The following is a 72,089-nucleotide window of genomic DNA, read 5'->3' as shown; positions in this document are numbered from 1 at the left end:
CCCCCACAAGCCCGGCTGCCGATCTGCCAACGGAATTAGATTGTAGACAATAAAGGGACGTAATTGGGAGCTTGTTATAGGGTGCGGCGAGGGAGGGGGACACATCTGGTAGCCGACTGGGGAATATTTTGTGAAGCTTGGGAACGCCGGTTTTGTCTGAGTTTCCAACTGGAGCCCCACCCACCGGCTGGACTTCTGACCTGCGCAATTAAATTGGCCGCGGTGTAGAGGTGCCCTCAGGCGGCCGTTGTATAGAATCACAGGGTGGGAGCTGTCCAAAAGCTGAACTGACGATATATCCTAATATAATAAACTGAGTAAGTGAAATGCAGGGTTCAGACATAATATAGAATTGTGGATCTGACTTTCCCCATAGGGCTGGCACCCAGCTGCGGGGATCCCTGAGGGCTGTGTTACACTGCGGGGCTCCTAGGCTTCCTGTTGACCAGATTTGAGGTGGCCAGGTCTGAATCCCCTAAACTCTGGTGGCCCACACCCCAGAGACTCACACCTCTTGAGTCTTCAATATCTCAGACTTTCCACCCCTGAATCCATCACGCCCTGAGGTCCATCTGAGGTCCTTGAATGCCCTAGCCTTCAACGTTTGCGTTTTTTCCTTATTGTTTCATTTTATTTTGTTTTTATTTTCATTTAATCTTATTTTTTACATTTTTTAATGTCCTGATTGCTAATATTGCATTATCCCCTAGTCTTTTCTCCCAGCGTATCCCCCAAACTCCTTTTTTTTTAAATTCAGTTATTTAGGGTTTTTTTGCTGGTGTAGTTCCTGTTGTAACTGTGGTTTGTGTATATCTATTTTTGTCTTTCCCCTACTTGTTCCCGAAGCTTTGCCCACCCCCTTTTTCTTTCTTCCTTTCTTCTCATCTTTCTTTTTTTCCCTCTCTCTCTTTTTCTGTTTTCTCTCTCCCTCTTATCCCTCATTTTCTTCTTATTTTATTTTAACTCAATTATATAATAGGTGCTACAAGGAACACCTCACAGTTGCTGGGTTTTCTCATCCTCCACTCCGTCATTTCTGTGTGAACCGATTTAGACTACCTACACTCTCCCCTTTCCCCTACATCTTGATATCCGCCATCATCTACTGTCTCTCCTATATTCCACCTCCCACCTCCCTTTCTTTGATCCACAAAGTATCTAACTCTTAATTTCTAATACCTTTGTTTTGTCTTCTGTCTGTTATCCACTCTTGAAACTATTACCTTTCTTTTCTCTTTCCCTCTCACAAAAACAATAGCTTTCTAGCTCATACCATATTCCTCCCATATTCACTCATCTACCTTATAATAGGTACTCTACCTACTGCTATAACTCTACACAATTTACATGAATTTAACCTCCATCCTCCCAGATCTCATATTCTTGCTTTGTTAACATATATCACCAATACTACTTTACACTTTTCCCTTGCTTACACAATTGCCTTTCCCCGGAACTAATACTTTCCTTTAAAGGAAACCTAACCAGCAACAAGAAATTAGAATAAGAAGAACAAAGGGACAAAGAGAAGATATAACACTTACGCAAAAGCAACAGCTAATTAATCTCCAAGACTAGACAAAGAAGCTAAGGAGCTGATTAAACCCGTCAAGATAAAATGATGATGAGACAGCAACAAAAATCTACAAACCAAACCAGTAATCAGGAAAACATGGCTGAATCCAGTCAACAAACTAAAAATCAGGAAGGGGAGCAGAACTTCGCACAAGCAATGAAAGATCTCAGAACATTTATCACCGATAAATTTGATGAAGTAATGAAAGAGGTTAACAACATGAAGACAACACTTGGAGGGGAAATTGCAGACATACACAAAAACATAACAGATATGATGGGAATGAACACCACAGTTCAAGAAATCAAAAATACACTTGCAGGAAATAACAGCAGACTAGAAGAGGCAGACCAGAGAATTAGTGATGTGGAAGACAGTACATCAGAAATCAAACAGATAGTAGAAGGGGTCGATAAAAAGATAGAAAAAATCCAGCTAGGACTTAGGGACCTGAATGACAATGCAAAACGCTCAAACATACGTATTATAGGCATTCCAGAAGGAGAAGAGAAGGGAAAGGGGTCGGAAGGAGTGTTGCAGGAAATAATGGCTGAAAACTTCCCAAATCTACTGAAAGAGACAGATGTACATATCCAAGAAGCACAGCGCACTCCAATAGTCATAAACCCCAACAGGCCTACCCCAAGACATATACTTGTCAAATTATCCAATGCTCAAGACAAAGAGAAAATACTAAAAGCAGCAAGAGAAAAGAAAACCATCACATACAAGGGAAGCTCCATAAGATTAAGTGCTGATTTCTCATCTGAAACCATGGAGGCAAGAAGGCAGTGGTATGATATAGTCAAGGTACTAAAGGAAAAAATTTTCCAACCAAGAATACTCTATCCAGCTAAACTAGCATTCAAACATGATGGAGAGTTCAAAATATTCACAGATAAACAGAAACTGAAAGAGTATGCCAACAAGAAACCTCCCCTTCAAGAAATTCTAAAGGGAGTTCTGCAGGAAGAAAGGAAAAAACTGGACAGGCAAAGTTGGAGGAGAGTATAAGAGCAACAAAAAAAGACAAAAATAGAAGGGAAAAAAATACAAACAAAATATCACAAACACAAATCCAATCAAAATATGGCTAACACAAATAATTCCTTGAAAGTAATAACAATGAATGTCAACGGATTAAACTCACCTATCAAAAGATTCAGACTGGGACACTGGATAAGGAAATATGACCCATCCGTATGCTGTCTACAAGAGACACATCTTAGACCCAGAGACACATGGAGATTGAAAGTGAATGGCTGAAAAACAATCATACAAGCAAACAATAACAAAAAAAAAAAAAGGCAGGAGTAGCTATATTAATATCAGACAAAATAGACTTTAAATGTGAAACAATTGTGAGAGACAAAGAAGGATACTACATTTTAGTGAAAGGGAAAATCTGTCAAGAAGATCGAACAATCATAAATATTTATGCTCCTAACAAGGGTGCCCCGAAATACGTGAGGCAAACACTGGAAAAACTAAGTGAAACAATAGATACATCTACAATTATAGTGGGGGATTTTAATACACCACTATCAACTCTGGACAGAACATCTCAAAAGAGAATCACTAAAGAAACAAAATATTTGAACGGTATATTAGAGGAGCTGGATCTAATAGACATATATAGATCATTACACCCAAACACAGCAGGATATACATTTTTCTCAAGTGCACATGGATCATTCTCCAAGATAGACCATATGCTAGGCCACAAAGAAAGACTTAATGAATTCAGAAAGATCGAAATCATACAAAATAATATCTCTGACCACAGCGGAGTAAAGCTGGAAATTTGCAAGGGTCAGAGGTCCAGATTTCACACCAAGATATGGAAATTAAACAGCACACTCTTAGAAAAACAGTGGGTCAAAGAGGAAATCTCAAAAGAAATCAACAACTACCTTGAAACAAATGATAATGATAACACAACATACCAAAATTTATGGGATGCAGCAAAAGGAGTACTGAGAGGGAAATTTATAGCCATAAATTCATATATCAAAAAAGAAGAAAGAGCAAAAATTGAAGAGCTAACTGCACATTTAAAGGAATTAGAAAAACAACAACAAAGTAACCCAACAGGAAGAAGAAGGAAGGAAATAACAAATATAAGAGCAGAACTAAATGAAATAGAAAATAAGAGCGCACTTGAAAAGATAAACAAGACCAAGAGCTGGTTCTTCGAGAAGATCAACAAAATGGACAAATCTTTAGTGAGACTAACAAAGAAAAAAAGAGAGAAGATGCAAATACACAAAATAAGAAATGAGAAAGGCGATATCACCACCGACCCCACAGAAATAAAGACTATCATAAGAGGATACTTTGAAAAACTATATTCCAACAAAAATGACAATTTAGAGGAAATGGACAAATTCCTAGAAACACAAAAACAGCCCATTTTGATGAAAGAAGAAATTGATGATCTTAACAAACCAATCACAAGCAGAGAGAGAGAATCAGTCATTAAAAATCTCCCTACTAAGAAGAGCCCAGGGCCAGACGGCTTCACAGGTGAATTCTACAAAACATTCCGGAAAGAACTAACACCAATCCTGCTGAAACTCTTCCAAAAAATCAAAACAGAAGGAACATTGCCTAACTGCTTCTATGATGCCAACATTACCCTAGTACCAAAGCCAAACAAAGACACCACAAGAAAGGAAAATTACAGACCAATTTCTCTAATGAACCTAGACGCAAAAATACTTAACAGAATACTTGGTAATCGTATTCAACAACACATTAAATGAATTATACACCACGACCAAGTGGGATTTATTCCAGGTATACAAGGATGGTTCAACATAAGAAAATCAATCAACGTAATACACCATATAAAAAGATTGAAGGAAAAAAATCACATGATTATAGTTATAGATGCAGAAAAAGCATTTGACAAAATACAGCACCCTTTCTTGATAAAAACACTCCAAAAGATTGGAATACAAGGAAATTTTTTGAACATGATAAAGAGTATGTATGAAAAACCTACAGCCAACATTTTTTACAATGGAGAAATCCTAAAATCCTTCCCTCTAAAGTCAGGAACAAGACAAGAGTGCCCACTGTCTCCGCTCCTATTTAACATTGTCTTAGAAGTACTTGCTCAAGCACTGAGGCAAGAACCAGATATAAAAGGCATTCAGATTGGAAAGGAAGAAGTCAAAATTTCATTATTTGCAGATGACATGATCCTATACATAGAAAACCCTAAGAGATCTACAACAAAGTTTCTAGAACTCATAAATGAGTTTAGTAAAGTCACAGGTTATAAGATCAATGCGCAAAAATCAGTAGCATTTCTATACACCAATAATGATCAACATCAGGAGGAAATCAAGAAACAAATACCATTCACAATAGTAAATTAAAAAATCAAATACTTAGCAATAAATTTAACTAAAGAGGTAAAAAACTTATACACTGAGAACTATACAAGACTGTTCAAGGAAATCAAAGAAGACCTAAATAAATGGAAGAATATTCCTTGTTCATGGATAGGAAGACTGAATATTATTAAGATGTCTATCCTACCAAAACTGATCTACACATTCAATGGAATCCCAATAAAAATCATCACAGCCTTCTTTAAGGAACTTGAAAAACTAACTATGAAATTTATTTGGAAAGGAAAGAGGCCCTGGATAGCGAAAGACATATTGAAAAAGAAAAACAAAATTGGAGGAATCACACTACCTGACTTTAAAACATACTACAAATATACAGTAGTGAAAACAGCATGGTATTGGCATAAGGAGAGACACACAGACCAATGGAATCGAATTGAAAGCTCTGATACAGAACCTCACATATATAGCCATATAATATTCGATAAAGCCACCAAACCCTCTCAACTGGGAGAGAGTGGCCTATTCAACAAATGGTGCCTGGAGAACTGGATAGCCATATATAGAAGAATGAAAGAGGATTACCATCTCACACCTTATACAAAGATCAACTCAACATGGATCAAAGACCTAAATATAAGAGCCAAGACCATAAAAACCTTGGAAAGCAGTGTAGGGAAACATCTACAGGACCTTGTAATAGGAAATGGATTCATGAATATAACACCAAAAGCACGAGCAGCAAAAGAATAATAGATAAATGGGACTTCCTCAAAATTAAAGCCTTCTGCACCTCAAAGGAGTTTGTCAAGAAAGTAAAAAGGGAGCCCACACAGTGGGAGAAAATATTTGGCAACCATATATCTGATAAGAAACTTATAACTTGCATATATAAAGAACTCCTATATCTTGAAAATAAAAAGATTAACAACCCATTTTAAAAATGGGGAAAAGATTTAAATAGACACTTCTGTAAAGAAGAAATACAAATGGCTAAAAAGCACATGAAAAAATGCTCCAAATCTCTAGCTATCAGGGAAATGCAAATCAAAACTACAATGAGATACCATCTTACTCCCATAAGATTGGCAGCTATGAAAAAAACAGAAGAATACAAATGCTGGAGAGGATGTGAAGAACGGGGTACATTCATCCACTGCTGGTGGGAATGCAGAAGGATTCAACCATTCTGGAGGACAGTTTGGCAGTTTCTCAAAAAACTAACCATAGATTTGCCATATGACCCAGCAATACCTCTGCTGGGTATATACCCAGCAGAACTGAAAACAAGGACACAAACCGATATATGTACACCAATGTTCATAGCAGCATTGTTCACTATTGCCAAAAGTTGGAATCAACCCAAATGCCCATTAACAGATGAGTGGATCAATAAAATGTGGTATATACACACAATGGAATACTACTTGGCTGTAAGAATAAATACACTACAAACACACGTGATAACATGGATGAATCTTGAGAATCTTATGTTGAGTGAAGCAACCCAGGCATTGAAGGACAAATACTACATGACCTCAATGATATGAAATAAGAAAGCTATTTCATATCAGAGAGCTAGAGACTGAACGATAGGCTTACAGGAAATCGGGGGGTGGAGGAAGGATGTGAGCTGACATCTGCAGGGGTGGAATTTATGATGAGCTGGTGATAAGTATGAGCACAAAGAAGAGATAAAATGGGGGCAAGGGGTTGCCTTTGGGTGGGGCTATGCGGGTTTGAGGGGGCTGGGGATGGGCGGATGGGTAATATTGCCCAAAAAGTGGGGGGAGGGAGGGGTAGTATACGAACATAGGAGAGTGTCAGGTGTTGGTTGAAAGTAAAATGCTGAGAAAATCGTATCAAAATATAATTAAGAAGGTTACTTGTTTAGGATGCTCAGAGGGGATGGTCTGATGCGGGATGGGCTCCTGGGAAATGTCTGAATGCTCATTTTGCCAGAGTGGGTGGTACCATTGGGTACAGACCCAAGTAGTGAGAGTGGGGGTGGACCCACATCCTGGGGAGGACTAATGCCATCAAATAGAGGGAACCGTATCTCTCGAGAGAAAGGGTGGCTCCCAGGGCATTGGGGCAGTTAGCAAGTTGGGCCCTGAACACTGTTGCAAGTGTCTCTGGACGTGGCTCCTTGGGAAATGGAGGTTGGCTGTCACTGTGGGCACCAAGGGGAGGGGGAAATGGATGTTAAATGTGTGAAAGCAAAGTAAATGTGGGTTAAGAGAGGAGTTTTGCGAGAGTGCACAGGGATGGATATAAAACATGTAATATTACACCATAAACATATAGGGGATGACAGACTAATAATGTAAACCATAATGTAAAACATAGGATAACTAAAATATTTAGAAAACTGTATATCCTAAAGTATGGACCACAATGTAAGCGCGGATGTCGCCTTGTTTGAATGCTATTGTCTCAGTGTCTGTACATCACTTTAAGTAAATATGATATGAATAAGTTATAAGAATATCACTGTGGAAGGGAAAAGGTTCTATGGTGGATGTGTGGGAGTACTGTATATTGTATATATGAATTGCTGTGGTCTAGGGCTCTGGTGAAGAGAAGTTCAATAATTAGGGGGAAAAAAGAAAAAGAAAAAGATAGGATAGGATGTAGAATTTTTCCAAGTCAACACGTATTCTGTACCTGACCTTTAAACCCATTGCCTTATCCCATTTTGCTAGTAAGGGATCCTGACATTATATTGGGCTTCAATTTTCAGGAGGTTTTGGATCACAGAGTAGTTCGGCAGTGGCAGCGGAGGAATATTGGTATAGGACACTATTGACAGGTGATATAGGGCTGACAGGGAGCTATACAGGGCATATGTCCAGGGTGCATGGTAATGTTTGGATATACTCATAGTGGCAACAATTAAAAACTAAAGGCGGAGGGGTCCTGGGTTCCTGGCCAGGGGTGCTCTGTCGTGGCCCCTGGGGGAGCAGCAGCAGTCCCCCAGGTGCAATGGTAAGGACCAGGTGCAAGGAATGAGGGTCCAACAGTGAGAGCATGATACTAATGACTATGCTTGTGAGCCTATATGCCTGAGATAAGAACAAGGCCTAGAGCAGCACTGTGCCTGGGAATTTCCTCCTGACAGCCTTCATGTTACTCAAATGTGGCCAGTCTCGAAGCCAAACTCAGTATATAAATTCAATGCCTTCCCCCCAGCGTGGGACATGACACCCGGGGATGAGCCTCCCTGGCACCAAGGGATCACTACCTAGTACCAACTGATGATGCAACTGGAAAATGACCTTGAATTGAAGGTTCAATGCGGATCAGCAGAATATCACTGTCTACATATAATAACATGACTTTAAATTGCTGTTTGACCTAATGTAAGGGGGAAATGGAAAGGAGAAATGAGTTTATATGGCTACAAGTCTCTAAAAAAGAGTCTGGAGGCTTTCAGAAGGATTGCCCTTAAGCACAACTGAGCAGAGTCTAAGAGACAGATAAAGTAGATACAACCCCAGGTATTCATTCCTTTGAGGGCTAAAGAGACCCACGGGTTCTATGGTCATGGCAGATGGGGTTTACTGCCATGACAGATGGCTCTTCTTTGGAGCCGGTGTTTCTGCATGATGGAGCTGGACTCAGATGGGATCTCTTTGCACAAGGCTTTCATGCTCCTTTACTGGAATTGTAGTTGGTGTTGGGGTTTAAGATATATTTAGGGGATTTGAATCTCTGGACTGACAATATGATAGCCAGGCCCTGAGCCCCAACAGACTTCAGCTCCTACAATCTGATTTATTGGACTCACCTCACTCAGCTAAGATGGAGTTGAAGAAGGACAACCACCACACCATGGAGTCTAGAGGGCCTACAACTGAAAGCAAGAGGATTGCATCCAGTATCCATGTGGAATCTGAGCCTGCTCTTGACATAGAGGTGCAACGGACACAACCAATCCAAGGTCCACAGAGAAAAGGTGGCATTGGAGTGGGAAAAGTGGACATGGTGGCTGATGGGTATGGGGAATGGCAGGAAGAGATGAGAGGTGGAGGCGCCTTTGGGACTTAGAGTTGCCCTGGATGGTGCTTCAGGGGCACTCACCGGACATTGTAAATCCTCCCAGGGCCCACTGGATGGAATGTGGGAGAGTATGGGCCATGATGTAGACCATTGACCATGGGGTGCAGAGATTCCCAGAGATGTACTTACCAGGTGCAATGGATGTGTCATGATGATGGGAGTGAGGGTTGCTGGGGGGGGAGTGGTGGGGTGGGGGTGGTAGGGTTGAATGGGACCTCATATTTTTTTAATGTAATATTTTTACAAAATCAATTAAAAAAATAAAAATTTAAAAATTTAAAAAAATAAAAATAATTCTAAACAAAAAGTAAATAAATAAACTACTGACCATGATTGGTAGTTATGTTTCAATATTTTCACATCAGTTGTAACAAATGGACCATCCACATGTAAAAAGATCATCAATAGGGAAGGGGGGGAAGGGGGAGGATATTGAGTATATGGGAGTTCCCTATATTCTCTGTGTGACTTTACTGTGACCTGAAACTTCCTTGAAGACGTAATTTTAAAAAAGTAAGACAGTAAGGAAGAAATGGAAGAAATTGTCACTGTACATACAGGACAACAGTTATTACAACAATGAAAGGCAAAACATAAAAAAAAGTTTAATATTTTTCATTTTTTTAATACCCCAATTTTTTTACTTTAATTTAGTTTTAGTTTTTCTAAATTATTATGTATTTTATTTCTTATGTTTAAACCTATCATTACTATCTCATTTTCCTATTAATTAAACTTGACAATACATTTGACTTTATTTTTGAAGAAGTTTTGAATCACAAAGGTTCAACTATCGCAAAGGAGGAGCATTTTGTGTGGTATCAGTAATGAGAGATACATGAGAGGAAGTTCACCTGGGCATACATATAAGGTATATAAATATGCTCTACTGTTCATGGGGCAGTGCCCCAGAGTGGGCAGAGATTCACACAACAACTGAAAGAATACTAAATTCTCATCCTGGGGAACTCTGCCACATTCTCTATTGGAACAGCAACAATCCTCAAGTGCAGGGGCAATGATTAGTGAAGAAGGATGATCCAGTGATGGTCCCTTGGTATTAATGACTATGCTTATGAACCTTTTGCTTGTGAAATTGCAACTTAGCCTAGTGTTGTAGAGTGCCTAGGAGTTACCTCCTGAGAATCTCCATGTTGCTCAAATGTGGCCATTTTCTAAGCCAAACTCAGCATATTAGTACATTACCTTCCTCCTAGCATGGGGCATGACTCCCAGGCATAAGCCTCCCTGACACAGAGGGATTACTACTAAGCACCAGCTGGTGAAGAAACTGGAATAAGGCTTTGAATAAAAGGGGAAAATGGTAAAGACAAATGAGTTTATAAGGCTAAGAGACTTCAAAATGAGTCAGGAGGTCATCACAGAGGTAATGGTTATGCATGTCTCAGTAGGATCTCATAGACAGCCAAGGTACATACTACCCCCAGATAATGGGGTTCCTGAGTGCTACTGAGACACCCAGACCCTTTGGTCATGGCAGATAACTCTGGAGTTTGGTGTCTTGCCAGTAGGCGTTACTTTGGAGTTTGTGCTCCTGAGTGTGATAGAGTTTGACTCAGATGTGACTCTCTGCACATGCCTCTTCTGTCTCTTTTATTGAACCTATAGTTGACACTGGTGTTGGTAGGTGTATGTCCAAGAGACTTGAATATCTGGACTGTCCATGTGCCAGCTGGGCCCTGAGCTTCAGTGGAGTTGCAACACCTACTCTCCAGTTTATTGGACTCACCCAGGACATCTAACAAGGAGGTGAGGATGGACAACCACCATACCAAGGAACTGAGAGAGTCTACAACTGCACACAAGAGAGTCCCATCCATTGGCCATATGGGATCAAATCCCCCTCTCAGTTAGAGGTGAAGTGGACATCACCATCCCACAATCTTCAGAATTGGGAAATAAAATATGGACTAGAGTGGACTTACTGGTATTCTACTATAGATTTATTATGATTCTAGCAATGGAAGCAACTCTATCATTGATGTGGAGACAGTGGCCACTGGAAATGCTGAAGGGAGGGAGAGGAAAAAAGAAGTATAATATGGGGCTTTTTTGGGACTTGGAATTGTCCTGAATGACATTGCAAATACAGATACAGGACATTATATATCCTGTCATAACCTAATAAATGAAGTGGTAAAGAGCATAAACTACAGTGTAAACTGTAATCCATGCTGTGTGGCAGTGCTCCACAATGTGTTCATCAATTGCAATGAATGTACCACACTAATGAAAAAAATTGTTAATGTGGGAAAGTGGGAGGTTTGGGGAGTGGGGCATATGGGAATCCCCTATATTTTTTTAATGTGACATTTAACGTAATCTTTGTATCTTTTAAATATAAAAAATATTTTTTTAAAAAAAGGAACTTCAGAAAGGATTAGAAAGCCTTCTTAACATCTCCTTTGTGACTCAGAATATATGTAGAACAAAAAATGTGGAAAAAGGAATAGATGAGTCCTAAAAGCTAATAAAGACCTAAACTTTTATATACACTTTCTTACATAACTAATTCACAACAGTTTGTTGATCTTATGTCTCCTAGAAATCAGCGTTCATAGCAAATAAAATATCATCACCAGAAAGAAAAATAGCCTAAGAGGGCATGAACAACTGTTTCTGATATTCCCAGAGGTGTTATTTGTAGTCTACCTTATGAAGTCCTGGACTCAAAGATCTAGAACCACAGTATTTGCCTTTTTCCACAAGACTGCAATACAAAATAAATTCTCTAACTGAACAGGTATGCATTTCCTCTATTATGAAATATCTTAAGGTTGAAAGTAATGTGTAAAAGACCAGGGAATCCGACACTGCTTTTTGGTGTCAATTCATACAGACTAATGGCTGAAACAAAAAATAATGAATCACGGACTCATAATGGAACTTTCAGTTCCAGATTTCTTATGTCAGAGTCCGAGGATTAAACATTTTTTCTTATGAATCAGAATAAGCCAAAGGAAAAGATTCCTGTTCTCCCAACCATCCCCAATCTCATTCATAAATCCAATAGATGTCAATTTATCCTTTTCTTAGATATTTGTGTATTATCTCATCCCCTACATCTCAAAATTGAACCACATTTACAGGCACTGTGTCTGTGAATGTCAATATTTGTTGTAACCAGCACCTCTTCATGTTCTAGTCCAGTGCCACAGACATTTACAGAACCTTTAGATCAGTGCTTCAAAAATTTTCTTTGAAAATCACCCAGAAATCTTTTTAAAATACAGATTCTTTTTCAGTTGAGCTGGGTAGAACTTGAGACTGGGTTTCAACAGGTACCCATGTGATGCTGATTCAACTGGCCTAATGACAACAGTGTGACTAGCAAGGCTTTAAGGTGATTATGGAATATGTCAGGTATATTGTAAATATTCAAATAACCAGTTCCCTTCTCCATATTGGGTGATGCTGTGTATGTCTAAGAATGCCTTGGAGCAAACTTCGTAATGTCTCATTATAGGTTAGCCATATGTGCTAAATATCAACACAGTTTTCCATGGGTTACTTGCCCCTGTGTCACACTGCTCACTGAAAGGAAACTTTGCTAAGAAGTAAAATACAGGGCCATTGGAAGCCAATATATAACCATCTGACATGAAAGATGATGTTAGCTGTAGTGCATATTAATTGTGCTATTCATAATATCTTTAATCAATAATGAATTTAGCAAGAGCTGTAAAGATGAAATCATTCACATACCAAGGAAATGGGACATGGTATGGGCAGAGAAATTGTAATCAAACAGAAAAATATAGCTAACAATGTGGCAAAAAGATACAGACTGAATATTTCTCTCTTTCTAAAGGACAGAACTTCATCCATTTTTCAACTACAGTGCAATACTCAATTCATAAAATTTATCAAGAAAGAAACACAATACAAAGATATAGGTGCATTTAATGAATTCTCTGCTCTTATATGTTCTTTTTTCACTTCTAGTAATATGTAAGAATAAGTAAAAGATAGAGCCACTGATAAATATGTTAAATTATTCATCATGCCTAAAATGAGTTAGGGGACAATATTCTTCAAGTTGAAAAATATACACAGAAGGTACAAATATTTTTTCATGCATAAAATTAAATATACTTGCACTTCAAAAAGCAATATGCCTTCAACTTTCATGAGAAATACAGAGAAAAAACATTATAAAGGAAATAAGGAATTTAAGGAAGAATATAAAAAGATGAAAATAGGATGGATTATATCAATTATGAATATAATGACAAAATTTGAAACCACCCTGAAGCAAGGAAATAAAAATGTTAAGTGGTTGGCTTTTACAAATCTTTGAAAGTATTTACTATAAAATGATCATGTAAGGCAAACCAGATAAGTGTAAACCAAAAAAAAAGTAATGTTTAGAATAGAAACAAAAATAGTTATCAATACAGAAGATTATATTTTTAAGTAAAAACTTCAAGCACCGAAAAATATATGAAAATATTAACAATAGTGCAATCATAATGGAAGATTTTATGCCACAATTTTCTCCTAGATCACATAAAAAAGAAATAAAAGTGAAAATAGCCAGTTTGTTAATGTAATTGATTAGATTGATTCAAAATGTATATATCCAACTTATATCCTAAAAAGGAAAGCATAAATTCACTGATTCTTCAAAAAATTTTTACATAAAAACTCCATAAAATTATGGTGACTTATTTTTAGTACAATACAATAAAAATATTACTTATAAAAACTGAACGAAAATATCCAAAAACCCATGGGTTTTGTATTTATCGCCTAAATATTTATGGGGTCAGGAAATAAAGACTTGTAATTTAGCTTCAAAAGCTGATGTCTGCACAGGGAAGAAACATACCATCCACACACCAAATACCTTTTTATCATGGGACAACAGACAGTACAGTATGAGGTTCTTTTTTTTTTAACTTCCTTTATTTATTTTTATTTTTTAAAAAGATTTTAGATTACATTAGTGTTACTGAAAAAAAATATGGTATTCCCATATGCCCTACACCCTTCCCCTCCCACACCTCACATTAGCAACATCCTTCATTAGTGTGTTACATTCATTACAATTGATGGACACATATTGAAGCATTGCTACTAAACATGGACTATATTTTACATTATCGTTTACACTCTGTTCCATACAATTTTGATGGTTATGACAAAATATGTAATAGCCTGTATCCATCATAGCAATGTCAAGCAGGGCAATTCCAATCTCCCAAAAATGCCCCCATATTACACCTATTCTTCCCCCTACCTCCCCTCCAAACCTCTGGTTGTCATTGTCTTTATATCAATGATAAAAGTTCTTCCATTGCTAGAATAATAATGTTCATAATAAAATAATAATAATTCTTCTTTAGCCCATTGTTCATTCCCAAATCTTGAAGATTTGGGGATGGTGATGCCCACTCTGCTTCTAATTGAGAGGGGGTTTAGATCCCCATGGGGCAGATGAATGCAACTATCCTGTTTGCAGTTGCAGACACTCTCTGTTCCTTGGAAATGGTGTTGTCTATCATCAACTCCTTGTTAGTTGCCCTGGGTGAGTCCTATGAACTGGAAAGTATTGCAACACTGCTGAGATTCAGGGCTCAACTGACACAAGGATGGACAAAAGATTTAAGTCTCTGGGACATGTATTTAAAAAGTATATGAAAACATTTCGGCAGGCGGGGCAAGATGGTGGCTGAGTGAGCATACCTGATAATATGTCCTGCAAAGAAGTGGCTGGGCAGTGTTGGAGGTTCTTCGGGACCAGGCTGTTCCAGGATTTTTGCAGGGCAGGACATCAATTTGGTGGGAAGGTAACAGAGAAAATTCGTCTATAAAATATAATTGAGACTCTATTACACGGAGGACGGGGCTGCGCACAGGATGCTCCCTCCTGGGGTGGGTGGAGCCACGGCACCTGCGGCAGTGATTTCTGGAGGCTATACCATACTGGGGAATTCATAAGCCCTGAGCAGGCTATTGGGGGGTTAACAGGACAGGAGGCCTTTGCAGACTGATTTGGGGAGACAAAAGGGAGTTTTATTGCGAAGCGGGGGAATTTTTGATTGCAGACACAAATAATAGTGCTTCCGCCTAGAGCCCCACCCCCCCAAGCCTGGCTGCCGATCTGCAGTGGACTTAAGTTGATAGCAATAAAGAGATGCCACCAGGGTCTGGCAGGGTGGGAGACGTCTGGAAGCCGATTAGGGGAATATTTTGCGAAGCGTGGGAATTTCGGTTTTTGACTCTGTTATAAGTGTTTCTGGCTAGAGCCCCACCCCCGGGCCTAGCTATTGATCTACGTCATTAAATTGGCTGCAGTGTAGAGGCTCCCCCAGGGGTCACTCCGGGGGGGTTTACAGGGTGGGAAGGGTACTGAAGTCAAATTGGTGATACATCCACAGAATAGACCCCAGTGAGTGAGTGAATTGTGGGGTTCAGACACTCAGGATAGAGGTTGCAGATATGACCTCACCCACAGGGCTGGCACCCAGCTGCGGGGATCCCTGAAGGCTGTGTTGCACTGTGGTGCTCCCAGGCTCCCTGTTAACTGGACTTGAGGTTGCCAGGTCTGAGTCCCCTAAACACTGATGGCCCACACCCCAGAGACTCACACTCTTGAGTCTTCAATATCTCAGACTTTCCATCCCTGAATCCATCATGCCCTGAGGTCCATCTGAGGCCCTTGAATGTCCTAGCCCTCAACGTTTGCATTTATTCTTTTTTGTTTTGTATTGTTTTGTTTTTGTTTTTGTTTTTTATTTTTTTATTTTTTTAATGTCCTGATTACTAACATTGCATTATCCCCTAGTCTTTTCTCCCAGGGTATCCCCCAAAGTCTTACTTTTCAGTTATTTAGGGTTTTTTGTTGTTGTTGTTGTTGCTGTTGTGGTGGGTGTATATCTTTTTTTTCTTTTCCCTACCTGTTCCCCGCCCTTTACCCACCCCCTTTTTCTTTCTTCCTTTCTTCTCTTTTTCTTTCACTCTCTCTTGTCCCTCCTTTTTTTCTTCTTATTTTATTTTATCTTAATTATACAATAGGTGCTGCAGGGAACACCTCACATTTGCTGGGTTTCCTCATCCTCCACTGCCTCATTTCTGTGTGAACTGATTTTGGCTACCTACACTATCCCGTTTCCCTTACATGTTGATATCCTCCATCATCTACTGTCTCTCCTATATTTCACCTCCCTTTCATAGATCCACAAAGTGTCTTAACTCTTAATTTCTAATACCTTTGTTTTGTTTTCTGTCTGTTATCCACTCTTGAAACTATTGCCTTTCTTTTCTCTTTCCCTCTCTCACGAAAATACTAGCTTTTTAATTCATAGCATATTCTTCCCATATTCAGTCGACTACCTCATTATAGACACTCTACCTACTGCTATAACTCTACACAACTTACATGAATCTAATATCCATCCTCCCAGATCTCATATTGTTGCTCTGTTAACATTTATCACCAATACTACTTTACACTTTTTCCTTGCTTACATAATTGACTTTCCCTGGCCCTAATACTTTCCTTTAACATGAACTCAACCAGCAATAACAAATTAGAATAAGAAGAACAAAGTGACAAAGAGAAGATATAACACTTATGCAAAAACAACAGCTAATTAATCCCCAAGACTAGACAAAGAAGCTAAGGAACTGATTAAACCTGTCAAGATAAAACGATGACCAGACAGCAACAAAAATCTACAAACCAAACCAGTAATCAGGAAAACATGGCTGAATCCAATGAACAAACTAAAAATCAGGAAGGGGAGCAGAACTTCGCACAAGTAATTAAAGATATCAGAACATTTATCACTGACAAATTTAATGAAGTAAAGGAAGAGGTTAATAACATGAAGACAATACTTGGAGGGGAAATTGCAGACATATGCAAAAAGATAACAGGTACGATGGAATGAACACCACAGTTCAAGAAATCAAAAATACACTTGCAGCAAATCTCAGCAGACTATAAGAGGTAGAGCAGAGAATTAGTGATGTGGAAGACAGTACATCAGAAATCAAACAGATAGTAGAATTGGTCAAGAAAAAGATAGAAAAAATCCAGCTAGGACTTAGGGACCTGAATGATAATGCAAAATGCTCAAACATACGTATTATAGGCATCCCAGAATGAGAAGAGAAGGGAAAGGGGTTGGAAGGAGTGTTGCAGGAAATAATGGCTGAAAACTTCCCAAATCTACTGAAAGAGACAGATGTACATATCCAAGAAGCACAGTGCACTCCAATCGTCATAAACACCAACAGGCCCACCCCAAGACATATACTTGTCAAATTATCCAATGCTCAAGACAAAGAGAAAATTCTAAAAGCAGCAAGAGAAAAAAAAACCATCACATACAAGGGAAGCTCCATAAGATTAAGTGCTGATTTCTCATCTGAAACCATGGAGGCAAGAAGGCAGTGGTATGATATAGTCAAGGTACTAAAGGAAAAAATTTTCCAACCAAGAATACTCTATCCAGCTAAACTAGCATTCAAAAATGATGGAGAGCTGAAAATATTCACAGATAAACAGAAACTGAAAGAGTATGTCAACAAGAAACTCCCCTTCAAGAAATTCTAAAGGGAGTTCTGCAGGAAGAAAGGAAAAAACAAGACAGGCAGAGTGGGAGGAGAGTGTAAGAGCAACAAAAAAGACAAGAAGAGAAGGGAAAAACAAACAAAAATATGACAAAGACAAGTCCAATCAAAATATGGCTAACACAAATAATTCCTTGAAAGTAATAACAATGAATGTCAACGGATTAAACTCACCTATCAAAAGATTCAGACTGGGACATTGGATAAGGAAATATGACCCATCTATATGCTGTCTACAAGACACACATCTTAGACCCAGAGACTCATGGAAGCTGAAAGTGAATGGTTAGAAAACAATCATACAAGTAAACAATAACCAAAAAAAGGCAGGAGTAACTATATTAATATCAGACAAAATAGACTTTAAATGTGAAACAATTGAGAGAGACAAAGAAGGATACTACATATTAGTGAAAGGGACAATCTGTCAAGAAGATCGAACAATCATAAATATTTATGCTCCTAAAATGGCACCTCTAAATACATGAGGCAAACACTGGAAAAACTAAGTGAAAGAATAGATGCATCTACAATTATAGTGGGGGATTTTAATACACCACTATCAACTCTGGACAGAACATCTCAAAAGAGAATCACTAAAGAAAATATTTGAAGAGTATATTACAGGAGCTGGATCTAATAGACATATACAGATCATTACACCCAAACACAACAGGATATACATTTTTCTCAAGTGCACATGGATCATTCTCCAAGATAGACCATATGCTAGGCCACAAAGAAAGGCTTAATGAATTCAGAAAGATCAAAATCATACAAAACAATATCTCTGACGACAGTGGAGTGAAGCTGGAAATCTGCAAATGCCAGAGGCCCAGAATTCACACCAAGACATGGAAATTAAATAGCACACACTTAGAAAAACAGTGGGTCAAAGAGGAAATCTCAAAAGAAATCAATGATACCTTGAAACAAATGATAATGATAACACAACATACCAAAATTTATGGGATGCAGCAAAAGGAGTACTGAGAGGGAAATTTATAGCTATAAATTCATATATCAAAAAAGAAGAAAGAGCAAAAATTGAAGAACTAACTACACATTTGGAGGAATTAGAAAAAAAACAACAAAGTAATCCAACAGAAAGAAGAAGGAAGGATATAACAAAGATAAGAGCAGAACTAAATGAAATACAAAATAAGAGCACACTTGAAAAGATAAACAAGACCAAGAGCTGGTATTTTGAAAAGATCAACAAAATGGACAAACCTTTAGCGAGACTAACAAAGAAAAAAAGAGAGAAGATGCAAATACACAAAATAAGGTATGAGAAAGGAGATATCACCACTGACTGCAAGAAAGAAAGACTATCATAAGAGGATACTTTGAAAAACTATATTCCAACAAAAATGACAATTCAGAGGAAATGGACAAATTCCTACAAACACATAAGCAGCTGATATTGATGAAAGAAGAAATTGATGATCTCAACAAACCAAACACGAGTAAAGAGATAGAATCAGTCATTAAAAAGCTCGCAACTAAGAAGAGCCCAGGGCCAGACGGCTTCACAGGTGAATTCTACAAAACATTCCGGAAAGAACTGACACCAATCCTGCTGAAACTATTCCAAAAAATCGAAACAGAAGGAACATTGCCTAACTCCTTCTATGATGCCAACATTACCCTAGTACCAAAGCCAAACAAAGACACCACAAGAAAGGAAAATTACAGACCAATTTCTCTAATGAACCTAGATGCAAAAATACTTAACAAAATACTTGCTAATCGTATTCAACAACACATTAAATGAATTATACATCACGACCAAGTGGAATTCATTCCAGGTATGCAAGGATGGTTCAACATAAGAAAATCAATGTAATACACCATATAAACAGATTGAAGGAAAAAGATGACATGATTTTACCTATAGATGCAGAAAAAGCATTTGACAAAATACAGCACCCTTTCTTGATAAAAACACTCCAAAAGATCAGAATACAAGGACATTTTTTGAACATGATAAAGAGTATGTATGAAAAACCTACAGCCAACGTTGTTTACAATGGAGAAATCCTAAAATCCTTCCCTCTAAAGTCAGGAACAAGACAAGAATGCCCATTGTCTCCCCTTCTATTTAACATTGTCTTAGAAGTACTTGCTCAAGCACTGAGGCAAGAACCAGATATAAAAGGCATTCAGATTGGAAAGGAAGAAGTCAAAATTTCATTATTTGCAAATGACATGATCCTATACATAGAAAACCCTGAGAGGTCTACAACAAAGCTTCTAGAACTCATAAATGAGTTTAGTAAAGTCACAGGTTATAAGATCAATGCACAAAAATCAGTAGCATTTCTCTACACCAATAATGAGCAAGATCAGGAGGAAGTCAAGAAACAAATACCATTTACAATAGTAAAATAAAAAAACAAATACTTAGGAATAAATTTAACTAAAGATGTAAAAAACTTATATACCGAGAACTATACAAGACTGTTCAAGGAAATCAAAGAAGACCTAAATAAATGGAAGAATATTCCCTGTTAATGGAAAGGAAGACTAATTATTATTAAGATGTCTATCCTACCAAAACTGATCTACACATTCAATACAATCCCAATAAAAATCAACACAGCCTTCTTTAAGGATCTCGAAAAACTATGAAATGTATTTGGAAAGGAAAGAGGCCCCGAATAGCCAAAGACATATTGAAAAAGAAAAACGAAATTGGAGGAATCACATTACCTGACTTTAAAACATACTACAAAGATACAGTAGTGAAAACAGCATGGTATTGGCATCAGGAGAGACACACAGACCAATGGAATCAAATTGAAAGTTCTGATATAGAACCTCATATATATAGCCATATAATATTCAATAAAGCCACCAAACCCTCTCTACTGGGAGAGAATGGCCTATTCAACAAATGGTGTCTGGAGAACTGGATAGCCATATATAGAAGAATGAAAGAGGATTACCATTTCACACCTTATACAAAGATCAACTCAACATGGATCAAAGACCTAAATATAAGAGCCAAGACCATAAAGACCTTGGAAAGCTGTGTAGGGAAACATCTACAAGACCTTGTAATAGGAAATGGCTTCATGAACATCACACCAAAACCACGAGCAGCAAAAGAACAAATAGATAAATGGGACTTCCTCAAAATTAAAGCCTTCTGCACCTCAAAGGAGTTTGTCAAGAAAGTAAAAAGGGAACCCACACAATGGGAGAAATTATTTGGCAACCATATATCCAATAAGAGACTTATAACTTGCATATATAAAGAACTCCTATATCTTGAAAATAAAAAGATAAACAACCCATTTAAAAAATGGGAAAAAGATTTAAACAGACACTTCTCCAAAGAAGAAATACAAATGGCTAAAAAGCACATGAAAAATGCTCCAAATCTCTAGCTACCAGGGAAATGCAAATCAAAACCACAATGAGATACCATGTTACTCCCATAAGATTGGCAGCTATGGAAAAAACAGAAGAATCCAAATGCTGGAGAGGATGTGAAGAAATGGGAACACTCATCCACTGCTGGTGGGAATGCAGAAGGATCCAACCATTCTGGCGGACAGTTTGGCGGTTTCTCAAAAAACTAACCATAGATTTGCCATATGACCCAGCAATACCTCTGCTGGGTGTATACCCAGCAGAACTGAAAAAAAGGACACAAACCAATATATACACACCAATGTTCATAGCAGCATGGTTCACTATCGCCAAAAATTGGAATCAACCCAAATGCCCATCAACAGATGAGTGGATCAATAAAATGTGGTATATACACACAATGGAATACTACATGGCTGTAAGAACAAATACACTACAAACACACGTGATAACATGGATGAATCTTGAGAACCTTATGTTGAGTGAAGCAACCCAGGCTTTGAAGGACAAATACTACATGACCTCAATGATATGAAATAAGCAAGCTGCCTCAGAGAGCTAGAGACTGGAAGGTAGTCTTACAGGAAATCGGGGGGTAGAGGAAGGATGTAAGCTGACATCTACACGGGTGAAATCTATGATAAGCTGGACGTAAGTATGTACACAAGGAAGAGATAAAATGAGGGCATAGGGTTACCTTTGGGTGGGGTTTTGCTGGTTTGAGGGGGGCTAGGGATGGACGGATGGGTAATATTGCCCAAAAAATTGGGGCAACATACGAACATAGGAGATTGTCAGGTGTTGGTTGAAAGTAAAATGCTGAGAAAACCGTATCAAAATATAATTAGGAAAGTTACCTGTTTAAGATACTCAAAGGGGATAATCTGTCACAGGACAGACTCCTAGGAAATATCTGAATGCTCATTTTGCCAGAGTGGGTTATACCATTGGGTAGAGACCCATATAATGAGAGTGAAGGTAGACCCACATCCTGGGGAGGACTAATGCCATCAAATAGAGGGAACTGTATCTCTCAAGAGAAAGGGTGGCTCCCAGGGCATTAGGGCAGTTGAACAAGTCAAGCCCTCAACACTGTTGCAAGTATCTCTGAACGTGGCTCCTCAAGAAATGAAGACTGACTGTCACTGTGGGCCCCAAGGGGAGGGGGAAATAGATATTGAATAGATGGAACCAAAGTAAATGTGACGGCAAAAGAAGTGTTTCACAAATGTACACACGGATGGATATAAAACATGTAATATTACACCAAAAACATATAGGGGATGACAGGCTAATAATGTAAACCATAATGTAAAACATAGGATAACTAAAAAATTTAGAACTATATAGCCTAAAGTATAAACCACAATGTAAATACAAATGTTACCTTGTTTGAAAGCTATTGTCTCAATATCTGTGCATCAGTTTCAGTAAATATGATATGAATAAGTTAAAAGATTATCTCTGTGGAAGGGAAAAGGTTTTATAATGGGTATGTGGGAGTACTGTATATTGTTTATATGAATTACTGTGATCTAAGGCTCTTGTGAAGAGAAGCTCAATAATTAGGAAAAAAGGAAAAAAAAAGATAGGATGTAGAATTTTTCCAAATCAATATGTATTCTATACCTAACCTTTAAACTCATCGCTATATTCCATTTTACTAGAAAGGGAACCTGACATTATATTGGGCTTCACTTTTCAGGAAGTTTTGGATCACAGAGTGGTTCAACAATGGCAGTGGAGGAATCCTGATATGGGATGTTATGGACAGGCGATAAATGTTTGACAGGGAGTTATACAGGGCATTTGTCCAGGGTGCATGGAAATGTTTGGATATACTCATAGTGGAAACAATTAAAAACAACAGCTGGGGGGGTACTGGCTTCCTGGCTGGGGGGGGGGGTGCTCTGTCATCATCCCTAGGGGAGCAGCAGCAGTCCCCCAGGTGCAACAGTAAGGACCAGGAAGGAATGAGGGTCCAACAGTGAGAGCATGATACTAATGACTATGCTTGTGAGCCTATACACCTGATATAAGAACAAGGCCTAGAGCAGCACTGTGCCTAAGAGTTCCCTCCTGACAGTCTCTGTGTTACTCAAATGTGGCCAGTCTTGAAGCCAAACTCAGCATGTAAATGCAATGCCTTCCCCCCAGTGTGGGACATGACACCCGGGCACCGAGGTATCACTACCAAGTACCAGCTGATGACATAACTAGAAAATGACCTTGAATTAAAGGTTCAACATGGACCAGCAGACTATTCCTGTCTACATATAATAACAGGAGTTAAAAATGTTCTTTGACCTAAAGTAAGGGGGAAATGGAAAAGACAAATGAGTTCATATGGCTATGAGTCTCTAAAAAAGAGTCTGGAGGTTGTCAGAAGAATTGCCCTTATGCACACCTGAGCAGAGTCTCAGAGACAGATAAAGTAGGTACAACCCCAGATATTGGTCCTTTTGAGGGCTAAAGAGACCCACAGGTTCTATGGTCATGACAGATTGGGTTCACTGCCATGCCAATTGACCCTTCTTTGGAGCTGTTGTTTCTGCGTGATGGACCTGGACTCAGATGGGATCTCTTTTCAGAAGACTTTCATGCTACTTTACTGGAATTGTAGTTGGTGCTGGGGCTTAAGATGTATCTAGGGGATTTGAATCTCTGGACTGACAATATGATAGCCAGGCCCTGAGCGTCAACAGACTTCAGCTCCTACACTATGATTTATTGGACTTACCCCACTCAGCTAACATGGAGTTGAAGAATGTCAACCACCACACCATGGAGCCTAGAGTGCCTACAACTGAAAGCAGGTGGATTGCATCCAATATCCATGTGGAATCTAAACCCCCTCATGACATAGATGTGGAATGGACACAACCAAGCCAAGGTCCACAGGAAGGAGGATATAGTAAGGATCAGAGTGAACTTAATGATATTCTATTCATGAACTATTGTGGTTAATAATTGAGAAAATGTGGCATTTGTGTGGAAAAAGTTACCATGGTGGCTGCTGGGTGCAGGGAATGGGAGGAATAGATGAGATGTGGAGGCATTCTCAGGACTTGGAGTTGTCCTGGGTGGTGCTCCAGGGACAATTGCCAGATGTTGTATGTCCTCCCATCGCCCACTGGATGGGACGTGGGAGAGTGTGAGCTATGGTGTGGAACACGGGACATGGGGTGCAGCGATGCCCAGAGATGTTACTCATCAGACGCAATGGATGTGTCATGATGATGGGGCAGAGTGTTACTGTGGGAGGAGTGGTGGGGTGGGGCGGTGGGGGTGAATGGGGACCTCATTTTTTTTAATGTAATATCTTTTAAAAAATGAATAAATTGTGTAGAATTTGAAAAAAAAATGTAGATAGAAAAAACCTTTTTATAATACTAATGAGAAAAATCCAAATTAAAGAAATACCAGTTAGTGCTATCTTTTTAGCAAAATAATTTCTAAAATAATTACAAAATAATAACAACCAAATCCCAAAAGCTTTAGAGAAAAAAAATCTCAGATATTGGTGGGAACACACACAAGGACACATTTTCTAAAAGACTAGGTCAACAATAAGAATAAAAAGCCCTGTAATTCAGTATTTTTTTGACCAGTTCTTAAATGTGAACTATAAAATATGACTGGTAAAGGTTTATATACAAGTATATTCACTAATATTATAAAACAAATGAAAGTGACAAATATTCAATATTATAACTATTGAGTTTCTAATTTTCTTCCTTACATGATAGAATACACTGAGTAAATAAAATTGTGTTTAAGAATATTTATTTATATAAGGAAAAACTTGTACCTGAGTAAAATAGTTGAACAAATAAATGTGATGTTGCAAGGAAAACATGACATCAAATGTTATTCACAATGTGATGTTTATTTTATTAAATATAAATACTGCTTGTGCATCATTTTAAATACATAAACAAGCTGTAAATACAACAAGATGTTAGTAATGAATTCTGTGTGATGTTGCCATAAGAGATTTTGTTTTTCTTATATTTTTTAGTGGATTCTAAATGAATGTATGGGATATTCAAGTACAATTATCATTATTAAACAGAAAAATTATTAATGATAGCTCTCCATAATTTAAAATTATCCTCAGTAGTAGGAAGTAGAAGAGTTACCCTCTAGAGCCATACCTTTAAGTATTAAATATAATTCCTTTATATCAAAATTTTCCCTCTTCATACAGCCATTCAAACAATGAAGCAAAATTATTTGCAAATTACAATCCACTTCCTTCCTCAGAATTGAAAATGCAAGATTATATTCGTTAAAGATACACAAGAGAAACAATAATCTATGAAAATGTGGTTCCACCCATGATACTAATTTGGCCTCAATGTATTGGACATGATGAAGGCAATGGACTTTTGAAGACACTGGATTATGAAGCAAGAAGTAGCAGAAGAACAGAACAGTAGAGGCAATCAGTGCAAAAAAATGTGTGGCTACCAGGAAACACTGATTTTTAGTCGAGTAAGAACTAACTTTCTGTGAATATAATTTACTAAATGGCTGCCAAAATGCAGGCAAATCATTTCTCCCATAGCCTAGGTCAGGAGACTTTTTCTATGAAGTTGTTCATAAACCATGTTCCCACTGTAGCAACCCTCCACAACAGAAAAAGCTTTCCCAAAGGTCAGAGGAAACCACACTTAGGGCATTTTGTGGGGAATATAACATCACATAAAAATCATTCATATTAACACAATAATTGGTGTCTCTTGGGGAGAATTTAATCCAACCACATATTAAAGAAGCCAGATGCTCTTAAGATTTTGGGGGAAGTATGGGAGGGGGAAAAGTGGCATATATGGGAATTCCCCATATTTTTTATGTCATATATATGTAATCTAAAGCTTCTTTAAACTTTTAAAATTAAAAAAGAAACATTGGAAAAGCTAAAATTTTAAGTAATCAGTCGTGATTAACAATTGGCCAAAATCCTAAATTTACAGCTTCCTGAAAGTTCTATAGCTTTTTTTAAAATTTTGATGAGGGTCCAGCTCAACCTTTGACAATGAGATGTGTAATATGGCTCCATTTCTGGGAAGGTAAGTGATTAGGAAGGAAATTCAAAAAATCAAAAAACAACTACAGGACTTCCTGGGAAGTAGTGAAGTTTTCTTTTATAAGAGCCTTAGGAGCAACACAGGGAGGCAAATGCATAGAACTCATAGGTTAGATTTGACTGGTTAAGAAGATCCATATTTAATAGCCAAATTTAAATTATTCTCTATGTCGCACTCAATCTTTGTTAATAATAATTCCTACTGATAACTGTTCTTTGGAGGAATAAACTCTGAGTACTTCCTTAAGAGTGCAGAAGGAGAGATAAGTGCCCTGAGGCAATATGATAAGAGCTGCAGACTCTTTTTTTAAAATTTATTTTTATTTTTTAATTATCTTTCTTAAAAGTTAACAGATCACAAAAAACATTACATTAAAAAACATAAGGTTCCCATATACACCACTCCCCACCCCCCACCCCATTATTTTTTAATCATATTTTTTTGAAGATACATAGATAACAAAAAATATTACATTAAAAAATCTAAGAGGTTCCCATATACCCCACACCCCACCCACCCCACTCCTCCCACATCCAAACCTCTCATCATTGTGGCCCATTCATTGCATTTGGTGAATACATTTTGGAGCTCTGCTGCACCACATAGATAATAGTTTAGATTGTAGTTTAATCTCTCCCCAGTCCATTCAGTGGGTTATGGCAGGATATATAATGTCCATCATCTGTCCCTGCAATATCATTTAGGACAACTCCAAGTCTCGAAAATGCCCCCGTATTACATCACTTCGTCCCTCTCCCTTCCCTCAGCAACTACTGTGGCCACTGTCTCCACATCAATGACAGTGGAGTCTGGGAGTTTCCAGACGAGCTAGTACCAGATGAACTGAAAATGGAGATGAATTGTTGGTTCCTTCACACCTAATCAAATCTCGAGATGTGGATGATGCTGATGCTGGTGTTTCCAGTGGTCAGAGTTAACTACACCTATTGGGCATACATCATGTTTCTGCTCTTGTGTTATAATTGTTTTTGGGTTTGTCTGTTTGTTCAGTTCTGTGTATATTTTGATACCTCCAGATGGTAATATAAAGAGATAAATAAAAATTTCTAAAAGAGCTCTATTCAAATGGCCAAAAACTAAATAAGCACTTATATTAATACTTAATTTTAAATGTGAATGAGATCTCTACAATGATAAAAATTGTAAGTCTTGATTAATGAAATTACTATGTCTTTTCATAAAAACTGGTTCTTGCCTAAATTGAAATGGTTTATTTTTCTTCACAAAATAAAATAAAGGATGTAAAACTTAAATGAATATTTTAAAAGGTAAAAGTTTGTAGAAATGCTGACTAAAATTGGATGTTTGTTCAAAAAAGTGTGTTTTGTCCTAAAATAAGACAGCTGGTTTTCATAAAATCAGAAAGAACATATGCAGGACAGGACTTGAATGCATTTGGTAAGTTATAGAGGGTATTGTGGTAACTTTGGGTAAGGGAATATGTTCTGTAAAGGTAAAATTTGTCTTAGGATAATGTATTATAGTCTATATGGTTATAAATAATAAGTTTATGGAAGCGTTGGTTAAATTAAAGTGTTTAAACAGTTAATTCCAAAAAGTCATGATTAAACAAAAACTGAATTAGTAATAAAAACAAAAAGTAATTTAGAACAGTAAAGCATGTTGGCAGTCAGCCTCCCCTGCCACCTTGTTTCTAAAAACCATTTCTAGTATTGCATGCTACTAGATATTTGAAATAAAGAAAAGATATTTGCATATAATCAAATTGAATCATTATTTTGACAAGTTTGTTTAGTGTTGATGGTAATCGTACTTTGTAAAAGATTTGCTTGGAAAGTTTCCAAAATCATTTTAGTAAACTTATGTATGTAGGATGTACAGAATATGTTTTTATTATTAAGGAAACTGAAAATAATTGTGTCCTAAGATAAAATGATTGGTTATTAAGAAAGAATAAAATGTGGGACAAAACCTGAATGAATACATAAAGTGCAGAAGGTTCGTGGAAAAGAAATTTTTATGGTTAAAGTTGAGTAAGATTTGATGGGTCTATCTATAAAGTTTTAAAAGCTTTAGTGTGAAATAGTACACTGATGCAAAGTTAAAATTTTGTTCTTTCTCAAAGTTTCTCAAGTCATTAGTCTGTTTTAGTAAAAAGTTTGTGAAGAGTTTTTCTCCTGAATAATCATTATACAAAGAAAGTCTGTTTTATCAAAATAGCTTCTTGTACTTTAACCTTATCATTTCCCTGGTTTTCTAAGAGGCAAGTCTTGTCACTTTTAAAGGAACATAATGTTCAAACCTGCTTTCTCAAAGTCATATCCTGAAAAGTCTCTTTTTATTTCAAACTCTTGCAAAGGATTTGAAAAAAGTAAAGTAATAAAATAGTTGAGTTCCTTTAATATGTTATAAGTAGAATGGAAAGTGTTTAAAAGTATTATAAAATTAAATGGAATTCTTTAACCCTCTGTTAATTAAAGTTGTATGAGTAAAAAGTTCATAAGAATACTTAGAGTGTATAAAATTCCTGAAAATTTACCAGTGTTTCAGCATAATATTAAACAAAAGTACAATGTGATTAATCATGGTATTGATTGGCTAAGGATCTGGAAAAAATTATCATTCCCTTGGAAACAAAAGTATTTACTGAATTATGGCAAAACAATTTATTATGGCAGGCTGCTTTTTCTAATTTTGGGGTGGAAAATATATTCCACAACCATGGGATGATTCAGTAAACATTACTCAACATAATCTATGAAAATGGTTACTGGCTCTGCAACCCATATTGGTGCACAAAGGAGTTCATAATGCTTCTAAATAAGTTAAATTGGATAAAGAGGAGAAAAATTTTTTGCAGGCATGTGTGAGGGATCATTGAGTGTTTGTACTATGCACGTTGGCTACTTTAACTGTTATTGATACCAGTTTTTATTGTTCTAATTGTTCTCTTAGAGCTTGTGTTTCTTCCGGTGCCTGGCTACATCCCAATAACACTGTTCTCCTGGCTCGATGGGGTGTAGAGCGTGGTTGCCAGTCATGTTGCCCCATCCATGGCAGCTCACTCCTGAATCGTAAATTTTGTGGAATTTTAAAAATTATTACATTAAATGTACTAAGTGCTTTATTGGGTTACTGGAAGCAGGAATCATTGGATTAATTGGAGTGATTACTGCTGCTTCTGTTGCTGGGGTAGCATTACATAATTCTGTTAACACTAAGGAATATGTTAATCATTGTCATAAAAATGCTAGTGACATGTGGCATAGTCAGACTAAAGTAGATTTAGAATTGAGTAATCATGTTAATGATTTAGAAAATGCTTAATTCATTTTGGAGATACTGTATATAATTTACAACTGAGACAAAATCTTAAATGTGATTAGAATGAGTCTAACTTTTGTATCACACCATTGATTTTTAATAATAGCCATTACAATTGGTCAGAAATTCAGAATCATTTGTTGGGATATAAGCATAACTTAACTCTTGATATTTTAAAGTTGCAAAATCAAGCATTAGACATGTCACAAAATATGCTAAATACTCAATCTATGGATTTGGGGGATGAATTATCATCCAATTTAAATGCTATTAACCCATTTCATTGGTGGAGTGATAAATTGATCCAGACTCCATCTCTGGCAATGTTTGGAGGACTCCTACTATTATTTGTGAGTCTCATTATTATGTACAACTGCATAAAAAGGTGGTCATAAGCAGAAATACAGCCCTTTCAACTGATCCAGGCTGGATTGACACAAAAGCACCCCTAAAATAATCATAGCTTGGCTGGTAGTCAATGACAGGTAAAACTTTAAGAGGAAAGCAACCTAAGACAGGCACAGTTGCTTGATTAAATTAAAAGGGGGAAATTGTGAGAATGCTGTGGCCTTGGCTAAAGCACAGTCATCATCTGGGAAAAGGGCACAAAGAGTGATGATCCAGAGAATGGAAGCAGGTGTACTTGAGATTAAAAGGATCTCAGCATCCACCTAATTCCTGTGTGTGTCCAAGAGTAGGAAGGAGAGGAAGTGGGAGTGACAATCATTGTCAGAGCTGGATAAGGAGAATGTATTAAGTAGGTCAGTAAAAAGATATAAAAGGACAGTTTAATAAAAAATAAATGGCCTCATTTCTTTGGAGATAATGGTCCCCTGATCCCCATTATGTTGTGTCTTTTATGTTTTTCTTTTCACTTCCATGTTCATACAGGTTCCTGCAACAGAAGTAAGGATCATGGTCTTATTTTAAAAAAATGTGTCTTCATAATGGTGCATTTTCTTAAGTGGAAATGAAAATAAATTTGTAAAGGTTCAAACAAGATCTCAATATCTTTATGAATTTCTTCCATTCCTCTCTTTAAATTGATAGCTTTTTCAGGCCAAAGTTAATCCATTCAGAACTTCTTCCCGGTCTGGGATATAAGGTCCCAGGAAAAAAGAGTAGAGGTGATTTCTTTTTCATTTCTTATAATAGAAAACATCCTCCTACAGGGAGTCTGCAAAACAGAACTGAATGCTTCAAGCTTTAACCCTGGTGAACAGGAGATAAGATTAAAAAGAGTTAGATTGACATGGAATGCTTTAAACCAACTAAATTAATTAAAAAGGGAATGCAAACTTTCTTATAAGAGTTAAGAATCATGGACTGTGTTTTCTTACAATCTCCTTTCTGACTCAAAATTCATAACTCAAATGATAAGGGGAAAAGACTAGATGAGGAATTCTAAAAGCTAATTTAAAAAAACTACATTTATATATAGTTATTTGAACAGAGGTATTCACAGCCATCAGTTTTGTTTATCTTATATCTTCTAGATATCAGTTCATTTGGCAAATGAAATATCTTCAATTCCAGAAAGAAACAATACCATGAATGCTTGAAAACTATTTAGAGATATCTACAGATGTCTGGAGATTTGCACTCTTGGGCTCAAAGACCTAGAATCTCAGAACTTGTCTTTTTCTATAGGACTGTGTTACAAAATACATCCAAACGTGATAAAATAGCTTGTGCGAGAAAGAATGGCAAATTTTGCACCTGAGTTTCAGGTTAGAGATGGAATTGGAATGGATTTAAACTATCAGTCCATGGTTCTAATGCTTTAAAAACATGCCCTTCAAGATGGTGGTGGAGTGAGGCACTCCTGGAGTCAGCTCCTGCTACAGGGCAGTTAGCAAACACCCAGAACTCTCTGGAGCTAGCTGAAGCACCTGTTTGGGGGCTCCAGGAGACCAGAAGAGCATCCTGCAACATCCTAGAAGGAGTGAAAGGAAGAGACTGCCCATCAGCAGAGAAGACTTATAAGTAGAGCACTCCACACCACGGAGGTCAGTGCAGATGGAGGCACAAGCTGCCTTGGGAGCTGTTCCGTGACTGGGGTTGAAAAGTCCACTTCCCCAAAATGGGGGAGGAAGAGACGTTTGGGCACCAATTTCAGCTACTGATGAGTAAATTCAGTGGATTACAGTATAATCCTGAGAACAGCTAAAGTTTGAACCTGTCAGAAAGAGGATGCGAGCTGCTATTTTAACTCTGCACCTGGGGGAACTGAAAATCACAGTGCTAGTGGGGACCAGCTTCTTTCCATTCAGATCAGATTGCAGCTCTAGCCTAGACCCCATTGCCAACTCCAGCAGGGTGGAACCTGTGGAGACCTGCACCAGCCTCTCTGGGAAATTACCACCCAAGCCATGGAGGTTGGTGGTTATCCTACTCTGGTGGCACAAGCCACCCCAGGGGCTATTCTGTGGCTGGAATTGGAAGCTCCATTTCCCAGAAACAGGGCAGGGGAGGAGGAGATGATTGGCTGCCAATTTTGGCTACTGATTGGTAGACATGGCTGGCTAAGATATAACCCTGGGAATAGAAGGGGTGTAAACCAGCCCAAGTCAGAAAGAGGCGAATAGCCACCATTTTTACTCCACCCCAGCTTGAGGGGAGCTGGACTGACTGAAACTCTCAGTGTCAGCAGGAACTGGTTTCTTTCATGCAGATCAGTATGCAGCCCTAGCCTAGGCTTCAACCCTGCCTCTGGTGAGGAGGAGGCTGAGGAACCCTGCACCAGCCTATATAGGTAACTGCAGGTAACTTTGGCTGCCGTAGACTGAAATTCAGAAATCTACCATGGTAACTGTGGTCACCTTGGACCTGCACTGCATAAGTTGCTGCCCACACCTGCAGCTCCATCCCCACCCCAGGCAGGGGAGAAAGGAGTGTGAAGCTCTATCAGTCTCTCTGGGCAACTACAGTCTAGGCATGCACTTGGATTATTCCACACAGCTGTGACTCTGTCCCTACCCCCAGCAAAGGAGAAAGTTAGAAGAAGCTTCATTGGTCCCAGGCAAAATAAGGGCAGCTTAAGCCTCAACAGCTTACAGAACCAACTACATGCTTGGCTCCTACTGCACAACCAGCAGGGAGAAAGGGCAGGAAGCCCTAAACTAAAGAGAAAAACAACACCCAGAATAAATACTCTAGTAAGCCAGATGCCAAGACACCAACAAAAAATTACAATCCACACCAAGAAACAGGAGGCTATGGCCCAGTTAAAGGAACAAGTTAAGCCTCCAGATGACATAAAGGAGTTGAGACAACTAATCATAGATGTACAAACAAATCTCCTTAATAAATTCATTGAGATGGCTAAAGAAATTAAGGATATCAAGAAGACACTGGGTGAGCACAAAGAAGAATTTGAAAGCATACATAGAAAAATAGCAGGTCTTATGGGAATGACAGGTGCAATAAATGAAATTTTAAAACACTGCAATCATATAATAGCAGATTTGAGGAGGCGGAAGAAAGGATTGGTGGGCTTGAAGAAATGGCCTCTGAAAGTGAACATCCAAAAAAACAGATGAAGAAAAGGATGGAAAAAATTGAAAAAGGTCTCAGAGAACTAAATGACAGCAAAAGGCACACAAACTTAGGTGTCATGGGTATCCCAGAAGGAGAAGAGAAGAGAAAAGGGGCAGAAGGAATATTTGAAGAAATAATGATAGAAAATTTCCCAACCCTATTGAAGGACATAGATATCCCTGTCCAAGAAGCACAACATACTCCCATCTGAAAAAAATCCAAATAGACCAACTCCAAAACACATACTCATCAGAATATCAAATGCCAAAGACAAAGAGAGAATTCTGAGAGCAGCAAGAGAAAGTAATGCATAACATATTAGGGATATCCAATAAGATTATGTGCTGATTTCTCACCAGAAACCATGGAGGCAAGAAGACTGTGGTCTGATATATTTAAGATATACAAGAGAAAAATTTCCAGTCAAGAATCTTATAGCCAGCAAAATGAAGCCAAAATTAGAATATTCAAAGATAAACAGAAACTGAAAGAATTTCTAAGCAAGAGACGAGATTTTCAGGAAATACTAAAGGTGTGCTAGAGCCTGAAAAGAAAAAACAGGAGAGAGGAGCCTGGAGAAGAGGAAAATAAAATATGATAAAACTCAAGTAGTCAGAATAAACTTAATCAATGATGTAAAGCACCTGTATTCAGAAAACTGCAACCCAATGTTAAAACAAATCAAAAAAGCCCTAAATAACTGGAAGAACATTCCATGCTCATGGATTGGAAGACTAAATATCATTAGATGTCAATTCTGCTCAAATTGATATACAGATTTAATGCAATCCTGATAAAAATTCCACCAGCATTAAAGAAAAAATTGAAAACACAATCATTAAATTTATTTGGAAGGGCAAGGAGATCTGAATAGCCAGAAACATCATAAAAAGGAAAAGTGAATCCTCATCTCCAGACTTTAAATCATAATACCTACCTATAGTGATAAAAACAGCATGGTACTGGACTAAAGACAGACACAATAGACCGATGGAACCAAATTGATGGTTCAGAAACAGACCTCACAGGTATGGTCAAGTGATTTTTGACTAGTCTGTCAAACTCACGCAGCTCAAGCAGAACAATCCATTCAACAAATGGTGCTGAAAAAATTGGATATCCATAGCTGAATGAAGGAAAGAGGATTCCTATTTCATACCTTATCCAAAAATTATCAAAATGTATCAAAAAACTAAAAATACATCAAAATGTATCAAATATTTTTGTAAAAATACAAAAAACTAAAAATACATCAAAATGTATCAAAAAACTAAAAATAAAAGCAAGAACCATAAAACTTCTAGAAGAAATTATTGGAAAATATCTTCAAGACCTGGTGGTAGATGGTAGATTCTTTAAAGACATAAGAGGAGGACTGAGTGGACTACTGATGTTTAATGTATGTAGAAGTTTTAATTTGCTTTACTGTAAAATTGTGGAAATGTATAGTGTGAATGGTAACACACAGTGAATAACAGCTAGTTTATAAATGAGGATATGACTGAAAATGGTAGTCTCCTTATGTAAATGCCAATTGGCAGAATGCTGGAGAACAATCTAGGAACTGAATAGTACAGTAAACCAAGAGGTGGATGAGAATTGTGGCTGATGGTACAGATGCTAGAGTTAATGTATGTCACTACTGCAGGGTGTTGGGAATGTGGAAAAGCATGGGAAAAATACAGCTGGAGTGACCTACAGACTGTGGTTAGTAGTAATAATATAATATTATTTCTTCTATGCAAAAGATGTACCGTGTTGATACTGAGGCAGTATGGAAAATGTGAGCCAAATATACACTATGGACATAGAAACAATCAGATGATATTATTTTATCTGTAGCAAATGACACACCACATTGTGGTGTGTTGTTTGGGAATTCTGCACACGTGCATGATTATTTTATAAGTTTACAACTTCTGTCATAAAAAATGTTAAAAAATAATAATAGGGTGGGTTGCGGGAAAAACACACCAAATGTAAGATAAGGACTATGATTAGTAGTAAGATTTTGGCAATATTCTTTCGTAATTTGTAACAAACATCTCAAAACAATGCATGGTGTTGGTGGAGGGTTGATGTATGGGACCCCTGTATGATGTTATGCATGTTTGCTTTGTAAGTTCACAACTTTTACTCTACACTTAATTGTTTATGTATGTTCATATATAAATGATATAAATATAATATTAATAGTGTTGGTTGGGTGAAAAATACTTTGGTTAGTAGTAATATTTTGACAACACTCTTTAATCATTAGCTTAAAAGGTTTAACAACAATGCAAGTTATTGGTGGTAGGGTGAATTATGAGAGTCCTGTATGATGTTATATGTTTGCTTTGTAAGTTCACAACTATTATTATATACTTATTGTTTATATATGTTTATGTATGAGTGATATACTTCAATAAATTTTTTAAAAACATGCCTATTCAGAAGAATGTCAAAGTGCTTACCTCCATAAAAAAAAGGAGCAATCTACTATAGAAAAAGCAGTTGATCCTAAGACATGTTTATTTATGTATAAAATGATCAACTCTAGGATTTTAGAGACTATAACTGGCTGTATTAGTACAATAAAGAAATCTCTTATCCTCTGCATATGGAGAGAGGATGGAAAACACAAATGAAGATAATAAAGTGATATGCACAGTATGTGCCATCAAGGTATTTAAACTCTTAATCAATTTAAGAATTGTGACAAATATATTAAGGATGATTTCAGATTTAAAGATCACTTCAGCAAATTAAATCCATGTAGGGTCACCTGCATATAGGCAGAAAAAGAAATGCACAATCTCATAAGATTGCAGAGACCTATAATTCCTTGTCCAAAAGCTGTAATGCTCAAGAAATACATTTTAGTTTTAACCTTTGTTTGTTGTCAGAATCAAGTTCCAGCCCCTAAATTAAAAGAAGGGCTCAGTATTAAAGAAATGAAGGAAGCCTACTATCAAACTCTTCATATGATGCAGCATTTATATAAGGAACATATGATTGTACATGCTTGCCTCAGTGAGTATAACATGCTGTAGCATGCTGAAAAGGTCTGGTTGATTGATGTCAGTCAATCTATAGAATCAACCCGTCATCACAGCCTGGAGTTCACATTCCAAGATGGTAGGAATGTCTCACAGTTTTTCCTAAAAGGAAGAAAAGGATACCTTTGGTAAAAGAAAACTCTTCAATGCTATTTAAGGCTTAAACATCTCAGCAGGTAATGAAGCTGGTTTCTCAACTGAAATAGAAGCTTTGGAGAAGATGAATGAAGATCTAGAAGAATGGAAGGAAGCCTGTTTCTTTCTTGAAAGATGATGGAGGTCTGCTAGCTTCTTATGAGGAATAACATCATTACTCATTGCTCTTAAATATTAACACAATGGAGATTGACGGCTGTAAATGGCAAATTAAGTTATGGGTGACTTGAAATAACAAAAAAGGAAAAAATAAGGTGTGTACGATGGTGCTTCTGTGTAATTTTATTTCCTTGTAACCTATATGCCAGTGTGGAAATTTTAGCACAGCATTGAGAGAATACAGTATCACTACCTCTCATCTAGGATAATATAATTATTTAATAGCTAAATGTTATGTAGCTAAAATAGACCTTATTTTATATGACTTATGTTATAAAATGTATTGAGAAATTTTAAAACATGGGTAACATTTCCAAATATGGGAAGAAAGGACAAAAGTGTTTTACAAGAGAGGGTTTTATTACAATATATTTGCTTTTCTTTCTCAATTCTTTATCCAGACAAAATTTTCTTCTCTTTCAATGGGTGTTCTAAATGGAAATTTGATTTCATAATGGCTGATAGAAACAGACTTAAGCAATATTATATTGGTACATCCTGAAAATGAACTGAATTATACTTTGGTTTTCTAAAAGAGAGAAATAAAAAAGAACTTCTTAAGTATCCAAATACGTTTTTATTTAGCTTTCAACTTTCCTACATTTATGTAAAATGGTTCAGCTCATGATGTAGTTGCTTTGGATTCATAATGAAAATGTAAAATTTCTTGAAGGACAGAATTTAAGACTTAACCATGTTTGATATATCTTAATGAAATGAAAGAAATAAAGATCAACTTATATTTCATTCAAATTATATATTTATTGATTTTTTGAGAGAAATATGGCAAGCTAATAAAAAAATTGTGAATAAGCAAAAGAAACAAATGAAATTTATAGACATGAAAAAATTCAATACCTAAAATGAAAGTATCAGTGGGTTGTATTAAAAGTGAAAAAGACATTCAAAAGAAAAGAGCACTGAACTAAAATTTCAATATCAACTATGCAATGTGAACCAGGGAGAAAACATAATAATTTTTTAAAATCATGGAGACTGATATGTGAACCAGTAATAGTCAAATATGCATATAGAGTGATGTCAGCAAAAATGGTAAATTACCCCCAAAGCCTCGTGCCTCTATAGAAACATTAAGAAATCTAGATAAAACAGTCATATTCAACTTTATGCAGGGTCAGAAAAGAGCCAAATGTTAACAACAAACAAGCAAATGCTGAATGAAGAAAATAGCAATGTAAAATTAGAGGGAAAACTTGTGGCATTATACTAGCCCTTTCCACCCCCTCATTGGCATAGGGGCAGTATTAAAAAGGACAGCTCAAGTTCACATGGTAGGATGCTGTTCCAAAGGGAGTGGAGAAGACCTTATTCTCAAACAATTGCATTTGTCTGAAGGACTAACACAAGGTGCTCATATTTGTTTCCCTAATTCAGAACTCACACAGGACCAAAAAAAAAAAAAAAAAACAGGATGCAATCCTCAAAAACATCATAAGGCAAAAACTATTAAAATGATATCAAACAATAGAGTACAAAAAAAAATGGAACACCAAAAGCCAGAGAGGAAAAGCTGGAAAGAGAGTTTCTTTGTAAAGTAAGGGCATTCAAATATACCAATGGTTACTGGAGAATTTAGAAAGCCACACACATACCCAGGACTAGACAGACAATCAAAAAGACCTCAAAAGACACTAATATTCACATATGCCTGACTCTAGGCTCAGTGCAAAAAGTAAGTAGAGCTAATGAGGAGCTGTATATGTCTGGGCTGAACACTGAAGGATGGTCCAGCACAGAGCCAATGTGCAAAATCTGAGTTATATTTTCCTCTTTTCTCCACCCCTCCTCTCACCTCCCAAACCCTCCCCAACCCTCCCTTCCCTAGCCTTCTCTACCCTCCCTCCCCTCTCCTTTCCCTTCCCATCTTCTCTCTCTATCTATATAGTTATATATATGTATGTATATAATGCTCTTGGCATTCAACGTTATACCTGAAAACTAGTTAACTAGAAAGAGACATTAGAATGATACACAATTAAGAACACAGACTTTACAAAAATGTTTAGGAAAGTTCATGAAAAAGCTACAGCAAAAAAAAAAAAAAGACAGAACCTAAGGAGGAAGAAAATTATGATTTCCAAATGTACCACATTATAATATCAAAATTTTTCATTTTCAGAGATGATTATAAGGCACCATGTTAAAGAAGAAAAAGAAATAGAAAGCATCCAAATGGAAGGGAGGAAGTAAAGCAATGCCTATTCACAAAAGACATGATCCTATATAGTAGAAAATCACTACTTGTAGGGTACTAGACCAATAAACAAAATCAGGTGTGTGTTTTACAAACCAAGAATGAGGAATAGATAAATGAACAGGAGAAAACAATTCCATTTACAATGGTATAAAAAAAGAATAAAATCACAAGGAGAGACGTGCTGTCTCCATGCTAGTGCTGTCTCCATGCCTATGCTTGCAACCTAAGGAATGCGGTAATTAAGAGCTCTCTTAAGAGTTCCTGGCAAATGGGATGAAGCTGTTAAAGGCTGAAAGAAAAGATGAGCACATACATTTTGTAGTGAGTAGAACACTTAGACTTTGTACCTTGAGATAAGATTTTTTTAAATTCCTTAGACTATGGGTAATGCTGCTTGATGTCACATAGGCTATGTGTTACTGCTTGTTGGCACATAGGCTACGTGGTCCTGCTTGTTGTCACATACACTGGGATATATAGAGAGTCCCTTGTAAACAATAAAGTTGTCTGAGAAGTTATTACTCACAGACCCCCTGATCCCAGCTCTCTCGTTCTTTTTCTCTCACTCTTTCTTTCTCTTTGTTTCCTTCTCCCTTCTCTGTTCCTTTCATTCCTGATACATTTTGGGTCCAAATCTCCAACAAAATCCTAAGAATACATTTAACCTTGGAGGTGAAAGAAATATACAGTAAAAACAACAAAACATTGCTGAAAGAAATTAAAGACCTAGATAAGTGGAAAGACATCTTGTTAATGGATTAGAAACCTTAATACTGTTAAAATTACAAAAATATTTGAAGCATTATACATATTCAATTCAATTATCAAAATTCCAAGGAAAACTGGGGATAAAATTCTAAACTTCATATGGCATTCCAAAATAGACAACAATCTTGTAAAGGAAGAACAAAGTTGGAGGACATATACCTCCCTATTTCAAAACACATTACAAACTTACAATATTCAAAGCAGGATAATACTAGCAAGAGGATAAACATGTAAAAAAACAATATAGAACTGAGAGCCTAGAAATAAAACCTCACATCTATGGTTAATTGATCTTAGACAAGGATGCCAAGACAATTATATAGGGAAGGAACAGTCTCTTCAACAAATGGTGCTAGGAGAAAATGACATCCAAATTCTGAAGAATGAGGTTGTATGCCTACCTCACACCATATACAAAGATTTCTTCAAAATGGATTAAAGATATAAATATAAGCATGAAAAAAAAACTTCTCAGAAAAATAAAAAATATGAGAAGAATTTCAACAGCTCAACAACAAAAAGATAAACAACCCAATTTTAAAGTAACCAAAGGCCTTGAATAGGTATTTTTACAAAGAAGATATACAAATAGCTAAGAAGTACATGAAAAGATGTTTCACATCTTAGGGAAAATCAAATCAAAAACACAGTAAGATACCATGTTATACCTACCATGATGACTATATTTAAAAAGTGGAAATTAACAAGTGTTGGCAGGAATGTGAAGAAATTGGAACATTCATGCTTTGCTGATAGGGATATAAAATGGTTCTGAAGCTTTGAGAAACAGTCTAAAAGCTCTTCAAAATGTTATACATAGAATTACCATATAACCCAGGAATTCTACTTGTAGTTATATACCCAAAATAATTTCAAACAGGAACTCTAAGAAATACACATACATGTAGATGACAACAACACTATTTACAGTAGATATAAAATATATGCATATAGTGGAAAATTATTGAACCAAAAAATAAAAACAAAATACTGATTCATGTTACAACATGTATGAACTTCCAAAATCCTGCTAAGTGAAAGATGTCAAACACAAAAGGCTATGTGTCATATGATTCTATTTGCATGAAATACCCATAATAGGTAAACCACAGGTGTAAAAGAATACTGGTGCTTGTCAGGGACTGAGGATAGGGGAAATGAGGAGTAACTGCTTAATCTGTGCAGGTTTTCCTTTTGGATGGTGAAAACATTCTGGAACTACATAGAGTTGATTGTTGTACAACATTAGAAATATACTATAGGTCATTGCACTGTTCACTTTAAAATAGTTAATTTTATGTTATCTAGTTTTACCTCAACAAAAAAATGCATGTAATCAGCATAAATAGAAAGTAAACCAAATCACATCGTATTCAATATTCCAAAGTCAACACTAAAAGAAAAGTCATAAAAGAAGAATAAAGAAACATTACCCACCAAAAATATAAATAAATCATAATAAAGGTCTTTTTACCGAAAATATGCAGGCTAGAAGGCAATAAAATAACACCTTTAAAATACTGAAAGAATTTTTCAATGTAAAATTTTATACTCAGTGAAAATATCATTCAGTGATAAAAATAAAAATACTTCAAATTTTTAAAATTTGGAATTTATAGTCACCAAACCTGCTTTAGAAGATCCCCAAGAAGAGTTAAAATGGAGCCAGATGGAAACCAGGAACTGTACAAAGGAATGATAAATGCCACAAATTGTATTAAAAATTGTAGTATCATGAACTATAGAAATGATCCCTGAAAGTACAGTCTGGGGAAGTAAATGTCAATAGAAAGAAAGCTAAAGGATAATCTAGGGACGGAATAACACAGTGAACCCAGAGGTGGTCAAGAATTGTGGTTAAGTGCACAAATACAAGAGATTACTTCTGTGAGCTAGAGCAGATGAACATTACTATTGCAGGGTGATGGGAATATGGAGAAACATGGGAAAACTACAATTGGTGTGACCTATAGAGTGAGGTTCACAGCAATACTATAATATTCTTGCATCAATGCTAAGTTGTACTGTTAATAATGGAGGTGTATGGAAAAAGTGTGCCAAATGTATGCTATGGACCATGATTGGTGGTAATAGTCTGATGACATTATCTCTAATCTGTAACAAATGTTCCACCAGGGTGTGGAGTTGTATGGGAAATCTACACATCTGTATGATTGTTTCGCAAGTCCACAATATCTGTAATAAAGACACACTTTTAAAAAATAGTATGGCTTGGGTGGGGGGGGGAAATACATCAAATGTAAGATAAGGAATATTGTTGGTATTAATATTTCGATGATGCTCTTGCATAGTTTGTAACAAATGTTTCACACCATACACTTATTGTTTATGTATATTCATGTAGGAATGATATAGTTCAATAAAAAAAATTGGAGTATAATGCCAGTGAATAGGGGTTTTTAATTGTTAAGCAGCTGATACAGCTAATTTTGTTTCTTTAGCATGATCATGGATTGTCTTGAATAATTGAATCAAAAGATACGTTTAAGTGTAAAGTACAGAATAGATCCATTTCAATATACAGGATTTTTCAGGCAATGGTGTTTCGAAAGAATTCTTCACTACTCATTTTGGTTCACGTACTGAGAAGTTAAATTTCTTTTGAACTACAGAACACAAGTCAATGAGATTTTCACTTGTTAAATGATAGTTCTAGACATACGTAGGCGGCCCTATGTTTTTTTAAAAGAAGTTTTAGATTACTAATATATTACATCAAAAATATAGATCCTCTCACGCTCCCACATTTTCCACCATTAACAGTATCTTTACCAGTGAGATACATTTGTTACAATTAGTGAGGTCATTGCTATTAAACATGGTCTATGGTGTACATTACAGTTAACACTTTGTACTGCACAATATCATATGTTTTGACAAAATGTATAATGGCCTGGATCCATCATGGCAATAAAATGCAGGACAATTCCAATGTCCCAAAAATGCCCCAAGTTAAACATTCTCCTCTGCCTCTACACAGAAACTCTGCTGGTCACTGCCTGTCTATCAATGGTACAATTTTTTCCATTGCAAGAATAATAATAAGTCTATTCTTGTCCATAGTTGCACTCTCCCCCTTATGTTTGTTCATTCCGCAAACTTGCAACATGTTTAAAGAAATCCTACATCTCAAAAATAAAAAGATATGGGAAGCGGACTTGGCCCAATGGATAGGACATCCACCTACCACATGGGAGGTCTGTGATTCAACCCCCGGGCCTCCTTGACCCGCGTGGAGCTGGCCCATGCACAGTGCTGATGTGCGCAAGGAGTGCCATGCCACGCAGGGGTGTCCCCCTCGTAGGCGAGCCCCATGCGTAAGGAGTGCGCCCTGTAAAGAGAGCCGCCCAGTGCGAAAGAAAGTGCAGCCTGCCCAAGGATGGCGCTGTACACATGGAGAGCTGACACAAGATGACGCAACAAAAAGAAACATAGATTCCTGGTGCTGCTGATAAGAATAGAAGCGGTCAGAAAAGGCACACAGCGAATGAACACAGAGAGCAGACAACTGGAGGGGTGGGGAGAAAGGGGAGAAAAATAAATCTTAAATAAAATTAAATAAAAAGATAAACCATTTAAAAAATGGACAAGGGATTTGAATAGATACTTCTCCAAAGAAGAAATACAAATGGCTAAAGTGCACATAAAAAGATGCTAAACATCACTAGCTATTAGGGAAATGCACATCATAACTACAGTGGATGTAGTTCAAGTGATTGAGCACCTGCTTTTCACACATGAGGTCCTGCGTTCAATCCCCAGGGCCTCCTGAAAACAAACAAACAAACAAATGAAAATGTTCTGCTTCATTGGGAACAGATGCAGCTCAGTGGTTTAATGTCTGCTTCCCATGGATAAGGTCCTGGATTCAATCCCAGTACCTTCTTTAAAAAAAACTAAAATGAGATATCATCTTACACCTATTAGAATGGTGGCTATTTAAAAATAAAACAAAGAACTACAAATGTTGGTGAGGATGTGGAGGAAAGGGAACACTCAAACACTGCTGGTAGGAATGACAATGGTGCAGCTATTGTGTAGGACAGTTTGGCAGTTCCTTAGGAAGCTAATTATAGAACTGACATATGATCCAGCAATCCCACTGCTGGGTATACACCCAGAAGAATTAAAGCAAGTACACGAACAGTATATATACACTAATGTTCATAGTAGCATTATTTACTATTGCCAAAAGTTGGAAGCAACCCAAGTGCCTGTAATCAGATGAATGGATAAACAAATTGTGATATAGACATACAATGGAATAAAATAACTCAGCCAAAAGAAGGAATGCAGTATTAATACACACGACAAAATGGATTAATCTGGAAAGCCTTCTGTTGAGTGAAGTAAGCAAGTCACTAAAGGACAAATATTACAACACCTCAATGATATGAATTAGGCAAATTGAGCAGACTCACAGAGCTAGAGTCTGGAAGATAAGTTTACAGGAGACAGAAATGGAAGTACAGGGTAGTGAGCAATGGTCAATATGGACAAAATCTATGATAAGGTGGAAGGGGGTGGTTGGCAGTGGATGGCGATGATAGTGGTGCAGTGATGTGATTGGTTTCAACAGTGCTGGAATGTGCTAGGGCATAGGATGTGGGGATTGGTTCAACTATCCATGGAATTTGGGGAGGCCTATGAGAACGAACAGGTGAACTCTGGGGATTTGTAGTTTTATGGTTAAAACTATAACAGTGGGAATGTTCTTTTGGCAAATATGTCAGAGGAGGGAGGGTTCCTGGTACAGGGCATCGAGTGTGAGGGGATATTGCAAGACAGGGTACACCTGGGGCATGCTTCTATGGAGTATTAAAGTGTGTTCCATTTGTCATAATGTGTTATCTCAGTGGGTAGAGACCCATACAATAAACAAGAAAATATTAAACTCCCATCCTGGAGAGTCATGCAATGTACTTACTTAGAAGATAGGAATCTCTCAAGAATATAGGCAGTGCCTAATAAAAGATAACAAGCAGTATGTCAAGCATACAATATTACTGCATGTAATTATGAGCCTTACTCTTACAAAATTGAAACAAATGGCTACAATAGTTACCAAGAGGAAGGGAGGAAAGAATAGAATAGACTGAACATAGAGCATTTTTAGTGCATCGGAATTTTTCTGCGTGATCTTGCAGTGATGCATACAGGCCATTTTAAATTTTGTCAAAACCTATAAAAGTGAGGTGGTTGGCTCTATGGGAATCCCCTATATTTTCTCTTACTTTTCTGTAAATTAAAGCCTCTTTGAAGATAAAGAAAAAAAAAATGAGACACTGGGGGAATATACAGAAGAAATTGTCGCTGTACATAAAAGATAATAGATCTTATGCGGATGAAAGCCACAATGAATATTCTTTTTATTTTGTATTTTATTTGCTATTTTAAATTATTATTATTTTATTTTCTTATTTTCATATGTTTTTTTGGCTTTGTTTTGGGGGAGGTTTTGGATCTCAAAAGTGTCACAACTGTGGCAAGGGAGGATTGCTGGTGTGGAGTGTCAGTGATGGGGTTACACATGGGGAGGGTGCACCTGGGGCACGCCTCTGTGGCTTATGAATATGTTCAAATGGTCATAGGGCTTTGGGTAGGTGAGTTGAGATCCACACAATAACTGAAAGTAAATTGAATATCCATCCTAGGAATTCCTGCTACCTTCTCTAACACAGTGGATAGATTCCCCCAAGTGCTTGGCAGTACCTAGCTAAGGAGGACAGACCATAATGCCAGACCCTTGATATTGACAGCTGTATTTTTGAGCCTCATTCTGAAGAAATTGAAACTTAGGCTAATAGCCTAATAGTTACCCCCTGAAAGCCTCCTTGTTCCTCAAATGTGTTCTCTTTCTAAGTCAAACTCATCATATAATCACACTACATTTCTCCTGGCACGGGACATGACTCCCAGAGATGAGACTCCCTGGAATGAGATACTATTACCAAAAGTCAACTAGCAATGCATTTGGAAAAAGACCTTGACCAAAAGGGGGAAATATTATATACAAAGTGTTCTTATGACTAAGTGATTTCAAAGTGAGTCGGTAGTTCTTTCCAGAGGTCACAATTATGCATGGCTCAGTAGGATCTCTTCGATGGCCACAGGAAACAGTGCCTCTAGCAGGGGACCACCTGAGCACTCTAGAAACATCTAGACTCTATAGGCAGGGCCTACAATCTCAGGAATTCAGTGCCCTGACAGTGGGCCTTACTTTGGAATGTTTTCTCCTCAATGTAACAGAGTTAGTCTCATTTATAATTTCCCTACTCATGGCGCCCTTCTTCCCCTTTTATTTGAACCCATAATTAGCATAATACTCATTAAATATATGTTCCAGAGACTTAAATCTTTGGTCTGTTCACATGCTGGTTGAACCCTGAATCTCGGCAGAATAGCAACACCACTCTCCAGTTCATTAGACTCGCCCAAGAAAACAAGCAAAAGGATGATGATTGACAATGCCCATCCCAAAAATCAGAGAGTATTTACAACTGCAAGCAAGACTGTTCTAACTATCTGTCCCATGAATCTAAGCCCCCTTTCAATCAGAAACAGAATGGACATCACCATCCCAAAATCTTTATATTTTTAAAAACATATTAAGTAAGCAACCAGGGAAGAAAATAATTCCTCAAATGTAGATTTTTGGTATTACACTGTGAATCCACTCCCTTAAACCATTAATCCCTTAAACTATTTTTGGGCCTATACAGGACTGTGGACTAATTACAGAACATTGGAAATAAAAGACTTCTGATATTCTTAGAATTTGGGTCAAGTTCCAATAATTGGATACCATTACTGATAAATACCATCATATTATACAAAGATTATCTAAAGAATTCCCAGAGACACATTTCCAGGGCTTGCAAATTTATGGTAAAATAAGTCTCCTGGAAGTTAATGACACCATGTTTTTCAGATGTTTAAGAAAGATTATTGAAGCAGATAGTCTCCAGAAGAGCACATGATCAGTTTACTGGAGAGGATGGTAGCATTTCTCCCCAACCCTTAGAGAAAAGTATAAGGATTCCTTTCTACAAGCAAATGTAAAATGATAGCAGGAACCCCAGGAAAAACACTTAGAGAAATACAGGGAGAGATGGTTAATTTTAGGTGTAACTTGACTAGACTAAGGTAACCACCAGTGTTTGGTCAAACAATAATCTAGATGTAACTGTAAAGCTATTTGGTAGTTGTGATTAAGGTGACTTCAGGGAAGCAGATGTGGCTCAACTGATAGTGTCCACCTATCATATAGGAGGCCCAGGGTTCTAACCCAGGGCCTCCTGGCCCATGTGGTGAGCTGGCCCACACACAGTGCTGCCATGCACAAGGAGTTCCATGCCACACAGGGGTGTCCCCCATATAGGGGAGCCCCCACATGCAAGAAGTGTGCCCCACAAGGAAAACTGCCCTGCATGGAAAAATAAAAGCACAGCCCACCCAGGAGTGACACTGCACACATGGAGAGCTAATACAGCAAAAAGATGCATCAAAAAGAGACACAGATTCCCAGTGCTGCCAAGAATACAAGCAGACACAGAAAAGCACACAGCAAATGGACACAAGAGAATAGATGATGGGGGGCAGGGTCAGGAGAGAAATAAATAAATAAATAAATAAATAAATCTTTTTTAAAAAGTGACTTTAAGTAAAGGAGAATACATTTCATAATGTGAGTGGCCCTCATCCAATCTGTTGATGGCTCTAATTAAAAACTGAACTTGGCAATGTGAGACACTCCAGAGCTCCATCCCCCACAGAAGTGTTTAACAACAAGGAAGAGCTGGAAGAAACATCTTAAACAGTTAAAGGTTGAAATTAACAGGGAAAACACTAAATCAAGAAAAAGGCAACTAAAAATGGTAAGATCTCCTCATGCCCTTGCATGTCCCTCACCCATTCTCTCAGCAGTTAAGTGTAAAGCTGACCCATTCTCAAGTGCAGGCCATTGTTCCAGTTCCAGAGGGAGCAGAGTAACCCTCAGGTACCTACTATATATATGTATGTATGTTCAAAACCTATTGATAGAAGCATGCAGATCTGACTAGGAGATGCAACACAGGCTCACCATACCAGAACTTGTCCCAGATGGCCAGCAGAATTGCCCTATAGAATTCTGTCAAATAACAGAATTCCAGATGTGTGCCAGCAGTAGGACATACAATGATCTACCCAGACTATGAGACACTGTTTCCTGAGAAAATGAAGTGATTCATATCTGTAAAAATGGAGAAATTCCTAGGGCCACATGTTCATTTCCAGTACAAGATCCATATACAGAATAGATGAGGGGGAAACCCATGTGTCTGCTTAGAACTGCTATCTACACTCCTTATTAGGACAGGTAAGCTCTGAAGGAGAACACTCAACACAAGCAAATCTGCTAAATCTGAAAAAGATGTTTTATTTTTTCCTTTTAAATTTTTATTAGCTCCTGGAATTCAAGAAATTTCTGTCATAGCATTAGGTGGTTAAAAGCTTAAGGAACACACAAATTAATGCTAAATTCCAGAATTAACATGAAAATATCAAAATGTCCCAGTTTCTGGGTGAAAAAAATATGTAGAGACACATGTTAGCCCATTTTGGAACATTGTGTGAGCAAGACATAAAGTCATCGAATCATACCACTAGTAAAATGTATGTCCATTGCGCAAAAGAAGACTACAAAATAAACAAAGAAACAGGAACTGAGAACTCATGCAGAGAAGATTAAAGCATCAGAAACCATCAATGACGAGGAGTAGACTTGGGACATACCAGACAGACTTTTTTAAAATGTTCTAAATATGGTCAAAGTGCTAAAAGAAAATATGGACAAAGGACTAACAAACATCATGAAAGCAACAGATGAGCACAAAGAAAATGTCCAAAAGAGATAGAAATCCTAAAATGGAATCAAACAGAGCTGAAGACCACAGTAAAGAATATTTTGAAATACTGCCTAGAGGAATTCAACAGCAAATTAGAGTCAGCACAACAAAGAATCAGGAGACTAGAAGAAAAACTGATTATTGAAATCAGTCAGTCTAAGGATAAAGAAAAAACAATGAAGAAAAGAGACTTTTGGAAAAATGGCATTAGATGGGTAGGCAGGGATTAACTCTCTTGCAAGAACAATGGAGTAAGGGCAAAAAAGCTGTCCAAAGGAGCTACTTCAAGGATTTATAGGCAAGGAATGTTGAACATCAACAAGGAGGTCAAGAAACAGAGACACAAAGAAGACAAGTCTCCTCCAGAGTCGGGAATAGCACTCATCTCAGCCCTCAGCGGTGAACAGATTGGGTAAAACCCACTACTCACTGCAGCTGTGAAGGGAACACTTGTCTTCCTTCCAGGGAAAATGCAGGGTGTAGTCCAGGACTGAGAGTGGTTTCTCTTCAGAGCATTTCCCAGAAAAGCCTGCTTTGGATCTTCACCCAGGACAGACCAACATCACAGGCAAGTGGAGGTTGAAAAAGACACCTCTATGGAAAGAAACACTGAAGAGTGCCATCTGCTGACAGATGGGGAAAATGCAATAAGAAAAAATACTTTCTGGAATCACAATTGTTCCAGACCCCTTGGATCTGATCAGCACCCCATTAGTGGGTCCCTGGCCCTATTTTGATAACTTAAGAGGGCAATATTAAAGACTTAGAATAAGTTGAACCAAAAATCAAAGAAGACCCATTAGAGAAATAGAAGAGAGAACATCTGATCTTGAAAAGACAGAAGAACAGAAAGAGAAAAGAATTGAAAAATTGAACGGGTTCTCAGGGAGTTGAATGACAATGCGAAATGCAAAAATATGTAATAGGTGTTCCAAAAAGAGAAGAAAACTGAAAGGGCACAGAAAGAATATTTGAGGAAATAATGACCGAAAAGTTCCCAGTCCTTGTGAAAGACAGAAATATCAATATCCAAGGAGGACATAGCATATCAAACAGAATTAATCTGAATAGACCTATACTGAGCCATGTATTATTCAGAATGTCAAATGCCAAAGATGAAGAGGGGATTCTGAAAGCAGCAAGAGAAAAATAATGCATGACATGCATGAGGTTGAATAAATAAATAAATGAATAAATAAACAAAATTAAACATTGAAAAATGATGTCAAGTTAAAGTACATGCGAAGCAGGTGCTCAACCACTTGAGCTACATCCAATCCCTCAATAAATTTAAAAAGATTGAAATTATACAAAGCATTTTCTCTGATCATAATGGAATGAAGCTGGAAATCAATAACAGGTACAGAATGGGAAAATTCACAAATACAGGGAGATTATAAAACACACTATTAGAGAGGTGGGGCAAGATGGCATCTGAGTAAGTACACCATTGCCATCTCTCTTACAAAAGACCAGCTGTGTGGTGATGGAGTCCTACCAGAGCAGGCTGTTTGGGAACATGCAGGGCGGGAGGTATCTGGACATTGATCTGGCGAGACTACAGCAGAACTGGTGTTTGCTCAAGGTAGAACTGTGGGTTTCTAACACTGAACTCGGAAGCCATGGGAAGGTACATCCCTTCCCCCTAGGGCTAAGAGCCATGGCGTTCACCGAGAACTGCCAGTCGTGGGGCAGAGTTTCCAATCCCCATGTTTTCCAAATGCATGAACCCCAAGCCTGTGTCCCCTGAACCCCCATGGCCCACATTTCACAGACCTACAGACCCTGAGTCCACATTCTCCTGGGCCTCTGTTTCCTGAACCCAGCACTCCCAGGAATCTGGCATTGCCCTGCCCCTCCAGTCAAGGACTAACTCTGGAAGTGGGAGAGTTTAGGTGGGAGGTGCAGACGGGCAAAGGAGTTTAGGTTCAATTTTCTGGCCATCCCCCCCCCCCCCCTTTATTGAGTTTGGAGGAATATATTAGCTGACTTGGGGAGAACCTAGGAATAGAGAAGAGGCTAATCTGGTGAGAGAGCTCAATTTACCTAAATGCCCTGGGATAGGAAACTTGGTCTGGGAGAAGGTGGAGTCAGAAAATTATCCAACCCCCTTGTGGCACACCTAAGGAGAGGGACGGTAGGATGTGCTTTACAAGTTTCCAATAGTATATTTAGGGTTCCTGGCAAGGGGTGGTTGCTCTCTCAAGAAATTAAGAGTCATTATTTTCTCAGGTGAGTTGGTTCATCAGGGACCAATTTGAATTTCCTACAGGAGCCCTCATGCAGCCTTCCTGCTCCCTTGGGAGAGAGGGAAGTGAGTAAAGGAGAAAAGGGGGAAGGTCAGATTCCTAAGCCATTTATTCAATTGCAAAGAGGATTATTTGCCTGAGGCCTTGTCTGGTCTTTTTTGTCAGTTTGTTTTCTTGTTTTTTCTTCCTCTTTATTCTCCCCATGGCCTTTTTTTTTTTTTTTTCTCCCTTCTCTTTTTCTTGTTCTGCTTTTTTTTCTTCTCTCTTTCTCCTTTTTTTTTTTTATCTTTTTTTATATTAGTGTTGCAGGCAACATTACTCATTTGCTGTGCTTCCTCATCTTCAATTTTCTCTTTTCTGTGTGTACTGATTTTGGCTACCAACACTATCCCCTTTCCTTTACATCATTCTCTCCTCCATCATTTATTGTTTCTCTTACATTCCACATCTCTCTGTTTAAAGAGATATCTGACTTTTTATCTCTAATACCTCTAATCTGTTTTCTATCATTTATTCACTCTGTATATTTTGTCCTTTCTTTTCTTTTTCCCTCTCTCCAGACCACACTGACCTTTTAACTCGTTGTATATTCCTCCCCATATTCAGTTTAATATCTTATTATAGGTACTCCACTTTTTTTATGGTTATAACTGTACAGAGCTTCCATGAGTTCTATATTCATTCTCCTAGATCTCACATGGTTCTTCTGCTAACAGTCACTATCAATACTACTATTATATTTTTCTTTTCTTATCCCTTTTACTTTCTCTGGACCTAATATTTTCCTTCAAGGGAACTTAGCCAACAAATGAAATAGAATAAGAAGAAAAAAGTGACAAAGAGAAGACTTAACATACACACAAAAACAACTAATTAAACCCCAAGACTAGAATAAGAAGATAATCAACAGAATAAACCCAACAAAATAAAATAATGACCAGACTGCAACAAAAAAATACAGACCATACCAATAATCAGGAAAACATGGCCCAATACAATGAACAAACTAAAAACCAGAAAAAGAAGTGAGACATCAAACAAGTAATTAAAGCTCTCAAAACATGTATCATGGACCAAATCAATGAAGTGAAGGAAAAGATTAAGCATATTGAGAAAACACTTGGAGAGCATAGAGAAGAAATTGTGATGACACACAAAAAGATCCGAAGATGATGGGGATCAATAACATAATACAAGAAATCAAAAATACACTCTCCACAAATAACAGCAGATTTGAAGAGGCAGAGGAAAGAATTAGTGATGTGGAAGACAGTACATCTGAAATCAAACAGATGGTAGAATTAATCAATAAAAAGAAAAACTCCAGCAGGGACTTAGGGACCTGAATGACAATGCAAAATGCACAAATATATACATTATAGGCATCCCAGAAGGAGAAGAGAAGGAAAAGGGGAAAGAAGGATTGGATTGTTGGAGGAAATAAAGGCTGAAAACGTCCTAAACCTATTGAGGGAGATGGATGTACATGTCCTGAAAGCACACCCCAAACAGCATAAATCCCAAAAGGCCTACCCCAAAACATATACTTGTCAAATTATGCAATCACAAGACAAAGAGAAAATACTAAAAGCAGCAAGAGAAAAGAGAACCATCACATACAAGGGAGGTTCCATAAGATTAAATGCTGATCTCTCATCTGAAACTATGAAGGCAAGAAGGCAGTGGTATGACATAGCCAAGGTACTAAAAGAAAAGAATTTACAACCAAGAATGCTCTATCCAGCCAAGCTAGCATTCAAAAATGATAGAGAGTTCAAAATATTCACAGATAAACAGAAACTAAGAGAGTATGCCAACAAGAAAGCAGCCTTCAAGAAATACTAAAGGGAGTTCTGCAGGAGGAAAAAAAGCAGGAGAGACAGAGTTGGAGGAGAGTGAAAGAACAACTAAAACTACAAAAAGGGGGGGGGGGAATCAAACAACACAAAACAAACACAAATCCAAAGAAAATATGGCTAATATAAGTAATTCCTTGAAAGTAATAACACTGAATGTCAATGGATTAAACTCACCTGTTAAGAGACACAGATTGGAAGATTGGATAAGGAAATGTGACCCATCTATATGTTGCTTACAAGAAACTCATCTTAGACTCAGGAATTCAAGGAGATTGAAAGTGAATGGCTGAAAAACAATCTTACAGACAAACAATAACCAAAAAAAGGTAAAATAGACTTTAAGACAAAATAGACTTTAAGTGCAAAACTGTTGTAAGAGACAAAGATGGACACTACATATTAATGAAAGGGATAATCTTTCAAGAAGAAAGAAAAATCATAAACATTTATGCCCCTAACAAGGGCACCTCCTAATATGTAAGGTATACACTGGAGAAAGTAAGTGAAGGCATAGATGCCTCTACAATTATAGTGGGGGACTTTAATGCACCACTATCACTATTGGACAGAACATCTCAAAAGAGAATCAATAAAGAAACAAAGATTTTGAACAATATATTAGAGGATTTGGACCTAACAGACATATACAAAACATTACACCCAAATACAGCAGGATATACATTTTTCTCAAGTGCACATGGATAATTCTCCAAGATAGACCACACGCTAGGTCACAAAGAAAGTCTCAATGAATTCAGAAAGATCAAAATCATACAAAATAATTGCTCAGACCACAGTGAAGTGAAGCTGGAAATCTGCAAGAGCAAGAGGCCTAGATTTGGCAGCAAGATATGGAAGTTAAACAACACACTCTTTGAAAAACAGTGGGTCAAGGAGGAAATCTCAACAGAAATCAATAACTTGAAACTAATGAAAATGATAACACAACATATCCAAACTTATGGGATGCAGCAAAAACTGTCCTGACAGGGAATTTCATAGCCATAAATTCATACATCAAAAAAGAAAGAGCTAAAATTTAAGAACTAATGGAACAATTGGGGGAATTAGTAAAAACAACAACAAACCAATCACAATGATATCAGCAGACCAATCACAACTAAAGAGATAGAATCAGTCATTAAAAACCTCCCAACTAAGAAGAGTCCTGGGCCAGATGGCCGCACAGGTGAATTCTACCAAACATTCTGGAAAGAAATAACATCAGTTTTGCTTAAACTCTTCCAAAAATTGAAATAGAAGGAACACTGCCTAATTCATTTTATGATGCCAACATTACTCTACTACCAAAGCCAAACAAAGACAACACAAGAAAGGAAAATTACAGACCAATCTTTCTAACTAACCTAGATGTGAAAAACCTTAACAAAATACTTGCTAATTGTATTTAACAACATATCAAACAAATTATACAACACGACCAAGTGGGTTTCATTCCGGGTATGCAAGGACAGTTCAACATAAGAAACTCAATGAATGTAATACACCACATAAACATATTCAAGGAAAAAAATCACATGATCATATCTATAGATGCAAGATGCATTTCATGAAATACAACACCCTTTCTTGATAAAAACACTGCAAAAGATAGGAATAGAAGTAAACTTTCTGAACATAATAAAGGGTATATGCAGTGAATTCCCCCCAGCATGGGACATGACACCCGGGGATGAGCCTACCTGGCACTGAGGGATCACTACCAAATACCAGCTGATGATGCAACTAGAAAATGACCTTGAATTAAAGGTTCAATGCAGATCTGCAGAATATCCCTGTCTACATATAATAATGGGACTTTAAAATGCTGTTTGACCTAATGTAAGGGGGAAATGGAAAGGAGAAATGAGTTTATATGGCTATGAGTCTCTAAAAAAGAGTCTGGAGGTTGTCAGAAGGATTGCCCTTATACACACCTGAGCAGAGTCTCAGAGACAGATAAAGTAGATACAACCCCAGGTATTGGTTCTTTTGAGGGCTAAAGAGACCCACGGGTTCTATGGTCATGGCAGATGGGGTTCACTGCCATGTCAGTTGACCCTTCTTTGGAGCTGGTGTTTCTGCATGATGGAACTGGACTCAGATGGGATCTCTTTTCACAAGCTTTTCATGCTACTTTACTGGAATTGTAGTTGGTGCTGGGGTTTAAGACATATCTAGAGGATTTGAATCTCTGGACTGACAATATGATAGCCAAGCCCTGAACCTCAACAGACTTCAACTCCTACACTCTGATTTATTGGACTTACCCCACTCAACTAATATGGAGTTGAAGAATGTCAACCACCACACCATGGAGCCTAGAGTGCCTACAACTGAAAGCAGGAGGATTGCATCCAGTATCCATGTGGAATCTAAGCCCCCTCTTGACATAGAAGTGCAGTGGACACAACCAATCCAATGTCCACAGAGAAAACGTGTCATTGGTGTGGGAAAAGTGGCCATGGTGGTTGCTGGGTGCAGGGAATGGGAGGAAGAGATGAGATGTGGAGGCGTTTTCGGGACTTGGAGTTGTCCTGGGTGGTGCTTCACAGACAATTACGGGACATTGTGGATCCCCCCAGGGCCCACTGGATGGAACGTGGGAGAGTATGGGCTATAATGTGGACCATTGACCATGAGGTGCAGCGATGCCCAGAGATGTACTTACCAAATGCAACGGATGTGTCATGATGATGGGAAACAGTGTTGCTGTGGGGGGAGTGGGAGGTGGGCATGGTGGGGTTGAATGAGACTTCATATTTTTTTAATGTAATTTTTTTTAAATGAATAAAAAAATAAAATAAAATAAAAAAGAAAAACCCACACCTAACATCATTTACAATGATAAAATCCTAAAATCTTTCCCTCTAAGATCAGGAACAAGACAAGGATGCCCACTCTCACCCCTTGTATTTAACATTGTGTTAGAAGTACTAGCTCGAGCACTGAGACAACACCCAGATATAAAAGGAATCCAAATGGGAAAGGAAGAAATCAAAATTTCACTATTTGCAGATGACATGATCCTATACATAGAAAACCCTGAGAGATCTACAACAAAGCTTCTAGAACTCATAAATGAGTTTACTAAAGTCTCAGGTTATAAGATCAATGCGAAAAAATCAGTAGCATTTGTGTACAACAATAATGAGCAAACTCAGGAAGAAATCAAGAAACAAATACCATTTACAATAGTAAATTAAAAAAATCAAGTATCTAGGAATAAATTCAACTAAAGATGTAAAAAACTTATACACAGAGAACTACACAAGACTGTTCAAGGAAATCAAAGAAGATGTAAATAATTGGAAGAATATTCCCTGTTCATGAATAGGAAGACTAAATATTATTAAGATGTCTATCCTACCAAAACTGATCTACACATTCAATGCAATCCCAATAAAAATCAACACAGCAGTTTTTAATGAACTAGAAAACTAACTGTGAAATTTATTTGGAAAGGAAAGAGGCCCCAAATAGCCAAAGACATTTTGAAAAAGAAAAATGAAACTGGAGGAATCACACTACTAGACTTCAAAACATGCTACAAAGCTACAGTAGTGAAAACGGCATAATATTGGCATAAGAATAGATACACTGGCCAATGGAGCTGAATTGAGAGTTCTGGTATCGATCCTTTTATATGCAGTCATCTGATATTTGACAAGGCCACCAAGCCTACTGAACTGGGAAAGAATGGACTCTTCAACAAATGCTGTCTCGAGAATTGGATATCAATATGAAAATGAAGGAAAGAGGATTACCATCTCACACCTTATACAAAAATCAACTCAAGATGGATCAAAGACCTACATGTAAGAGCCAAGACCATAAAGACCTTGGAAAACATTGTAGAAAAGCATCTACAGGGCCTTGTAATAGGAGATGGCTTCATGAACTTCACACCCAAAGCACTAATAGATACAAGTAGATAAATGAACAAATAGATAAATGGGACTTCCTCAAAATTAAAACCTTTTGCACCTCAAAGGAGTTTGTCATGAAAGTGAAAAGAGAGCCTACACAATGGGAGAAAATATTTGGTAACCATATATCTGATAGGAGACTTATATCCTGCATATATAAAGAAATCCTATATCTTGAAAATAAAAAGACAAACAACCCATTTAAAAAATGGGAAAAAGATTTGAACAGATGCTTCTCCAAAGAAATACAAATGGCTAAAAAGCACATGAAAAATGCTCAAAATCACTAGCTATAGGGAGACGCAAATCAAAACTACAACAAGATACCATCTTACTCCCATAAGACTGGCAGCTATCAAAGAAACAGAAGACTACAAGTACTGGAAAGGACGTGGAGGAATGGGAACACTCATCCACTGCTGGTGGGAATGCAGAAGGATCCAGCCATTCTTGAGGATTGTTTGGTGGTTTCTCAAAAAGTTAGCTATAGATTTTGCCATATGACCCAGCAATTCCACTGCTTTGTATATACCCAGAATCTGAAAATAAGGACACAAACCTATACATGTACACCTATGTTCATAGCAGCATTATACACTATCGCCACAAGTTGGAATCAACCAAATGCCCATCAATAGATGAATGGATAAATAAAATATGGTATATACATGCAATGGAATACTACTCAGATATAAGAAGGAATACAGTACAAATGCATGTGATAACATGGATGAATCTTGAGGACCTTATGTTGAGTGAAGCAAGTCAGACATTGAAGGACAAATACTATAGGACCTCTCTGATATGAAACCAGCAAACCAAGCTGTCTCACAGAGCTAAAGACTGGAAGGTAGGCTTAAAGGAATCTGGGAGGATGAGGAAGGTTGCAAGCTGATGCCTACATGGGTGAAGTCTATGACAACCCGGAGGTAAGTATTTATACAGGGAAGGGATATGACGGAGGCATAGGGATAATTTTTGTTGGGGTTTTGTGGGCTTGAGGGGGGCTAGGGTTGGGAGGATGGGTCAGATGAGCCAAAGAATTGGGGGGAGAGCTGGGGAGAACCATTGAATATGGGAGAATGTCAGGTATATGGTTGAAACTACACTGTTGAGAAAAAAGTTATAAAATACAGTAAGGAAGGGTCACGTGTTTAAGGTGCTTAAGGGGGGGGCATCTGGTACAGGGGCAAGCTTCTAGGAAGTATGTGAGTGCTCATTTTCTCATCGTGTGTTTTATAATTGGATAGAGACCCATACAATGAGTGTGAGGTGTGCCCACATCCTGGGGAGACCTGATGTTCCCAAAGAGAAGGAATTGTGTCTCTCAAGAGAATCTCTGGGTCCCAATTAGTTAGGGCAGTCTAGTATGTCAAGCCCTCAGCATTGTTGCAGTATCTGTAAATCTGGTTCCTCAAGTAGTGAAGATTGAGTGTGATGGTGTGCTCTGAGGCGGGGAGGAGAGAGGTATAGCATGGATGGAAGCAGGGAACTGGGGGGCAATGGAAGTGCTCCACAAGATCATGCAATGATAAAATATGTCAACTTACATCTAAAGCATATAAAAGTCTATAAACTAAAATGTAAACTATAATGTAAAATATAAGGAAACTAAAAATTTAGAAATGTGTACAGTGTAAAATATAAACAATATTGTAAACCAAAATGGAACCATATTTGATAGCTATGTTTCAAAATTTGTATATCAGTTGCAGCAAATATAACATGAACATGTAAACAGATCATTGCTGAGGAAAGAGGGAAAGGGTTTGATGTTGGCTATCTAGGAGTCCCCTATGTTGTGAATTACTGTGAATTACTGTGATCTAAAACTTTTTTGAAGACAAAATTAAAAATTAGAAAAAAAAGGAATGTAGACACTGAAAAAAATTAAAGTGCCTTGCCACTGTACTTACAGGGCGACACCTATTAAAGTGATGAATGGCAAAATGTTAGAAACAAAGCTTTATAATGTTTTTCACTTTATTAATACACCAATTTATTTTTAGTTTATTTTAGTATTTCTACATTACTATGTATTCTATTTCTAAACTTTAAACCCATCATTGTATTTCAATTTCCTATTAACTGAATTTGGCAATATATTAGGATTCATTGTTGAAGAAGTTTTGGACCACAGAGAGGTTCAACTATGGCAGTGGAGGAACTTTTGTGTGGGGTATTATTGATGGGGGTACACGGGTGGGGGGAGTTCTCCAAGGGCATGTATATAGGGAACATAAATATGTTAGGATATATTTTGGGTATTTTTATAGTAGTTACAGTTACAAACATCAACTGAGGAAGTGCTAAGTTCCCACTCAGGGGAGCTCTGTCACATTCCCCAATGAAACAACAATAATCTCCCAAGTGTGACAGCAAAGATCAACAAGGAAGGATGGTCCAATAATGAGCCCTTGATACTGATGACTATGCTTAGGAGCCTGTGTGCCTGAAATATGAACTAGGTCTAGAGCTGTAGGGCACCGAGGTATTACTACCAATCACTAACTGGAGAAGCAACTAGAAAGAGACCTCAAATAAAAGGGTCAACTCAGACCAGCAGACTATCTCAGCCTACATGTTTGATCAAGAGGACCCTACTTTGAAATTTGTGCTCCTGAGTGTGATGAAGCTGGACTCAGAAGTCACTTTTCTACACATGCCTCTTCTGTCACTTTTACTGAACCTGTGGTTGGTGCTAGGGATGGTCCATACTCAGGAGACTTGAATCTCTGGACAGCCCATGTGCCAGCTGGGCCCTGAGCCTCAGCAGAGTGGTGACTCCTACTCCCTGCTTCGTTGGTCTTACCCAGGTCAGCTAACAGGGAGGTGAAGATGGTCAACCACCATACCAGGGAATCAAGAGTGCCAACAACTGTAAGCAGAGGAATTGCATCCATCATCCATGTGGAATCTAAGCCTCCTCTTGGTCTAGAGGTGGACAGGACATCGCCATCCTAGCATCCACAGAATGGAGGAATAAAACACGGACTAGAGTGGACTTACTGATATTCTACTATAGAACTATTGTGACAAGTAGTAGAAGAAATTTTAGCATCGAGGTGGAGAAAGTGGCCACAGTAGTTGCTGAGGGCAGGGAGAGGGTAGAAGAGATGTGATGTGGGGGCATTTTTGGGATTTTGAGTTGTCCTTAATGATATTGCAGGGTCAGATGCTGGGCCTTATATATCCTGCCATAACCCACTGAATGTACTGGGGGAGAGTGCAAACTTCAGAGTAAACTATTATCTGTGTAGTGCAGCAGTTTCCCAAAATGTGTTCACCAAGTGCGATGAGTGTGCCGCAATGATGAGGGAGGTTGTTGGTGTGGGAGGAGTGGGGTGGGGGGCGGTGGGGAATATACAGGAACTTCTTATATGTTTTAATGTAACTTTTTTGTGTGATGTATTTATCTTCAGAAAAATACAACTTAAAAAAATGAGGGTGGTGGGGAGTGGGTTATATGGGAACCTCTTATGTTTCTTGTTTTTTTATATTTTTTAATGTAACATTCCTTGTGATCTATTAACTTTAATTTAAAAAATTAAAAAACACGCTATTAAATAACCAAAGAGAAAATTGCAAGACAAATCACTAAATGTCTTGAGCCTAATGAAAATGAGAACACAACATATCAAAACCTATGGGATACAGTAAAGCCACATCTGAGAGGAAAATTTATATTCCTCAATGCTTACACTTAAAAGGAAGAGTGAAAATCGAAGACCTAACTGCACACCAGGAGGAACTATAAAAATACAGCAAAATAATCCCAAATATATAGGTAGAAAATACATGGTAGAGAGATGATAGAGCCATAGAGAGACTAGGTAGATATTTAGATAAACAAAATGATATGGTAAATGTTGGAAAATCTTAATATTGGGTGTTTAATAATTCTCTGTGTAGATTTTGTGTTTCTGAAACTGTCGATTTTCTTAATGATTTTAAAATAAAAACTTTAAGATAAAGCAAGTTTCCTGGAGAAGAAATTCTGCCTCAATATTGATATATCAACATATGAAAAATGTTTTGAACTCAAGACTGAAATCACTGCTGCATATCCAGACTGCCTGCCCTACAGATTTCAGTTTCAAGACAACAACAATTACTCGCAAGTTTCCAGTGTGTCCTACAAAATTTAGACTGGCCAGTCCGAACAAATGTCTGAGCCATTTCTTTCAAAATCTCTCAGTCTCTCTCTCTTTCCATTTCTGCATGCATACAGACACATATGCACACATGCAAATACACAGATACTATTGGTCTACTTCCTCTGAAAACCCTCACTGATCAATGATGCAGATCAACCTTTGGTACAGAGAATAGTTCCGGAGGAAAGGAATCTTAATGATGAGTTTTCTGAATGGATTTGGGGTTTCTAAATTTGATTCTTAAATATGATTAGATTTAAACACACTAATGACTTTTTCCAGTGGTAAAGAACATGGATAGAGCATGGCATGATGTGGCAAGAGAGTTAATAAAAATACCACAATTATAAATGGCAAGGGTCTGGGTGAAAATGTGTTTGACACCTTAAAACAATTTAATCAAACTAATAAGAATGAGATTGGCCATGTGCTCCAATTGCACAAAAGAAAGAAAACAAAGATAAGCATGCGCTCAGGGTTTGAAATACCCTGCTCAAGACACCTAAACAACCTGAACGTTTCTATGATTGCCTTGAAAAAATCCTTATCTCCTGTAACCCACAACTGAGAGTCCAAAAGCTAAACTGTAGAGGCCTGGTGACTGAATTACAATGCAAATTGAACTACGAATCTTTGAAAATGTTTGAGGTTAATGTGAAACATTGAGTGCGAAGGAAGCAGTTCCTAAAAAATAGAATGGTATACATGTGTAGATCCTGAAGAAGCTGGGAACATTGAACCAATAAATTTTGAGTTGACTTTATTCATAAAAGCTTCTACCCATTTATGTTTGAATATGTAATGCCTGCTTTGCTTGAATAAGCTTCAATACCATCACATGAGGTATATACCATATAAAACCATGCTGATTTTTCTCAGAGTTCAACACCACCCCTCTTTGCATAGAGAACTATAATTAGATTCAAGTTCCTATCAGACCCCAAAAGATGAAGAATAAAGTGTGACCCATGAGGAGGTTTGCTACATTCCATAAAACTACATGATTTTTTAAATTTCTAAACATGTTAATCTGGGTAATATGTGTGAGAATACATTTTAATGGCATGGGATAATGGGAGAAGGAACATATTGCTGGATCAAGTCAAAGTTATGATATAGGTTCTGGGATAATGGACTCCCCCACCCTTAATGGAAACAAAACCCAGACCATGTAGCCACCTGGAAGACCATGACATAAGTTAAAAAAGAACAAGTCTCCCCAGAGAAAAAGAATGTACAAATGGTATCACAGACTGTTATTTTCTCCTGCTGTACACTTCCTTCCCACAGTAACTTCACCAGACCCCATTTATGTGCTTCATGTGACTGTAACAGAAATTCTGTTATGAAATGTCTTTGTTCTGAGACCCTTTACATCACCCCTCATATTCCCACCCTTTTGTGGAATGCTGCTTTCATTCTTTGGCCTGCCACTGCAAGGATCCTCTCCTGCTCATAAGAAACAATGAGCTCATACCTGACTCTGTGCCAAGTGTACTCTTTGGTCTTGCAATCACCATGACCCATACCCTCGAGGAGCTGGGTTGGAAGGATTGGAGATCCACCAGCCAGGAAACCAGAGGACCACTGGCAGTGGGGGGATAAGCTCTGGGAAAGGAGAATTCACAGGGAAAATACTAAGTTAGCCTACAATATCAATGTAGGGATAGGTGGCTGCCCACCTGGGTGAGTGGTAACAGCCAAGAGAGCACAGGGATGCCCTAAAAATTATGGGCAGGTATACTGGCTGTGCTACAGCAGGTAGCAGAACAGCTGAACTTAAATAAAGGGAGACCACCAAATAGTGCTGGCTATAGCATGGTCCCTGTTAGGAGCCCTGTGGGCAGCTACTGAGGCAGAAAGAGAGGCAAAGGCCTCTGTGTGCCATTTAAAAGAAGAGGTAGAGTTAAAAAGGAAGACATACCTACCAAAATGCAGATTGGAATGATCAAAAATAGCCTTCAAAGAGATATTTTGAACATGTTATTTTCAACTTATTTTGTAAGAGAATTAAAATTATCTGTAATGTTAGTAAATTGTGTTTTGTGTCTAACTCTATTTGTGTCTGCCTATTTGATCTGTGTATGTCTTCATGCATCAGGAAGGTAATATCAAATAAACAAATGAAAATTCTTTAAAGAACTCTATTCAAATTGCTAAAAGTTAAATAATGCCTTATATTTAAATGAATATTCCTGGAACCCAAATTAAATAATCTAAGCAGAATAAAAAGGTCAGATAGATCTGATTATAGATAGTATTGGGAAAGGGAAAAAGTTTTCCAAAGCTCCTTGATCTACCAGCCCCTTTAGGGCTTCCTTCTCCTTGTGAGAGCTATGGAGGCAAGACTAGGTATGGAAAAATAGGAAAATATAAGTTTTGCTTAAAACTCTTATGTACCAATACAGGGAATTAAAAATCATAGTTTGTCTTGTAAATCCCCAATTTAAACCTTTTAACAGTCTTAAAATGAGGGTAATTAATCCAATTACCAAATTTCAGTTATTAAAAAGTCCTTAAAAGTTATTTTTAAAATATTTAATTTCCTGAATTATAATTAAAACAAACTAAACAAATATAATATAGTCCAGAACCTGAAAGTCAGTATGCTTTAAATGCTATATACAATTTTTAAATTTTCTACAAAAAAAGGTTTTAGCCTCCTGTGAAGGAGAAAAAAGAATAAGAAACATTTTTTGCATAAACTATCATTGTTCTAATTTTATTTAGCTTGCATGTAATGTCCCTAAGTTTAAAGGATACTAATAAAATAAATTAACATTATATGTATTAAATTCTTAAAATGATAAAAATTATAATTTTGAGTTTAATAAAATACAGATTTGTCCTAAAGACTTATGAAGAGTTTTCACAGAACAAAGTAAGGAATATAAAACAAACTTTAAATGAATAAAAATAAATTTCATTAGCTGCTTATTGTAAATTACTCAGTTTATATAAAGGTAAAAGTAACAAAGGAATCTTGCGAAAGCATTTTCTAAACTAAAATATTTAAATAGCTAATACCAGGAAACCATTATTAAATAAAAACCTGAATTAATATTAATAAGAAAAAGTAACTTCATAACAGCAAAACCTGTCATAGACCACCTCAATTTGCTTATTAAAGTGGTAGTAGGGGAAAGATAAACTTAATTCCATTGAAAATCTTAGGCTTTCATGAAATAATAGAGAAAGTAGTTTTATCCTAATGTAAAACATCTGTTAATTAACATAATCATTGTAAATGTGTATAAGTAAAAAGTAAACTATTAAAAATAGTTAAGTTCATGTAATATGTTGTAATCTACATTGGAAGTATTTAGAAAGTAAATAACAATTAGAAGAGATAAATTTCAGTGTTATCAAACTCTTCTGCACTCAAACCAAGCCCCCAGTACCCTGCATGGTGCTTCTTCATTTGAGTTATTGGCTAAGTCAGTCACTACAACCTCTAAAACAATAAAAGGATCTATAACATCTTTGGACATGCTCCTGAAGTGAATTGTAAGTATGTTGCTGTTTTGGGCTGCTGCTGGAGCTGGCAACAGCTCAACGTGTTCAGATTTACAATGGACATTACCTCCAGACTGGCTTTATGCCATAGGATGCTGTGTACAGGGCTACAGAACACTGGAGCTTACCTCCAAGGGCCAACAGTGCTGCAGCATACCGAACTTATTAAGGACATATCAAGTGGAGCAATAATTACCAGAGTAATGTAAGTAGAATTTAAACAAACAAAACTGGCATTATGGCCTGCTCCCATTAAAAAAAACAAGTATGGTAATGCAAACCTGGAGCTTAGATCTATTAACTGCAGCTCAAAGAGGAACTTGTGTATTGATTAATATTAAGTGCTGAACATACATACCTGATGGATATAATGTCTCCTCTATTATGCATAAAATATTAAACATGATAGAAGTTCTTATGAACATAATTCATTTTCTAAGTTTATTTCTTCCAGAATCAACACCTTCCTGAACAATATATGAGTCATGTGGAGGTTTCATCCAGTCCCAACAATAGTGCCAGACCTGCTTTCCCTCAGTCTCAAAGGAAGAGCCAGAGAGTTTTGCACTATGTCAGGCAGGGATACTGCACCTGACCAGCAAGTAGCAGTTACAGAAGAATGTTCATTGTTCTTCAGCTTCCCCTTAAGAATAATGGTGTAAACTCTCTGAGGGGGGAGTTGAGGCATGTTAGTATAGAAAAAGGGAAGACAGTTAGATAGAAAAAGCACACTAAAGACCCTGGTCACAAGGTCCAGTTTAGAAGTCCCAGGTTCAAAAGTAATTCTGGATAACTCCAAACAAAGAGGCCTTGCAATAGGTTTCATGAGAGACAACAGGTAAACATAAAAAGACAACCAATAAGGACAAGAAATAGTTGGAGCCCTGCATGTCTATGTGAATCTGATATGCCCCTTGGGATTCCCCATAAACATCTTTCTTTTCACCCATAGTGCCCTAGCCATTACCTCTCTACAGTGGGCTTCAGCAGTAACCCAGGCCCACAATCAGACCCTGTTTTGGCTTTGCACAGACCTACCATCATTGGGGGCTCCTGGCATTCCTTGAACTGTCACTTCTGAAAATTGGACATCATAGAACACCTTGCTGTATTGTCTAAGTACAACAACAACTTTAAAATGAGAACCGTTTTAATCCCCTTTCTTGGCCCTGGCAACATCTTTGTAGATCTACTAGCTTTTAGTGGCAGGCTCTTATTATTCTGCTGTCTGTTATACTGTTGCTGTAGAATGTGAATGCTATGCACATTCAACTTACTTAACTTAGACTGCTGTGAGGGGATGGATTGTGGGAACCTAGACCCTGGGATTCCCCTCCTTAAAGGAAACAAAGCCTGCAGCACTTAGCTGCCTACATAACCCAGGCATAAATTAAAAACTAGCAAGCCTCCCCAGAGAAAAATATGTATAGATGGTATCATACACTGGAATTTTCTCCAGCCTTTATACTTCCTTGCTACAATAATATCATGAGGCCCCATTTATGTGCTTCCTATCACCCTAGCAGAATCTCTGTTATGAAATATCTTTGTTCTGAGACCCTTTATATGACCCCTCATTTTCCTGCCTATTTGGAGAGTGCTTCTTTCATTCTTTGGTTTGCAGAGACCAGAGATCTGCTCCTGTCCATAAATTCCAATAAAGGTCATGTCTGACTCTGTACCAAATGCATTCTTTGATCTTGTGTTCACCACAAACTGTGACCTCCAGGAGCTGGATTGGAACAAGTCCTTGTAAGCAGAGATTCTGGATTTTATGGTGTCCATAAAAGATAAAAATGAGTAACTAACAAAACTCTTTCTTAATCTATATGTGCTGAAAACTTGTACAAATGAACATTAGGTTAAATCAAAATATCAAAACACAGAATCATGATCCTTCAGTCAATTCCCATACTTGACCCAGTTTAAGCCCTTGTGTGGGGAGGATGAGTCCCATTGAAGAAGGACCCCACTGCACTGACAAAAATTTATACTATTAATCTTTCCCTTATTCTTCCACAAAAGAAACCACAACCTGTATCAGGTAGGCAGTGCACTGGGGGAAAGGAAATAATCAGAATTTTCAGGAATTACTTGACACTGACTCTGAACTAACATTCCTTCCAGGAGAATCAAAACTTCTCTAAGATCCACCTGTAACAGCAAGGGCTCATGGAGATAGGAGAATTAATGGAGGTTTAGTGCAGCTCCATCTCACAATGGGTTCAGTGGGTCCCTCAACCTATCCTGTGGTTGTTGCTCCAGTTTCAGAAAGTATAGTGGGAATATTCATAGTCAGCACCAGGCAAAATCTCAACAATGGTTCCCTGAACTCTGGATTTGGGCCTATTATGATAGGAAAGGCCAATGGGAAGTAAGAAGTTCTACCTCTATATAAGAAGAGAGTAAGTCAAAAGCAATACTGCATTCCTGCTGTGATTGCAAATATCTGCCCCCATCAAATATATGAGGGCTTCAAGAGTGATGATTGTCAACATATCTCCATTTCAGTCACCTATTTCACCTGTTTCAAAAACAGATAGATATTGAATAATGGCAATGGATAACTGTAAACTTATCCAGGTGGTGACTCCAATGGCAGATGCCATTCCAGAGGTGGTTACTTTACTGGAGAAAATTAACACATTCTCTGTATCTGACATGCAGGAATTGATCATTCATTGCTTCTTTCTCTATATCAGTTAGTAAAGGTCATTTTCTATTAAATGACAAGTCCAGAAATACATATTCAGTATCATTCTTCAGGGTCATATTCAGTCTCCAACTATCTAGGCTACTGAACCTTTACAGAGGTCATCATGATGCTAATGAGATAGAATTTCAAAAATTAAACTATTCAGATATATCTGTGCCTCTGATGCCATTAATGGTTAATGAAGGAATAACCAACAGACCATGTAGGGATTATGAAGGTGGAGGTAAATAAATCAGTCCAGTCAATAACCAGATAGAGAAAAGAGATCTATAAATATGTGGAATAGATTATCATCTTGAATTGCAGTATTGTGCACAGAATTCAGTGTTATTAAAACAAACCTTAAGTACTAAAAGTGTAATCCAAAAGAATCAAAATAAATGCATGAGGCTTGTAAAGACATAGAAAACTACAGAGTATATTGGCTTCAGGAGGAATAAAAACCATGTTATTTCCTGCAATTTCGAAAGCCCAGGTTAAGAATACATAAGAAGCCAAACAAAGACACCACAAGAAAGGAAAATTACAGACCAATTTCTCTAATGAACCTATATGCAAAAATACTTAACAAAATATTTGCTAATAGTACTCAACAACACATTAAACGAATTATACACCATGAGGAAGTGGAATTCATTCCAGGTATGCAAGGATGGTTCAACATAAGAAAATCAATCAATGTAATACACCATATAAACAAATTGAAGGAAAAAAATCACATGATTATATCTATAGATGCAGAAAAAGCATTTGAAAAATACAGCACCCTTTCTTGATAAAAACACTCCAAAAGATCGGAATACAAGGAAATTTTTTGAACATGATAAAGAGTATATATGAAAAACCTACAGCCAACATTGTTTACAATGGAGAAATCCTAAAACCCTTCCCTCTAAAGTCAGGAACAAGACAAGGATGCCCACTGTCTCCCCTTCTATTTAACATTGTCTTAGAAGAACTTGCTCGAGCACTGAGGCAAGAACCAGATATAAAAGGCATTCAAATTGGAAAGGAAGAAGTCAAAATTTCATTATTTGCAAATGACATGATCCTATATATAGAAAACCCTGAGAGGTCTACAACAAAGCTTCTACAACTCATAAATGAGTTTAGTAAAGTCGCAGGTCATAAGATCAATGCGCAAAAATCAGTAGCATTTCTGTACACCAATCATGAGCAAGATCAGGAAGAAATCAAGAAACAAATACCATTTACAATAGTAATAAAAATATCAAATATTTAGGAATAAATTTAACTAAAAATGTAAAAAACTTATACACTGAGAACTATACAAGACTGTTCAAGGAAATCAAAGAAGACCTAAATAAATGGAAGAATATTCCCTGTTCATGGATTGGAAGACTAAATATTATTAGAATGTCTATCCTACCAAAACTGATCTACACATTCAATGCAATCCCAATAAAAATCAACAAAGCCTTCTTTAAGGAACTAGAAAAACTAACTATGAAATTTATTTGGAAAGGAAAGAGGCCCTGAATAGCCAAAGACATATTGAAAAAGAAAAACGAAATTGGAGGAATCACACTACCTGACTTCAAAACATACTACAAATCTACTGTAGTGAAAACAGCATGGTATTGGCATAAGGAGAGACACACAGACCAATGGAATCTAATTGAAAGTTCTGATATAGAACCTCATATATATAGCCATATAATATTCGATAAAGCCACCAAACCCTCTCAACTGGGAGAGAATGGCCTATTCAACAAATGGTGCCTGGAGAACTGGATATCCATATGTAGAAGAATGAAAGAGGATTACCATCTCACACCTTATACAAAGATCAACTCAAGATGGACCAAAGACTTAAATATAAGAGCCAAGATCATAAAGACCTTGGAAAGCAGTGTAGGGAAACATCTACAGGACCTTGTAATAGGAAATGGCTTCATGAATATCACACCAAAAGCACGAGCAGCAAAAGAACAAATAGATAAATGGGACTTCTTCAAAATTAAAGCCTTCTGCACCTCAAGGTAGTTTGTCAAGAAAGTAAAAAGGGAACCCACACAATGGGAGAAAATGTTTGGCAACCATATATCTGATAAGAGACTTATAACTTGCATATATAAAGAACTCCTATATCTTGAAAATAAAAAGATAAACAACCCATTTAAAAAATGGGAAAAAGATTTAAACAAACACTTCTCAAAGAAGAAATACAAATGGCTAAAAAGCACATGAAAAAATGCTCCAAGTCTCTAGCTATCAGGGAAATGCAAATCAAAACTACAATGAGATACCATCTTATTCCCATAAGACTGGCAGCTATGAAAAAAACAGAAGACTACAAATGCTGGAGAGGATGTGAAGAAATGGGAACACTCATCCACTGCTGGTGGGAATGCAGAAGGATGCAACCATTCTGGAGGACAGTTTGGCGGTTTCTCAAAAAACTAACCGTAGAATTGACATATGACCCAGCAATTCCACTGCTTGGTATATACCCAGCAGAACTGAAAACAAGGACACAAACCGATATATGTACACCAATGTTCATAGCAGCATTGTTCACTATCGCTAAAAATTGGAATCGACCCAAATGCCCATCAACAGATGAGTGGATCAATAAAATGTGGTATATACATACAATGGAATACTACTCGGCTTTAAGAACAAATACACTACAAACACACTTGATAACATGGATGAATCTTGAGAACCTTATGTTGAGTGAAGCAACCCAGGCACTGAAGGACAAATACTACATGACCTCAATGATATGAAATAAGCAAGCTGCCTCAGAGAGCTAGAGACTGGAAGATAGGCTTACAGGAAATCGGGGGGTGGAGGAAGGATGTGAGCTGACGTCTGCAGGGGTGGAATCTATGATGAGCTGGCGGTAAGTATGAGCACAAAGAAGAGATAAAATGGGGGCAAGGGGTTGCCTTTGGGTGGGGCTTTGCGGGTTTGAGGGGGGCTGGGGATGGGCAGAGGGGTAATCGTGCCCAAAAATTGGAGGGAGGGAGGGGCAACATTCGAACATAGGAGATTGTCAGGTGTTAGTTGAGAGTAAAATGCTGAGAAAGCCGTATCAAAATATAATTAGAAGGGTTACGTTTAGGATGCTCGGCGGGGATGGTCTGACGCGGGACGGACTCCTGGGGAATGTCTGAATGCTCATTTTGCCAGGGTGGGTTGTACCGTTGTGTAGAGACCCAAGTAGTGAGAGTGGGGGTGGACGCACATCCTGGGGGGACTAATGACATCAAATACAGGGAACTGTATCTCTCGAGAGAAAGGGTGGCTCCCAGGGCATTAAGGGCAGTTGAGCAAGTCAGGCCCTGAACACTGTTGCAAGTATCTCTGGATGTGGCTCCTCGGGAAATGGAGATTGGCTGTCGCTGTACGCCCCAAGGAGAGGGGAAAATGGATGTTGAATGGATGGAACCAAGGTAAATGTGGGGGCAAGAGAGGAGTTTCGCGAGAGTACACAAGGATGAATATAAAACATGTAGTATTACACCAAAAACATATAGGGGACAACAGACTAATAATGTAAACCATAATGTAAAACATAGGATAACTACAAAATTTAGAAAACTCTATATCCTAAAGTATGGACCACAATGTAAGCACAGATGTCACCTTGTTTGAAAGCTATTGTCTCGGAGTCTGTACATCAGTTTCAGTAAATATGATATGAATAAGTTAAAAGATTATCGCTGTGGAAGGGAAAAGGTTTTATGGTGGATGTGTGGGAGTACTGTATATTGTATATATGAATTACTGTGATCTAGGGCTCCTGTGAAGAGAAGCTCAATAATTAGGAAAAAGAAAAGAAAAAGATAGGATGTAGAATTTTTCCAAATCAATAAGTATTCTATATCTAACCTTTAAACTCATTGCTATATTCCATTTTATTAGTAAGGGAACCTGACATTATATTGGGCTTCACTTTTCAGAAAGTTTTGGGTCATAGAGTGGTTCAACAATGGGAGCAGAGGAATGCTGGTATGGGATGTTATTGACAGGGGACATATGGTTGACAGGAAGTTATACAGGGCATTTTTCCAGGGGCATGGAAATGTTTGGCTCTACTCATAGTGGAAACAATTAAAAACAACAGCTGCGGGGGTACTGGATTCCTGGCCGGGGGGGGCTCTGTCAAGGTCCCTAGGGGAGCAGCAGCAGTCCCCCAGGTGCAACAGCAAGGACCAGGAAGGAATGAGGGTCCAACAGTGACCCCCTGATACTAATGACTATGCTTGTGAGCCTATATACCTGAAATAAGAACAAGGCCTAGAGCAGCACTGTGCGTAGGGGTTCCCTCCTGACAGCCTCCGTGTTACTCAAATGTGGCCAGTCTCAAAGCCAAACTCAGCATGTAAATGCACTGCCTTCCCCCCAGTGTGGGACATGACACCCAGGGATGAGCCTCCCTGGCACCAAGGGATCACTACCAAGTACCAGCTGATGGTGTAACTAGAAAATGACCTTGAATTAAAGGTTCAATGCAAATCAGCAGAATATCCCTGTCTACATATAAAACAGGAGTTAAAAATGCTGTTTGACCTAAATTAAGGGGGAAATGGAAAGGACAAATGAGTTTATATGGCTATGAGTCTCTAAAAAAGAGTCTGGAGGTTGTCAGAAGGATTGCCCTTATGCACACCTGAGCAGAGTCTCAGAGACATATAAAGTAGATACAACCCCAGGTATTGGTTCTTTTGAGGGCTAAAGAGACCCACAGGTTCTATGGTCATGGCAGATGGAGTTCACTGCCATGTCAGTTGGCCCTTCTTTGGAGCTGGTGTTTCTGCATGATGGAGGTGGACTCAGATATGATCTCTTTTCACAAGGCTTTCATGCTACTTTACTGGAATTGTAGTTGGTGCTGGGGTTTAAGATATATCTAGGGGATTTGACTCTATGGACTGACAATATGATAGCCAGGCCTGAGCCTCAACAGACTTCAGCTCCTACACTCTGATTTATTGGACTTACCCCACTCAGCTAACATAGAGTTGAAGAATGTCAACCACCACACCATGGAGCCTAGAATGCCTACAACTGAAAGCAGGAGGATTGCATCTAGTATCCATGTGGAATCTAAGCCCCCTCTTGACATAGATGTGGAATGGACTCAACCAAGCCAAGGTCCACAGGAAGGAGGAATACAGTAAGGATTAGAGTAGACTTAATGATATTCTATTCATGAACTATTGTGGTTAATAATCGAGAAAATGTGGCATTGGTGTGGAAAATGTGGCCATGGTGGCTGCTGGGTGCAGGGAATGGGAGGAAGAGATGAGATGTGGAGGCATTTTCGGGACTTGGAGTTGCCCTGGGTGGTGCTGCAAGGACAATTGCCGGACATTGTATGTCCTCCCATGGCCCACTGGATGGAACGTGGGAGAGTGTGGGCTATGGTGTGGACCATTGGCCATGGGGTACAGCGATGCCCAGAGATGTACTCGCCAGATGCAATGGATGTGTCATGATGATGGGGGAGAGTGTT

General features: G+C 37.7%; 2 pseudogenes; one reads left to right on the top strand and one right to left on the bottom strand.

The window, feature by feature from the left end:
* The first annotated feature begins 30,969 nt into the window (after positions 1–30,969).
* Positions 30,970–36,270, top strand: LOC101439712 (serine/threonine-protein kinase RIO3 pseudogene; annotated as a pseudogene).
* Positions 36,271–40,962: 4,692 nt separating this feature from the next.
* On the bottom strand, positions 40,963–41,036 carry LOC111760064 (small nucleolar RNA U3; annotated as a pseudogene).
* Positions 41,037–72,089: the final 31,053 nt, after the last annotated feature.

Source organism: Dasypus novemcinctus, chromosome 12 (genome assembly GCF_030445035.2).
Source record: "Dasypus novemcinctus isolate mDasNov1 chromosome 12, mDasNov1.1.hap2, whole genome shotgun sequence".
In the NCBI taxonomy this organism is placed as follows: Eukaryota; Metazoa; Chordata; class Mammalia; order Cingulata; family Dasypodidae; genus Dasypus; species Dasypus novemcinctus.
This window is presented reverse-complemented; position numbering and strand designations above follow the sequence as displayed.